Source organism: Taudactylus pleione, unplaced genomic scaffold (genome assembly GCF_031769625.1).
Source record: "Taudactylus pleione unplaced genomic scaffold, aTauple2 ptg000178l, whole genome shotgun sequence".
In the NCBI taxonomy this organism is placed as follows: Eukaryota; Metazoa; Chordata; class Amphibia; order Anura; family Myobatrachidae; genus Taudactylus; species Taudactylus pleione.
Genome location: NW_028284580.1, coordinates 4722555 through 4794643, shown reverse-complemented (window position 1 = coordinate 4794643; position 72089 = coordinate 4722555).

Below are 72089 nucleotides of genomic sequence, written 5' to 3'. Positions count from 1 at the left end.
TTGAGTGACAGCTCGCCCACTTTGGTGGGCGGGGTGGGAGGTTCCCATGAGAACGCCTGCCGTTTTTGGGCTGCTCCACTGACATCACAAGTGATGTCAGTGGAGAGCTTCCGGCTCTGTTAGAGCCGAAAGCTCTCTGGGGCTTGCGATGGGCGAGACCCTACCACAAGGGTCTCGTCGCAAGCCCGATGGTCGCGATGGTCTTGACCATCGCGACCATCATCCTGGCCACTCGCAATAGTGAGCGGCTCTGAATCAGGCCCTCTGTACTTACCGGGGCTGCCAGGTCGGTGCAGCCCCGGCTGACAGACATACGTACACACACACACTCCACAATACTGGAGGATGTGTATGTTTTTTCTCAAGTTTAAACAGTCAGGTTATACATATATAAGAAGTGGTACAATCTACCACACACCCAATGAGCCACCCTCACCCTAGTAAGCTGCCCCCAGTGTGTGGGTGGATATAACTGCACTCCTTTACCTAATCACACACCAGACTGGCAGTTTCAAGGAAATAACTGTCACCCCCCTGGGACAGCCAGTGTGAGATTGCTATGTGACGCCACTCCCATTGTTCCATCGGCAGACTCACCGTTCATCTGCAGCCCCCCTCAACCGTAAAGGTAAAATTTACAGATGATTGGGACACTAATCACTAATCTATATAATTATTTCAGAAGGTCTATCCTGTCTCCTCTATGCATCTCAATTTCTCACAATGAGAGGGAGACAAGACTGACTTCTGAAAAGAAAACCGGCCACTAGGGTCAGTATGGGCGCGGGGGCAGACGGGATGATGGGTGGGTCGCGATCGAGTCACAGCTGAGCATGGGGGGGCAGGGAACAGCAGAGAGGGGGTGGGGTCAGCTACAGAGGGGACAGAGACTGAGGTGACTCCGAATATGCCAGGTCCATTATACTAGTGCACTAATTATATTGCTGTGTGACTGTAGTTAAATATAGCAAAAATATCACTACCTTGCTACTGTAATTAAAGTAGTATTTAAGCAAAGTTTTTTCTGCATCCAAAACAAATCTGTCAGGTCAGAACACCTTTAGATGGGAGATTTAGTAAAGTGCGGTTTCACCAAACCATGTTTTATTGTGTCTTTTATGTGGGATTTATTACATTACATTACATTTCAAACTGCACATTAAAACATTCTACATTTAGAAAACTACAAATTGCACAATGTAATAAGCTGCAGTTTGGCATACTTGCGTTCATTTATTTTCATTCCTCCAGGAGAGTGCCAGGACTGGCTGCAGCTGATCCATGATGAGGGGGTGGGGCCAAGCATTTCTCAACATTAGGCCCCACCCCCTCATCAATAATGCAGTGAATCACAGGTCTGTGGAGAGAGGACGGGGCCAAGAAAATGTGATTATCATAGAGTTTTATTGGACCTATCCCAACTTTATGGACCTGTGATTTGCGACATTATACTCCCCGTTTGGCCCATTTCACTAGGACATGCAGGAGGGTCATCTACTCTTCTGGGAGTCCGTGGGAGGTCTTCCAGATGTTACAGGAGAGTAGGTAAGTCTGGTTTGCACGTTTAATACAGAAATGGGCATTTTACAATTATGTTAAGTATTAAACCTTTTCTGAATCAACAACACTATGTCATATCTAAGTGCTATATACCTAAAACATTATAATTCTCTTGAATATAGGGTTTATGGGATTTTTGGGCCTATGAAGAAGTTCACATTGGTGACTACATACAGACTTTCAAACATGAGAGGAAGCTATATCCCAAAATAAATATGTACAATGTATAAGAGCAATAGAGGACACATGAGCTGATGATAATTTTTATTCAGCAATAATTGAGTCTGTGTTAAGCTCTTCGATTATTGTGTGATTTGGTTCAGCTAGTGATCAAGATAGGGCCAGGCTTCATAAACTAGTTAGGACAGCGGAGAGGATAATAGGTGTTGAACTCCCCCCTGTGCTGGAGTTGTATCTGTTCAAGGTCAGGAAGCGGGCTAGGATTATTGAAGGAGATCAATCTCATCCTGGTCATAATTTGTTTAAGTTATTACCGTGAGGTAGGCGGTACAGAGTGCAGACTGTAAAGACATCTAGCCATTTGAAAAGTTTCTTTCCTCAGGTAGTTCTTTTGTTAAATATGAGAGTAGGATAATCAAATGGGTATTTATTATTATTTTTAAATTAGGATGTTTTATATTTAGCGAAGAATTTATGGTTTTTATGTATTATCTATGTGAGTGGATGTATTAAACCTTCTATCGGATGAGGTGTTGTCATGTGTGCAAACCACTTATCATTCTAAGATAAAATAAAGACACTGAGACGTGGATTTGGCAGATAACTTGATGGCGATTTATTGGAGCAATAATAATTATTATTTATTTAAGGATGTATGGTGGCAAAGAAAGGACGGCCAGAAATCAGCCAGATCTGCTATGCCCACACACAAACAACAAAAGGCATAGCAGGCGTAGATCGCCCAGAGTGCATACACATAACCATGTAACTCATATCATCAACAAAAGGTAACGCTCACCCCCATCTTGACTTCCCACCCGTTTAGGTGGTGATACTGCCCCCCGTTAGGTTGGTACAGCCAACTACCAGTCAACGAAGGGAGCGCCCTTAAATCATAATTGCACCCGGACTGGCGACCTGCCGTTCTTTCCCGCCACCCAAAACCAAACCCACAACATACCAAAATTTATAGGGGAGGGAGGGTGGGGAAATGTGGAACAAAGAGGCTTTGGCCCACACTTTTAGCCCCCTATATATTATGTTCCTGTTACAAACCCGCCCCTGCTTGCCATAGGCTAACTCCAACAAGTAATTTGCATACATGCCTGCCCCCATCCTAGAGGTTTAAAACACCTCTTTTCTTATGCAATCTTTCGGTTTCTCTAAACCTTCTATCGGATGAGGTGTTGTCATGTGTGCAAACCACTTATCATACTAAGATAAAATAAAGACACTGAGACGTGGATTTGGCAGATAACTTGATGGCGATTTATTGGAGCAATAATAATTATTATTTATTTAAGGATGTATGGTGGCAAAGAAAGGACGGCCAGAAATCAGCCAGATCTGCTATGCCCACACACAAACAACAAAAGGCATAGCAGGCGTAGATCGCCCAGAGTGCATACACATAACCATGTAACTCATATCATCAACAAAAGGTAACGCTCACCCCCATCTTGACTTCCCACCCGTTTAGATGGTGATACTGCCCCCCGTTAGGTTGGTACAGCCAACTACCAGTCAACGAAGGGAGCGCCCTTAAATCATAATTGCACTACCCCAATAACGCCAACTCCTCAAAAAGATCCCCAATAAACAATGACAAACCCTCCTCTGTTAAATGAACTCCATCAGGTCTATACATATAACTAAATCAAAATTGAATGTTCTTATGGTAAATGACACGGCCATAATTGGCCATCACAAATTTGGCAACTGCGAAATTAAGTTTCTTCCTAGCTTCATCATTAGCATGAAAACTCCTAACCCCACGCCAGACCTGTCGAGGTACAATGCAAGACCAAATTAATTTATACAAGGGCCAGGCCGATAGCACCCTCGCCAAATCGTTGACAATATCAACTCGTAATTCTACAGTGGACCTCTGCCCTAAGTCTTTGCCTCCTAAATAAGCCACCAAAATACGTGGCCTACCAAAAAGCCTTGCATACTCTAACAGTTTAGGACAAAAGGAATGCCATCTCATACCTCTGGAACCTATCCAACGGACCCTAGCTGAATATTCAAAAATTGGAACTTGATCTGAACTCAAACCTAGCAGTCCAGAAAATATATGAGTGGCCTATAACCCAAATGTCCTGCGTGTCAAAGAGCAATCCTAAAGGTGGAGGAAAGCAGTAAATAAAAAATTAGTAATTGTCATAAAACAATAAAATTTTATGGTGTATTAGTGGGATCTGATAGAACATAAGTGAGTATCTGCCAAAAAGAAAAATTTTCTATTGGTCACCGACTTTACTATTTAAAGTGGCTGAGACAAACAGAAGACACAAAGGGGAAGAATGGGTGGGGGGGAATTGGGAAAAAACAGGTGAACTCGGCAAGAGGTAAAATAAAAACCTGCTGAGGGATGGACTATGGCCTAATTAAATGATTGAGAATAGCCGAATTGAATCCGTCAGTTCAGGTAAAAATTGTAAAATCCCTCAAGACTCCCATTGCCAGCAATGGCGAGTAGCTAATCCCGAGTAGGACGGACAGGGGTAACAGACAAGACAGGACAGTACATGAGACAAGACAAAAACCAGGCAAGCATAAAATATAAACGTAACCGGAACAGACTGTGAAATGACTTTAAACAAAGGGCCTTCACGCCTAGGTCAAATGTAACCTTTATAACTATCCGATTTCCAACGTCCTAGGGCCTTAATTTCTGATGCCGAGAAACCCACAGCTGCCGCCAAAGTTGCGGCTCCGATCAGAAACGAGTGTGTACCAAAATCTTGAGGCGGGAGGCCTAAAACTGATACACACCTCTTCAACAACCAACCAAACTGGTATTTGGTAAGCGGAGTCCTGTCCATATGCATGAGTCATGAACCAGGAACATCCGTCCGCAATAACTCATACCGCATAGCTAGTGCCACGGGGCAGATCTGTTCGTCCCTAGATGGACCCAACGAGATCCACCTACCCCTACCAGTCTGGTCGGTCTTCGACCGCCGAATCCTACAGAGAACAGACCTCTCACTGACCAGGATATCCGAGAGGAGCATGGCGGCATCAACCCATTTGGATGATGCCACCAGCTCCGATACCCTCAAGGTGCCGTGAAAAGCCTCCGAAAACACCACTTGAATCAGGACCGCCTCATACGCAGTAAGAGCCACTCTGAGAACCGCCCCTAATACTGCCGGAAGCAGATGAGCGTCCACATGTCTCCTACGGTCAGCTACTGGCCAGGAGACCTGTGCCCAACCCTTTAAAGCCTTCACAATCAGAAAACTTTTAGTAAAGTCAGGTTGGCCCTTCAATTTACAATAAAATGCAATGCCCCCCAAAGAGCGCGCAACAGAAGCCCTGGATCTGCCAGCCAAACGGAGACTCCAAATAAAAGAAAGCATCGAACGATGCTGACTCTTACCTGCCTGTTTGCTGCTACGGGAATAATCTTCCCATTCATTCCATGCCTGCCGATATGCTCGCAACGAGGAGGGGGCTAGAGACTGTTCTGCTAAGCCCTCCATGCCGGCTCGATCACCTGCCAAACATAAGAGGGGCAAAGCACAACGTCAGCACCAGGGGCCACAGATCGGAACCTAGCCCACTGGAAACGTGATAACGCATCGGCTATCTCATTCTCCACCCCAGGAACGTGTCTTGCCTTAAACATGATGTTACAGCGCAAACATTTGAGCACAGCTGCGCTAGCAAGCGCAAAACCAGCAGGGAAGCCGCATGTTGCTGATTGTATCGCATGGACCACGCCCAGGTTGTCACACCTGATAATGATGCTGCGATTGCGTAACCATTCCCCCCAGATTTCCAAGGAAACCATTATGGGAAAGAGTTTGAGAAGGAGTAAGTCCTTAGTCAAACCCTCTCCCACACATTCTTCCAGCCAACGGCCAACGCACCAGGAGCCATCAAGGTAACATCTGAACCCCGTGGTGCCTGCTGCGTCGGTGAACAGCTGCAGCTGCAAATTGTCAGCGGCTGGAGACATCCACAACCGAACGCCATTAAAATCCCGAAGAAACGAGACCCAGACAGAGAGGTCCTGCTTAATCTCTGAGGATAAACGTAGCAAATGTCTCGGTTAGTGACACCAGCCGTGGCCCTTTCCAATTTACGTGAAAAAACTCTGCCCATTGGAATTACTTTACAGGCTCCGGAGGGATTGCACCTGCCGCAGGGTAATTCTACTGGAAGCCGTGCATTCCGCTATGGCACTACGCAACTTGACAGGCTTATCGAGAGGAATGCGACAAGAACCCGCTGAGGTACAGATCTCGATACCCAGGAATGACAAGCAAGGGGAAGGGCCCTCCGTTTTGTCCGCAGCAACGGGAACTCCAAATGAAAAAACAGCGCTCGTAAAGAAAACAAAAGATAACTGCATCTGCCTGAACTGGAAGGGCCGACACACAGAAAGTCATCGAGATAGTGGGCTATCCCATGACTACCGCAAAAATTAAATAAATTAATTCCGCGCACCAGTGTAGGAAGGTGCTAAAACGCTCGAAAAACGCACAGGACACAGAACACCCCACAGGCAAGCATTTGTCTATGCAATATCCGTTGTCCAAGCTAAAAACCCATAAACTGGAATGACTCTGGGTGCAAAGGAAGTAGACGAAAAGCTGACTCAACATCTATCTTAGCCATCAGTGCGCCCGGACCATAAAACCTAATGACGTCCAAAGCATCGTCAAAAGACTGGTACACCACCGAGGAAACCTCAACTGGTATGGCATAATTTACTGACGAGCCTGGCGGATAAGACAGATGTTGCATGAGCCTGTATTTTCCTGGAATTTTCTTGGGAACCACTTCCACCGGGGAATTCACAAGATCCCTAATGGGGGTTCTGCAAAAGGCCCTGCAATGCGCCTGACGCTAATCTCGCCAGCCACTTTTTCCCTAAGAATGTGAGGCAATTCAAAGGCAGACTTCAAATTTCTAGGCGAATATGTGTCGACATCCCTGCAAATAGGTAAACGAAAACCAAAACTGAAGCCTTTTAACGAAAATTCTGCGTCCTGCAGAACCGGGTACCAACTCAACCATTTTGTTATCGCAGTGACATGGACAGGGGATGGAGCTTTACTTAGCACTTGTGCCTTCTGCTGGCTGTGCAGGCTGCTGCTGGGCACCCACCTTGAAACACTTGGCAACTCGGTGGTTGCCACCACATCGCAAGCAGAGGTGACGAAAACAACATTTTCGTCCCTGTGTACAGGTGGAATTATTAAAGGCTAAGCATTTTCCCCCAGACGCCTGCTGTTAGCCCTGACGAACTGAACTAGCTGCTTTGCTCGCGTTGTACCCCTCATAGGCAGGACGCGAAGGCTGCGTGACCTCCAGCAATGTATATTTGTCGAAGTAGGAGCATAGCTGAGAATGGAGCTTCCCGGTGATAGCTGCTTGAGGCAGTGATTGCAATAATAAGCTGTGCACCCTGTAGAAATTCACTGTAGCACATGTATTCTGTCTATTTTGTAAGTTAAACGCTCAGAATACAGTATATAATACAATCTCCTCTATTGACTGATAATAATGATTCAAAGGAGATAAAAGCTAGATCTTAGGTGCTATACATAAATAAAGCAGTGTCAAAGCCATTACCCCTTACTGTCAGATAACGCATCACTAAAGCATTCTATTCCCCCAATGATACCTCAATGCCCAGCATAATACTGACACTGGCCCTCTTTCAGAGCCACTCGCTATTTGCGGTCGTTCGTTCTAAAACAAGGGGTGGCTATTCAAATGAACCGTTCGCTGTTTGCGGTCTGTTCACTCCTCTATGTCTGAACGAGCGAACAAAACTTGCGTTCGTTTTTTGAAAAAATACGCCCCCTGGCCGCTCGCATCCTACGTCATGTCCGCTATTTATTAGATTAATCGAGTACATCGACCAGGGTATGAACTGCTCGCTATTCTTGGGGCTGGTGTTTGCTACCACAATTTTGCGAGCAGTTCTGGGTCTAAAATAACCCAGTGACGTGGTCAATGACGCTGCTGTTTTAAATATGCACACCCATAAAACGCCCGTTTTGACCTTTAAGCACGCCTGCGATCGGATCTCCACTCCTCGTTTTCAAGCACCTTCCCCTGTTACCACCCACATACGCCTCTTTCTGTCACTCAAATTATCAGGCATTCGCTATTTTGCGAGCACATGAATTTCGGCCGCACTGAGTTGTTCGCGCATGCGTATAACGATCCGTACGCATGCGCAGTTGGGCAAACATCGCTCGGAGCGAACGAGCAGTGACTTGCGTCCGGCTCTGAATCAGGGCCACTGTTTGCTGCAACTGTTTTCTACCATTAAGAGGGCATAATCAGCACTTAGACCAGCTATAAAATACATCATACGAATGTACTGAATGAAATAATTCTGGCATATACAGGACCAGCAAACACAGTAAGCAATTATATGTAGAAGTAGGGCCATCATGTCTGAGCTGAATCTTTTTATTTCATGTGCAGGCTCCTTTACAGATCATATGAGCAAGAGAATCTGGGGGAGGGCAGAAAAAGAAACCATGCACTGTCCTGGACATAGATGCACAGATTGGTCCCCTTATGTACTGGATGGTGTATTATCCAGTATTAATAATTGATCCAATAGGTGGTCCATATCAGTGCACCCCGAACAGTGCATGTTTTCCAGATCTCCTAGTTGGTGCACAACAATATTCATTACTAGCTTTTTAACTTTTTCTACTGGCTGACACATTTAAAAGATCAACAGGGACTGTAGTGCTAGTTATTTCATTTGTGACACTGAGGGGATCCTAAAAAACACGCAACTTTAGTATTATATGCTATTTCTTTTGTAGTAGTCATGGTGTGGGCTGAGGGGGGGGGGGGGGTTCAGGCAAGGCACTCATAAACCCCTCCTGCATTTGCCTATGGTGCTGGCCACTGCAGCCACAAAGATGATATTGACCAGGGACATTAAGGACTGAAGGGAAGCACCCCTCCCCCGCACTGGCAATAGGGGAACCACACCTGCAGCCCATAATAACATGGGGGCACTGTGGAGCCAGGGACCAGGGTCTGGGGAGGCTCATTACTAGGCAGGACATAGCTACACCCACCCCCAGCAGAACAAGAAATCAGAAAAGACAGTGATTGAGGACAGAAAGGAAAAGTAAAAGCAATGATATGAAGTAAGTGAAAAGAATGACTAAATACAATATGGAAAAAGAGGAGAGAAGAAGAGAAGAAGGAGAAGCACTAAGAGAGTTTTATTAAGGAAAATGACAACTGACAAAATGCACTTCCCTGTCCTGGAGGAATCTGGAACAAAGAGGCTTTGGCCCACACTTTTAGCCCACTATATAATGTTCCTGTTACAAACCCGCCCCTGCTTGCCATAGGCTAACTCCAACAAGTAATTTACATACATGCCGGCCCCCATCCTAGAGGTTTAAAACACCTCTTTTCTTATGCAATCTTTCGGTTTCTCTTCACATGTTTTGTTTTTTATGTACGTACTTGGCTTGCAGTGAACCGGAGGTAAAATCCTTGTGCACGGTTGTACATTTGGCCAATAACGTTGATTCTGATGTACGTGTACGTTGCTTTACGTTTGTCCTGCAACAAATGACATTGTGAGGAGTTACTAACAGTTTAAGAACTTGACCAAAGCAGAGATCCTGTATAATTTGGGAATTTTCTAGAATTTGACCTTGTTTTATAGTTGGAACGTAAGTGTGTTTTTCAATTTGCCCAAGGATATTTTAGGATGACTTTGCTAACGCACTAATTAGAAAGATGTGAATCACCTCTATGAAACAAGAGGACTCCTTGGAGGTGAATACAAAATTAGATGGAAAATCTTATCAATTTGATCATATTAGTGTGAGGTCTGACACAACATGAAGGTTGATTAGTCCTTTCATCCATTGCTTTCAGGATGGTGAGATAAGACAAGTACATTTCCAACAATCTGCAGATTCATGCAATTTCTATGGACATTTCATGGTGGTATCTGGGGGTTACCAGATGTGAGTATGTTGCGGACGTGCCGATTGCACGAATACCAGCGGCCAAGACCAGTCGGACATTCCTCGCCTGCCATAGGGCATATGTAACGTCACAGATTCCTCTACGACCACAGATACAAAAGCGTTTTCAGCAGCCTGCGACTTACCATCAGAAACTATTTGTTAAATCCTTTTTTGTACCACATTTTCATTATATTATTCATACTTACTGGTCCTAGGTTAGCAAACATTACTGCACCATACAAGCACACTGGGCTTGATTCAGAGCTGGATGCAATTGCAGCCATGACTGCATCTTTATGCAAATGCCACAGCTGATGGTCTTCCTACGCTTTAGATTTGCGCATATACTGTACCTCCTACTTTTATATAAGTCAAAAATGTTTGCCCCTTATATACTATCTGACTGCACCGATAGGAACACATTAGCACCAATAAGAGAAAAATAAAACACTGCACAGCACTTAAAAAATAAAACATATAGGACCTCATTTATCATCAGACTGATGACATCAATAGGCCCTGCCCCTTTCATAGAAAAGTCCACAATTTGCGGGTATACGAGGAGGGCGCGGTGCTGAATTATGCAAATTGTGCTGTTTAGCCCCGCCCCCTCCTTGCGGACCCGCAAATTCCCCATTAAATCTCCCCATCCTGCCCGCTTCACTAGGAAGTGGACAGGATGCAGGAGATCTGCCTACACTTCCAGGGGTACAGAGGGTTACCAGAAAAATCAGGAGCCTCCCGTGACTTCCGGGAGTGCAGGCAAGTATGGAGTTAGCCTTCCAAAAACATTCTCATTTATTATTCATAAATAGTGCTGTTTTTTATTGCTGTGTTCAATTTTTTTTTCCTTTGTGAGTGGACTCTCCTCGCGTTCTAGGAAAAGTATGAAAGATATGCAGTCATATCCATCCATGGGTGCCCAGGCAGTTGCTGTACCAGGGGCCAAAAATCTTCCTGGTGGCCCTGGCTAGGAACTGCACTCACTGTAAAACCACACACCACACCAGAAATAAAAGTTTAACAGTTAGGATAAAACTTTGTGCTGAAACTCACGTCCACGTAGGAAATGATCTTCACCTGCCACAGTAACGCTTTTTTGTTTCTTTTTAGTTAGCTGTTAAAGAAGGTATTGTGGGCCTGATTCAGAGCCGGACGCTATTTGCGCTCGCTCGTTCAGAAAAGGGACTGGCTATTTAAATTAAGCGCTCGCTCTTTGCGGTCTGTGGACGCCTCTATGTCTGAACGAGCGAACGAAACATGCACTCACTATTTTGAAAAAAACGCCCCCTGGCCGCTCGCATCATACGTCCTCTCCGCTATTTATTTGATTAATCTAGTACATCGAAAGGCGTATGAACTGCTCGCAGTGCTTGTGGTTGGATTTTCCTACCGCAATCATGCGAACAGTTCTGGCTAAAAGGCAACCAAGTGACGTGGTCGATGACGCTGCTTTGTTAATTATGCACACACTTAAAACGCCCGTTTTGACCATTTGGCACGCCTGTGTTCGGATCTCCACTCCCCGTTTTCAAGCACCTTCCCCTGTTACCACCCACAAACGCCTCATTCTGTCACTCAAATTAGCAGGCATTCGCTATTTTGCGTGCACATGATTTCCGACCTCAATGACTGGTTCGCACATGCGTATTACAACCCATACGCATGCGCAGTTGTGCGAACAACCCTCGGAGCGAACGAGCGGTCGCTTACGAGCGGCTCTGAATCAGGCCCTGTGTTCCCAATGGTACGTTAAAAGCACAGAAATATCAGAGAAAATAACACGTGATTAAAGTAAACACACAACACAATATAATAAGAATAATAAAGAGAAAAGGTTTAATATACGTAGTTAAGGTCAGTTTGTGGCTGTACATCATTAGTGAGCCCCATTGCCTAATTCAGCTAGACACCCAGTTGGAAATGGACACTGTTAGCATGGCTCCAAGAGAGGCTGCATTGTATTGTTGTAGCTACAAGTTTTTACTAAATGCTGGTATGCATGGAATCATTGGCGGGATACAGGCTGGATGCCGCCCGCCCATGGTGTCACACTGGTACTTTTAATATTAGGGGGTCGATTTACTAAGCAGTGTTAGGAGACAGAGTGAAAAGTGATAAGTTGCCAGCCAATCAGCTCCCGACTGTCATTTTTAAAACACATCCTGTGAGATGGCAGTTAGGAGCTGATTGGCTGGCACCTTATCACTTTTCACTCTGTCTCCTAACACTGCTTAGTAAATAGACCCCTATAGAACTTTCAAAGCTAGAGAATCACTAACGTTAATATCACTGAAATTGCTCTGTGCTGATACATTTTAATGAATGGAGAACGCTCTTCACAGAATTTACTGCATGCAACACTAGTCTCTGGGCATAACTACACCTGTGTGAAAGGGAGAAAGTGTTCCTTATGCCCTTCAATGTGCTACATAGAGAAAGCTATGCATTGCACACTAGTGCTTTCCTAACTGGTTAAGTGCTAGCATTCAAAGCCCCACTGTGACACTACTCACAGGAGCCCATAAAGAGATAATGAGATAAGAAAGTAATAGCACTACTGTACATTTAGGGCCTGATTCAGACCCACTCGCGAGCGGCTGTCCGCTCGCAAGTGGGTCGATGGTCTGCACTGAGCATGCGCACGACGGAGGGAGCTCCGTCGTGCGCATGCGCCAGACGCGACGAGCGAAGGACTTTCCTTCGCTCGTTGTGTCTGATCCAAGGGGGCGTGCTGTCGATGTTGATTGACAGCACGCCCCCTTTGGTGGGCGTGCCGGGGGCGTGCCTCCCTGACGGGGGCGTTCCCAAGGGAACGCCTCCCGTCAGAAGCCGGCCCACTGACATCACTAGTGATGTCAGTGGGAGTGATTTTGGCTCTGATAGAGCCAAAATCACTCCGGGCCTTGCGGTTGAAAACCTCAACCGCAGGCTCCGGCTCGCAGTTTCGATGGTCGCGATGGTCACGACCATCGCGGCCATCAAACTGCATGCTCGTATAGGCTGTGGGTGGTGACCCACAGCTATACGAGCGTCCAGGAGGACGCTCCATAGTTATGGAGGATGGCCCTCATTCAGAGCGTGCGCTCTGCTCAGAGCGTACGGCTCTGAATGAGGGCCTTAGTTCAGGAAGCAGAAAAAAATATATTTAGAAAATCTTGTTTTTTAAGATAAAAGTCAATTTTCTGAATCAGATAAACATATAACATATATATTGTAATCTCATTCAGTTGTATTGACCTAACTCTACTAGTAAATCCCCTGAATACTCTTAAAGCTTATTTCAAAAGGACAATGTAGAATATTTATTTATTGTAATGTCTCATCCTACATTAGCGGGAGTGACAGAGCTGCAGGGCTACTGTTCCCCTTAGATGACATTGCAGTAGGACAGAAATGAATTCTTTATTTTAATGCAGTCCACCTCTCACTAGTTTGCGCTGACTGTTGTTGTTATTGCTGAGAAAATGATAAATCACCAATATCAATAGGTCAGATTAGAAGAGAGCTGGTTATTTTACTAAAGGAAAATCAGGTAATATGGTTGCCATATATCATCTAAATACAGTACCATCACTTGAAGTTGTCTCTTCATAGTAGATACTGATATAGAAACATCTTGGTTTGCTCTGAGGTTTGGCGAATTTCCCAGATTCCCTATTTTAAATCTATATTATTTGTGTTAGCAATTTATTAACCTTTTTATATTAGTTGGCCTGAGGTAACCCCGAGCATGATTTCTGTTTTGTCCAACCAATTCTCTAAATCAGACCTGGCCAACCTGTGGCTTTCCAGCTGTTGTGAAACTACAAGTCCCACCATGCCCTGCCACATTTTTTCTATTAGGGAATAGTAAAACTGTGGCAAGGCATGCTGGGACTTGTATTTCACTACAGCTGGAGAGCCACAGGTTGGCAAGACCTACGCTAAATGCTTAAGCATATCCTGCATAGTCTACAACAAAACATGACAAGCTTTAGTAGGCTTTACTGTTGCGAGCAGCCTTCTATGAGTTTTATTTATCACTTAATAAGTTTCTTGGGAGCATACAGAGAATTGTGTGATATATATTCACTGCAGAACAAAAGGCCGCAAAGGATGATGAACTCATTAAACGTACTGTTTACATGTCTTAGTTATTCCTCGTGACCTTCAGTTGCCAGTGGTCCCATAAACCCTTGTCTTGCATTACGCAATACTCTAAATACCAATATATTCAGTATAAAATATAACGTGAAATTTATTTACTTACTATCAGAAGGAGCACTACATACTGCAGCACCTGCACAGCATCTTGTAGATTTAGTCTTGGATGGATTGTTGACGGGCTTCCAACATGGATGTTTAGGGGCTTATTTAATAAAAATCTCTTTACATTACACCAGTCACCATAGTTTTCTCTAGGGACTGTGAAAATGTCTGATTTACCAATTGTAGCATATAGTGACTTATTGTTAAAATGCCAAAATTTGCCTATTGCATGGCTTCCTTTGCCCTGACAAGCAACATGTTTTTTTTTTTTGTTCTAGTGGCAAATGTATAGATTGGTTTTGATATCTGAGAAAATGTCAAGACAGAGGACCTCATTCAGAGCCGCTCGCAAAATGTGAGCGCTCGCTCTGAATGAGGGCGGCCGCATCTGTAAAAAGAGCTGACCTCCCGGCCGCTCGCTAAGCTGTGGGTGACCACCCACCTACAGCTTTAGTGAGCGGCCAGGTTGATGGTCGCGATGGTCAAGACCATTGCGACCATCGGGGCTTGCGACGAGACCCTTGTGGTAGGGTCTCGTCTGTCGCAAGCCCCAGAGAGCTTCCGGCTCTAATAGATGTCAATGAGGCCGCCCACAAATGGCAGGCGTTCGTTTGGGAACGCCTCCATTTGTGAAGCCACCCCCCCACCACGCCTACAAAACGGGAGGAGCTGTCGATCACCATCGACAGCCGCCCCTTTTGTAGTGAGCCCCGGAGCGAGAGAATTTCTCTTGCTCCGGGGCTTGCGCACGCGCAGTGCGGCCGCTGCACGTGTGCAGAGCCCAACATCGACCTGCTTGTGAGCGGGCCTGAATGAGACCCAGAGTTTTCTAATCACAGGGTATATTTATTTATGTGCAGGCCAGGGTTATTAGAAGTGGAGTTGTTGCCCATAGCAACCAATTAGAATCAGGCTCCAGAGGTGGGGCTGAGCCACACCAACTGAATCCCGGCCAGCATTGTTTGGCAGCATTTGGAAAGGCAGTTGGTGTGACTCCCCTGTTTGTTTTTGAACTGTGCTGCAGCCCCACCTCTGGAGCCAATACTGGATTCTACTGATCATTTATCTAGCACCTTCTAGAAAAACAATATCTAGATTCTGATTGGTTGCTATGGGAAACAACTCCACTTCTAAAAACCTGCACTTTAGTAAATATACCCCTAAGAATATGCTTTATTTATCTAATTTGCTGTTGTATCACGATTTAACAAGGGTAAGCCAAATCTCGTGGGTCTTTCCAAGCTCTAATCAGATAAATCAACCTAGAATGCAAGTTCTGTGGAACATGCAAAATAACACATTACTGACTATAACAGGTGGTCAGAAGTCACTTCAGTCATGTAAATACTCTTATAATCCTTTAAATAATGCAGTAAAATCAGAGTTTAAATAGCTTGCAAAAGACCATTCCCATGGTTCATATTTATGTGCATAGACTACTGCGCTGCAACCATTTACGGCTGACGACTGTAGCAGGTGTGTGTAGGATTTTTCTGTTCCGTAATTAATTTGTCAGTTATGTCTGAAAGCTTCTTTGCAAAAGTTGATGTAATCCAGCTCCCTGAGCTAAATTTACAGTAGAGATGAATACCGCCATAAATTGAGCAAGTCAGAGCAAATTCCTCTCTCACTCAATATTCAGAAAGCTAAATCCTTATTTCCCAGTAATTAATATATGCATGAAAAGCAGATGCAATCTTTAGCACAGGATCTGCGTGCCGAGTTCATGCCCACTGAATAGATGTTCTTCTATATCAGCGCTGTTAACTGTTTCCTTATACATGATACCTACATTTATATTAAGTCATGCAAAATAGATACTTCTAAAGATCTTCTTGAAACTGAATGAAAAATGTATACAGCATAATGACTGTAATCTTATCTAAGTATATTTTTGTGAATAACATTGGCGTACTTTAAAAATATAAATAGTGAGACCAATGCAATGAAAGGAACTGAAAATTAAGTGATGCTGATAGATACAGTATATTCTTAATACAAGTTATTTATATAGCACACACATTCTGAAGTGCTGTACAGAGAATATTTGGCCCCAGTGGAGCGTACAATCTAAATTCCCTACCACACGTACAAACACAATCTACCATTATATTTTTGGATTGTGGGAGGAAACCCACACAAACACGGGGAAAATATACAAACTCCACACAGTTATGGCTGTGGTGGGAATTGAACCAATGACCACAGTGCTTACACCATCTTTGCTACAGTGGTTCTCCGTTCTTCATCATAATCTAATGGCACATTGTGCAGTTTTTGTATTCCAATGTGACAAAAATATCATAAATGACAATTATACTGCTGATCATTTTAGCAAGCCAGAAGGTCAAGAAGACCCATCAGAGAAATGGTACATATGCACCCAGAAACAGTGCAGTTCATGGGGACAGCATGCTGGGGGTGACAGTGGTACTGCCCCAATTACTCTGTACAATTGGCCACAAGCTGCCTTTTGTTGTGAAAAGACTGCACATACAGCCATTTTGTATACATAGGCATGGCCGGAGAGCCGTCACTGGCCCTGGTGAAGGGGGCTTGACCTATTTGCGGGAGACGTGGTCACACCCCCTCAGGAATAAAAAAAACTTTTTGCAGTGGGGAGGGGGGCACTGTGAGCCCCCTAACCTGGCACAAATCCATGGGGGAGTGCGATCAGTGTGATCGCTCCCCCTCACAGACAGAGGAGTCTCCCACTCCAGCCCAGTACACAGCAGCATGTGCTGGTCTGCTGACATGTAGGAGGGAGGGGGAGCAGCACCTGGCCCCTCCTGCAAGCCCAGGCCTGGGTCATTAATACCCGCTACCCTCCCGCTGTACATAGGGACAAAGGGGGAGATGTATTATATCATGTCACTTATCTCTGTGCTAAGAGACATCCTGCATCGCTGCTTATCTCAGAGATGCAGGATGTCTTAGCACAGCAATATATTATACAGAAGAGTGCCACCAGAGAGGTGTTATGGTAACTCACTCCTCTGTCTATGAGGTCTATTTACTAAGCAGTGTTAGGTGACAGAGTGAAAAGTGATAAGGTGCCAGCCAATCAGCTCCCAACTGTCATTTTTCAAGCACAGCCTGTGAGCTGGCAGTTGGGAGCTGATTGGCTGGCACCTTATCACAGATTTATCACTTTTCACTCTGTCTCTTAACACTGCTTAGTAACTAGACCCCCTATGTCTGTCCTATCACTTATGCAATTTGTAATGGCTACTGGCCGACTGTGTTGCACGTGTGTGAGATCTCAAAAAGACAGAGATCTCATTGTGAGCGAGGACATGTGGAGGTGGTGGCTGCACATGGAAGAAGCATATGTAACTAGACAAATAATGAAAGCTCAGTTATTCATCGCTTAGTAAGTGGCCATCTCGCTTTGCCGCCAAAGCTGCTATGATATTTTTAAGAGTAGCTGAGGGTTTCATTGGAGAAATATGTGATTTTTCTATGCACTGACGTTTAATACATTTTGGAGAAGCAGTAATGATTCCTTTTTATAGTGAAAATGCTGAAATAAGGGGTTATCCCCATTTGATATATTTGCCCCAAAGTCTCTTGCATAATGCACATGAGTGTCCCCTATGTTTTAAATGATTGGCTTATCTCTGCTGGTCTACTGGTGATAAGAAATGAGGGATAGTGTTGAATCAGTAGCAGTTGCTTATCTCTTATTGTGATATAACCAATATGTATTTACTCTATATGCCCACAAATGAGAAGCCATATTCTGAAATCCTGAATTCATTTGACCACTTTCTTTTGAAGTCATATGGAGTTTCTTTGGTAGTTATATGGACATTTATCATTCAATAAGATAAAGTTATGATGTCACAGGTCTCCAGAAAAGTGTGACTTTCTTCAGCTGTCACTAATTCATGTGCAATGTTATTTCCCTATCTGTTTCCCTATGTCCTCTCCTCTTGTGTTTGTGTTTCTTTGTATGTCCTTTTTTTTAATCTTTTTTTTGTCTGTCTGTTTGTACCTCTCTTATCATTCTATACTCTCATCTTCTTCTACAATTTACCCACTCAGTGCTATATCCAGGAGGGAGAAAATGTTCCCCCTAACATGTGCTTAGTGGCACCTTCAGGCAGGGGCATATTAAGAGAGGAGGGGGCTTGTGTGCAGTCTCCTTCTGGGACCCCATCCTCTCTACCTGGTGGCCGACAGTGCACTGAGCGCAGCAGCAGACTCCGGGCACTAGTAGACTAGTAGTGCTGTGCCAGAGCCTACTGCGCATGTGCAGGTCACCAGGGTAATGGTACGGCAGCCATTTTCCTTGTGATTTACCTACTGCACATGTGCAAAATGCTAGGAAAATGGCCTCTGCACTGACACAGGACTCTGGAGAGGTAAGTATTGAATAATTGGGGTGCAGAGTGTGCCGTGTGGGCTCCCTTGGACATAGGGGCCCATGTGTACTGCACACCCTGTACCCACTATAAATACACCCCTGCCTTCAGGAGGAACACAGTAAGTGCTGGTGAGGATCTCCATCTGCCATTCTGTTCACACTCCACTTGTCCACTGGCCATTTTCAGTTGAGGGAGAAGTGGGCTTGTGGAGTGTCCTGTCCCCATGAACTGTTTTGTAGCACAGTGCACTGCTCCAATCCTTGCACTGAGGTGAGTAGCAGTGGGGTGAACTGGGGGCAATGTGAGGCTTAATTTGACCTGTGTGGTATAATGTGAACAGGGGACACATACTGTGAACTGTGGGAATTATATGGTTTAATTTGAACTGGGGGCACAGTGTGACATCAAATGAACTGTTGGGTAATGTGAACTGAGAGCACTGGCATGATGTGCACTATGGGCATCATGTGGCATAATGAGAACTAGGGGCACTGTGGCATAATGAGCTATTGGGACATTGTATGGCACAGTGAGAACTGGGAACACTGAGTGGCATGTTGTTAACTTGGGCACTATGGAATAATGTCAACTAGGGCCACTGTCTGGCTTAATGTAAACTGGGAGCACTCTCTGTCATAATGTGAACTGGGGGTTCTACTGTGTTGCATAATGTGAATTGGGGCATTGTAATTATAAAATCTCTCCTTAAAAAAAGGTATGGTATGCCTTGACAGTTTTAGCATTTTTTTCAGTGTGCCATGAGTTAAAAAAGGTTGAAAATGTCTCCTCTACTGCTTACAAGTGAAAGAGTCTTAGGACCTCATTCAGACCCGCTTGCAAGCGCTTGAGTGCTCTCAAGCGGGTCGATGTTTGGCTGTGCGCACATGCAGCGGCCGAACTGCACGTGCGCAAGCACCGGAGCGAGGGAGAAATTCTCTCGCTCTGGGGCTCACTGCAAAAGGGGCGGCTGTCAATGTTGATAGACAGCTCGCCCCGTTTTGTAGGCATGGCGGGGGGTGGTTTCACAGACGCCCTCTATTTGTGGGCGGCCCCACTGACATCACCAGTGATGTCAGTGGGAGAGCTTCTGGCTCTATTAGAGCCAAAAGCTCTCTGGGGCTTGCGGCAGACGAGACCCTACCTCAAGGGTCTCGTCGCAAGCCCCGATGGTTGCGATGGTCTTGACCATCACGACCATCATCCTGGTCGCTCGTTTAAGCTGTGGGTGGTAACCCACAGCCTAGCGAGCGGCCAGGAGGTCGGCTCAGAAAATGGAAGCGGCCGCCCTCATTCAGAGCGAGCGCTCGCATTTTGTGAGCGGCTCTGAATGAGGTCCTTAATCTCTTCACAGAATGGAGAGGCAAAAAAGCACGCACTACATATTAGGTACCTAAAGTCGGCACTTACAAGTCTGGAATGAAGAGACAAGGAAGTTCTAAGCACACCTCTTTTGAAGTGGTTAAAATCTGACTTTTATCGTTAAATGGGAATAAAGAGTTCCTAATTTTAGGTTTAAATTATGTTTTGGGTATATTTTCAGTATTGTTTAGATGGAGAAACTCCCAGCAAGATAGAGTAAATTGTTGCTTCTGATGTATTCACACTTTATTGCTTTGTTGAAGTTTGAGATACTTTCCCACTAATGTGCAGATGTTATTTTGATTGATGTATTTACAATACTGTATGTGTAGTTATATACTGTGAATTATTTGTTATAGCTCTGTTTTGTAAGGTGTAACATTCCAGAATTTTTATTAGATTTAGTTTTTAGCATAACATTTGTTATAATCAGCCATTTATAGATCCAAATCAATTCATAATTATTTATATTTTCTTGCTATACATACTTCTTAGATTTTTTTAAATAATTATTTAAAGTAAAGTTTTAATATAACATTAGTGTTGTTTGTATTTGATATGTTATGCAATCATGCCCCCAGTGTGATAGCACCTATTTTTATGCTTTGCCTGCCCTCACTTCAAAAACTATCAACACTACTGCACCCACTATTCCCCCTCACAACCCATTTGCCAAGCACATTCTCCCACCTCCCTCTTCTTCTTCCAGTCTCTCCTCTTTGACCCTTACATTCATCCTCCTCTTCTGCTGACAGTTATGTTTCAGTTTTGGCAGCTGAGGACCAGAAGTGACATGGATAAATGGAGGAGCAAGCATGTCAGATGTCACATAACAGAACAGGAGGATGGCAAGCAAAAACAAATCACGGATAGGAATCATTTTTGCTGAGCAATTTAAAAGTAGAAGATTGATACATTATGGGCTCTATTCATAAATCTCAAACCAAATTTATCATACATTCTAATGGGGTTTTGAGTCACAGCCAGATGATGATTCCTCATTGAAAATGCATGCACTAATAGGCAGATTTATCAACAGGAGTTTTTGCTGGTGATAGGACTTCTTAGATTTCACCCTATACAAAAAAGGATTAGCCCTACCAATAACCCTACTGCCTGTGATAACCCAGAGAGGGCTTCTCCATGCTAATTCTACAGATATGACAGCAGTACTGTTCTGTTATGGCTGCTCATGCACTATGGGTCAGTGCTGTGTGCTGAATGGCCACAATTGCCTGATGTGCTGTTCCAGAATGACACACCGTGAGCAGTAGCTTTGCTAGTTTTTCCTAGCATCCCATATAGAAAAATAGTAATGGTTCAGGTACAGTATATGGTGAATATATACATAGCCCACCATTGCAGCGATGCTCGGTGATTGATTGAATTGCCCCCTCCCCCCTTCCCCCAGCCACTCTAAGTCACAGCATATACTGTAAATATAAGCAGCTTTTTGGTAAATGCAATAGTCAGGTACATCAACAGCTTTGCAACATACTATCACTGCCTTAAGAAAACAATAAACAATAGCCGTATACTATATATTAAGGACAGTACCTTATTGCTTGGCATCTCTCCAACCTGTGGGAAGCAAAGTACTTTTCTCTGGTGGATAAATGATACAGACCTTGTATTTATTTCTAAGGTTTCCTCCTCAGCCAGCCAGTGTAATCACTTTCTATTTCTTCAGGGACAGACACCTTCACCTGGCCCACTGTCTTAGACCTCCCTTATTCTCGCAGGACATACTTGTACAATTGTCACACGATCGGGTCATCTTCTCAGCTCCTTCTGAGCCTCTGTCGGATGGATTCCAGTCACTTGGGACAGACCTTTTGTACGTCTAAACTGTTACTACCATTTCTGCCTCTTGCAGTACAAACAGATCCCTATACTGAGCTGCAGATAACTTTGGTCACGGCTCATTTCTAAGAGACCTCTAAAGAAAACAATATGTAATTAATCAGTAAATTGCAGTTATTGCAGTTGCATTAGATTTTATTTTTTAATAATGAAAAACACTTTTAAATAAATAAATAAACAAACAATGTATTACAGTGGGATTCAAGGACTTGTGTGCTTGATCCACAATGTCCCTTAATAGGAGATAAGAAGATTTAGCTAATAATAATTCATTGCATACAAGTGAAAGTATCTCACAATATGGACTTAATAGGACATTCCGTGCCTGCCCTACACCATATATTGTAAAATAACATATGTGGGGAAAGTCTTTTTTTATCATAACAGTGTCACATTTTCACACACAGAGCTTTATCGCGTGCTAAAACGTGGAATTGATTTGGCCCCCTAAGAGCACAATGTTGCAACATTGAATTCTGATGATGTTGAGTTTTATAATGTAATTAATAACATGCTACATTTGTATGATGACCATCTAGTAAGAGTGGTGACTAATAAACACCATATATCAGGCAACCACATCTAATTTAGGCTTTAAAATGGAAGACTTCAAAGAAATTAGCAAATCACAACTGTAATATACAAGTGCAGCAATGAAGTGATTTTCTAAATATGATAGTACAGGTTGAGTATCCCATATCCAAATATTCCGAAATACGGAATATTCCGAAATACGGAATATTTTTAGCATGACTGAGATAGTGAAAACTTTGATTTTTGATGGTTCAATGCACACAAACTTTGTTTAAGGCACACAATTATTAAAAATAAAGTATAAATTGACCTATAGGCTGTGTGCATAAGGTGTATATAACACATAAATAAATTTCATGTATGTACACAAACTTTGTTTGAGCCACAAAATTGTTGAAAATATTGTATAAAATTACCTTCAGGCTGTGTGTATAAGGTGTATATAAATCATAAATGCATTCTGTGTTTAGATTTGGGCCCTATACCTAAGACATTTTAATATGGTATGCAATTATTCCAAAATACGGAATATTCCGATATCCAAAATACCCCTGGTCCCAAGCATTTTGGATATGGGAGACTCAACCTGTATAAGCACATATAAATAAGCACACATCTGTATCATAAATACACCTGCTTTTATGTTACATAATTCTGTTTAATGATAGGAATGATTATCACTCTAATTAATTTCATAGTACAGGTTGAGTCTCCCATATCCAAATATTCCGAAATACGGAATAATTTTGGCATTACTGAGATAATGAAACCTTTGATTTTTGATGGTTCACTGTACACAAACTTTGTCTAAGGCACAAATTATTACAAATATTGTATAAAGTTACCTTCAGGTTGTGTGTACAAGGTGTATAGGAAACATAAATGAATTTCATTTCTGTACACAAACTTTGCTTGAACCACAAAATTATTGAAAATATTGCATAAAATTACCTGCAGGCTGTGTGTATAAGGTGTATATAACACATAAATGTATTCTGTGTGTTTATTTGGGTCCTATTCCCAAGATATCTCATTATGATATGGAATTATTCCAAAATACGGAATATTCCGTTATCCAAAATACCCCTGGTCCCAAGCATTTATTTTATATGGGAGACTCAACCTGTAATGCTTCAGTTGTTTAGTTTAGTAAAATTTGATAGATGTTATCAGTGGAATCTTATGGAAACTTATCAGTTCACATTTGTCTATCACAGTTTAAAGGACATGACTAATGACACAGTCACAATATACAGATTGTTTCCTTAGAGCAATAAGAATGGTATCTGCTGATGGGACAACATCATTTTCCAGTTGTCAGTTCTACATCAGAACTCACTGGAAGGAAACAATTGAACATAATTGTTTGGATGAATTTTGTCTGCAAAAATGTCTTGTCAAAAATCCATTGAATTTCACTAGTATGGGCACTTATTGCTTAGAAGCAGTCACTGTGAAGTGCAAGAGATAGACATAGATTGGATCTTCAGATATATATGTGTCCTTTGGGCTGTAAAGAGACATTTAAAGACATAGGGTTCATACTAATGTTCCAAAAAAACAAGGTTTTGTGAGTAGTACAGATGTTCATGTAGTTCTTTTATGCGCTGCCCCTCCTTCCCACCAATTAAGTTTAATCTTACATTTATGTTTAATGTTTGTTAATGGGATCTTCTAATTAAAAATAATTATTGGGCATAACTTCTGCCCATTTATCATTTGCCTGAAACTGTTTAGGATATTTTTTATATGTACTTATTTAATTAGAATCCCCTCACAGATGTAGGTATGTACAGGTACTGCTTCCAGTCTACATGAAATGTGTTTCGCAATAAGTAGACAGTCATTTCCATACAGTGCTCTCAGCCTGTTGCTATATATAACAGCACCTTTTTAATGCAAGTATTTAATATAATGAAGAAGGTGTTTCTTCACATACTGTTAGGCCACAGAAACCTTTACCAATGGAAGCGGTAATGCCAGATTGGTCATTGGATTAAAAAATGGTTGACTATTACATAGATCCTTATAAATCCTAAATATGTACATGCTCTTTTAAGCATTGACCTAAACATGCCTTGGTTTGACATTGGAACAACGCTACCCATGTGCTTTAATGATACACGAATGGAGCCTACTACTACCTCAGAATACCTTGTATAGTGTGGTTCACTGGCCAAAAATTCCTTGCATTTATGGTAATACCTCCAAACATGTGACTTGGAAAGAAATTTGCCCAGCCAAAATCTTTAAACCCAACCCTGATTCCATATTATCGCAATACCACTCTTACTTCTTGTTAGACCACACCGTTTTTTAAGTGGTTTGAGATGCAATGTTGGTACTCAAAAGAACATACTCTATTTTGGTAATTAATATATATTGTAGGTTGAAATGTGACTTTAAGTTAATAACAGGTAATATACTGTTGATTTTTTTAGAGGTATCTCTAGACAAAATTATATTATGTTACATTTTCTTGTTTTTCTTGTTTTCTCTTTTTATAGTTATGTTTAGTTTAAAATTCTTCTTTAAATAACTGTTGATGTATTGTTAAACATTAATAAAAGTTAAGCTAGTACAAAAAAAGAAGAGTCTCCTTTCTATGACTGATTTTTGTATAAAGAAGTCCCGAGAGATGACAAATATTCTAATTATGGATCACACATTAATTGTTGTGAACATTAAAAATATAACCTTTAGCCTAAAGCTGTATAGGTTATTAAAAGTAAATTGTAATCTCAAAGTCCTTCTAAATTTGGCAAAATATTATTTCCCAAATGAGTATTAGGAAAATAAGAAGCAGTCTATATTGTTGACCAGTATCTAGAAAATAAACAGTGTTGTGATAATTGTGATGGTATTATGCACTAAGGAATAACTTGGAAGGTTAGGCACAGCTGAACTAATGTATTAAAGTAAGCAGGTAATAACAATTAGAAATAAAGTATATGCCAAAATTATTGCTTACTGTAGGAACCGAAGTCCCAAATTGAAATTAATGGAGGACAAGTAAAAAAATAAGTTAGTTTATAGAATTAGCTATCCATAATGTTTATCCACTTACCCAAGTCTAGATTCAAATCCAGCTAATTTATAACTTGTTTGTCTCCAAGTTTTTAGCAATTAGCAAATTAGCTGGATTTGAATCTGTGCAAGAGTCTTGCTAATTATTCAGCATTTGTCATTATGTGTATCTTCTTTTTGATTTACAAATAAGAGACCTAGTTAACTCTAAACACTCTCTTAAAATGGGGCTTTATTCGGTTAGTTTATTATATTACCTCTCCTATAAAAGGGAATGTGGGAATTTGGGACTTTGGTTCCTAAGCAATTATTTTGGCATATTATTTATTACTAATTGTTATTATGTTTATTCCAGTACATTGGTTCAGCTGTGCCTAAACTTCCAAGTTATTCCTTAGTGCATAATACCAGTGAAAGTCTAAATATGATTAGATACTGGTCAGCAATATAGACTGCGCCTAATACTCATTTGGGAATAAATTATTCTCCAAATGTAATAAGATTTTGAGACTATAATTTATTCTTAGCTGCAAGTCAGACTTGTTTTTTAACACTTACACATTTTCCATATTATTTTATATTATTTTATTGTTTTTCATCACCTAAGTTTTTTATGTTTTGCCGTTTTAGTCATTATCAATAAAGGTTATATTTTTAATGTTCACGACAGTTAATGTGTGCCCCATAATTTGAAAACTTGTCTTTTCCTTTATGCTAATTACTCCTTAATATAGGAGTACCAAATACCTCACAATACATTTTTGGTAAGTGTAGGGGTGTTGTGTATACTAGAATGTGTATAATTTATCTTGTGCAGATTTCCTATTCTCCTTTCGCCTATCCTTGAATTACATGCTTGAATTTTACCAGTTACTTCAAATGCATTTAAGTTTTGTTTTTCCTATCTTTGTATAAAAACAGTTACAATTTGATTTAAGAATGAGGGGTCTATGTACTAAGCCTTGGGGCTCTATTTTCTACAATCCACATTTAAAATGTGGTTGTAATGTGATATTTTTGCCTAAATTCTCATTGCAAATTTAGGAAATATCACTTGGATGCACTAACATCTGCATTCAGGGACAGAACTTGCGATAAAGCTCTGTTCCAGGGATCCTCATCACCCACTTCTCATTTGCAAAAAATTCTGTGAGAAGGTGTCTGTCCATGCGCCGCCGGCTACCGTTACCCCCACCCGACCCCCTGCCCCTCCGCTTGCACTTACCTCGGTGACTCGGAAAGCTCTCACTCTGGTCAGCTGGTTGCCAAGCTCCTGCTCTGTGACCAGGGGCATTTCCAGAAGATGAGGGGGCCCGTGTGCAGTCTCCGACATGGGCCCCTCCTCTCCGCCCGGTGGCCGGCAGCGCACTGAGCTGTGCGCGGCCAGCGCCGGAGTTATAGACTCTGGGCACTAGAGTGTGCCCTGAGTCTATAGTGTATGCACAGGTCACCGGGAAAATGGCTGTGGCGGCCATTTTCCCTGTACTGCTCATGCGCAAATGACGGGAAAATGGCCGCCGCAGCCATTTTCCAGATGTTTTACAGTGCTGGACCCCCGTGCCGACATGGGACTCCGGAGAGGTAAGTAATATTATGGGTGCAGGGTGTGCGGTGCGGGGCCCTCCTGGACCCAGGGGCCCGTGTTCCCTGCACACCCTGCATTCATTATAGATACGCCCCTGTCTGTGACCCCTAGTCAGCTGATGTGTGCTGTAACCTGAGATGCCGGTTTATAACACACATCAGCTGACCGGGGGTCACAGAGCAGGATCTTAGCAACCTGCTGACCGTAGGCACAGAGGAGCTCACCAAAACACCGATCACAGGTCCCTAGATACAGGTAAGTGTTTGGGGCTTTTTTAAACTTTTTTTTTAGTGATCAACTTGTGGTCTTTTTAGACACACAAAGCTGATCAGAGGGGTTTGGCTCCCGGCTCTGCTCTGCCTGTTAGAGCAGAGAAGGAGTCGGTGAAACGGGAGAATGCCTGCATAATGCTATCTGAAGATGGCATTATTATCACAGGGCTTTCCCTGTTATTATTTTACAATTGAACATTAGTAAATTTGGGCAGATCACATTTCCCATTACAAGTTTTGGAAATGTGATCTGCTTACTAATATTATGCAAATGAAAGGGCTTGGATTATTTTTTTTAAGAAAACTGCTCCAAAATCCCTTTAATACATTTAAGTGTAATAGACTATGAAGAAAGCTAGTGTGGCCATCATATTTATTCTGCAGTGTGGCGTTAGGGAGGTGAGGGAACATGTAATGTCTGCAAAATCGGCAACATTTCAGTCAAATGCATAACAAGGTGAATACTCCACAAAATAGTTTTGAAACTTTACTCATCGCTAGGTTATATAATTACAGAATGACCAAGAAAAGTTGACAATTGTTAACAATGGTAGAAGGAGAAAACATAATGTAAATTAAAGTTAAGTGGCTGATTTAATAGTTAAAGTCTCTAATGATGTATTATTTCCGTAACACAACTAAAAAGACTGCATCTGATGTCATTACAATCTATTTTTAGCTTAAAACTATAGGATGTGAAGCACAGTTCACTTTGCATGCTTTCATTAGTCATGTAGCCCTATAATTAGAACTTACTATAGAGGTTAATTCTTAAACTGACAGGTTCTCTACAGTGACCTCTGTTAGCATTTAACATTTTGTATTTTCATTATGAATTTATGATTGTATTCATTAACAATTCAGCATAACAGAGAACATCTTTGAAATGTGACAGTGAAGAGTACAAGGTTACTTGATTTGATTTAAACCACCTCCTATGTTTCTGTATTGTTATATGCACCGTTAAATAGTTACAGGCCAAGTTATTTCTGAAGGTTATTATGGTTATATTTTGGGCGTGGATAACTGCGAGTTAGTTGAATTCACTTCCATAGACTGTTTTAATGATTACAGATAAAACAGTCTTCTCTGTCTGTACTGTATTTCACATTTCAACAACTGTGTGTTTCTATGTTTAATGGGCAATTTTAGTCAGTAGTCCTATTCCCAGTCTGAAGAGTTATTCCAATTAGCTCTAGTAACCAGCATAATGATTTCAATTAAGCAGCATAATTGTTTAGTGGCCCTACTCTTTAATCACTTCTATATAGCAAGTGGACATCATTTTTTTCTCTTGTGTCAGCTAGCAAATTCTTCTCCAACCAGTAGGAAAAACAAACCGACATTGATTGATTGTTCATACTATATAGGAATACCATTAGTGTTCCTCCAGCTAGGTTACTATTTTAATGGATCGGCTTTTAGAAAAATCTGTACTGATTAGAATAATAAGTCTGTAAAAATCTGATGTCTTGCGGGATAAGATGCTTAAAATAAAATAATCATTTATATGCTGCTTTTTAAATCTCCTGGCACCATGGTACATGGTTTCTAAAGCGTCATTCAAGAAAATTACATTTTGTCATTATTGTGTGCAAAGTATTTTTAAATCTGTACATCTTTTACAACATGTTAGATTTAATAGTTGGACTTCTGTGAGGAATTGAGTATTTAGTTCCAGCACTGTGCGTAGTTGTAGGGTAGTATAAACTTATTTAGCAAATGTGCAACTAAGTACGCTAGAAGCCGGCTTGTGCCCCTTACTGAAAACACCTTTATTAACCATATTAACAACTTAACTCTAATAAATAAAGACACAACAACTGTATATGGCGTTAAAATTGGTCATCAATTTATTAATAACATTAAAGAGAAGAAAAATGGTGGTAAGAAAAAGGGGGCAGCCAGATCAATATATAATCAGGTAATATTACAGGCTCTGCAAGCACAGTAGTCTTAAGATGTCAAAAAGGGATGTAATAATCCTAGGTGCAGAGCTAGAAGGCAATATCTCCTCCATATCCATGCCAATAGGATGAGATGCATCTTGCAAGTTAAAGATGCTGGCCTCCATAATAGAGGCTAACAGTTGACACACCCCTTTGTACCTGATGTGCACTCAGGGCTGTCGACAGCTCTGCCGGACCCAGGTACAGGAAGGGGGCATGGCAACCGGAGGTGGTGTGGCCAGACCCCCTACTTACAAAAAATATTTAACACGTTCACAGCCAGGCACACCGCACACTGGGGGTGGGAGCGCAATCGTTCCCCCCTCGTGCATAATGCAAGGAGAGAAAGAGGACTTACTAATGCTGCAGCAGCCTCTCTCATAAGCCCAGCACACAATGTGACAGCATCTTCAATCCTCTCTCTCCATGCTCATAGTAAATTACCGATGGGGGGTGAGGGTTTGGGCTGCAGTAACCGGGCGCCCGCCGGGCCCCTCCAACAGGTCACAGGTAAATAGTATCCACTCTCCCCTGGTGCTCCAGAAATTACTTGACCTGCCAGGACCCCACCCTCAAGTGTAAAGAGAAAAGAAAAATGAGGAGGGAGCGATAGATGTCAGCAAAGATACCCAGCACATCAGAAACATAAAGATTCCTAAGGCCTAGCTCCATAAACCACCATCTGACTGAATGGCTAGTCAAAATAGTCAGAACAGTGTCATCACAACAAAGAGTTTTATTCCAGCCCACAATCCTAGGACCTAGATCAGTGTTTAGCCCTCTATCAGTCTGACTGCACTTCTCTCAGCCTTATTCAATGTCACTTTTAGGAAATAGTATCTTTCAAAGAGTCTGTGCATTTAGTAGCAAAGTATCTTATTAAGGGATGTCACAGACACGGGTTGGGTATGCTGTAAAAATGCCAACATCGGCATCCTGATGCTCGGTATCCTGACGGGTTTGGTAAGTATACTACCCTCTCCCCTTCTCCCCCTAACCCTAACCCTCCCTTCCTGCGCCCTAACCCTCCCCCTTGATGCCTAAACCTAACCATCCCCGCTTGGTGCCTATCCCTCACCCCCCTCAGCGGTGCCTAACCCTAACTCTCCCCCCAGTGGTGCCTAACCCTAACCTTCCCCCCCAAAAGCCTATCCTTAACCTCCCCCGTGGTGCCTAAACTTAACTTCCCCCCCACAGCTACCAGCTATGATGCCCCGGTATACCTTCATTCGGGATGGCGGCTGTGGAGATTCATGCATCAGGATATAGACTGGCATCAGGATTTTGATGTCTATCTTTAGTCCTGAGTCGGGCTTCCGACGTCGGGATTTCGACAGCCGGCATCCCGTCCCCCGGCATTATAACTACATCCCCACAGACACAGCTAATAACAAGTTAATTAGACCTTTGATTAACCATTTGTTTTTGGGCCAGTGGTGACTGTCTTTTGGTATTCCTGTATATTGGAGTTTCTTAGAAATTTGTTTCATAAGTAAGGAGACAGCTACGGTATGTTCAGAATGTCGACACCAGAATGTTAACATGGTCTGACTGTCGACATTCAGAATGTTGACATGAGTAAAATGTCAACATTCAGGGGTTGATTTGGTAGTCAGGATACCACTAGGCACAGAAGCAATTGCTGCCCTCACCTCTAACCAATTTTATAATTTCATTGTTATAAGCCATCATTTGATGATTGGTAATTTAATGTAATAATAATAAAAAAAGCATGATATTTAGTAAGTAGGACAGCTTACAGTGGCAGGCGGAGCATGTCCTACCCATCTACACTCAACTGAAGATGGCATGCAGTATGGTACAGTAGACTAGAAATAGGTTGTATCTACTGGTAAATTTCAGACTAACAGTAATAAAATAAGCATCCAAGTGCCATCCCCAAATAAGTGGTGCCCCTAGGAAATTCACCACTGTCAACATGTTGACATTCACAAGGTGATTACCTCATCAATGGAAAACTGCATGGTTGACATGTCATCTGTTGACAATGTCGACCTCCAGTCCATGTCGATATTCTGAATTTTTACATTCAGATATTCTGGTATCAACAGTCTGAGAGTTGACGTTCCACAGCCTTGGAAAACATTTGTGTATGTGTATCGTCTGACCATTTTAATAGAATAGTCACAACTGTATGCTGTAATATTCATAAGACCCTCCAAATCCCACTACACACCGCTAGTCATACATTTTTAATTCCACCCCATGCCAGAGACCCGAAGCCACCCCCACCCCCGAGTCCTAAATTTTTTAAAGCCCCCTCAGTCCCAGTCTTGCCTGCCACAATCATGACTTTGTAACAACCCCATCCCCCAGCTGCAGTCTGCAAGGAAGGGGGTGTAACATTTGTTTTTATCCCAATAGTCAAAGGCAAACTTAGCAGTTCAGATAGGTGCATGCACGCCTCCCTCCGACTGGGAGTACTGGCTTCTTTGACTTTGCTCCTGCTTCTCCTTTACTCAACTGACTTTTAAATGGAGCAACTCAACTTACCCCTGACGTTGCAGTTGGTGCTGTGCATGAGGTCTGGCTCATTCTAAATTGATCATTTTGCCAGTGCACACACTGCTTACAACTTCCACTGGCCAGCCCGCTAACACAGCCTACACTAACTGCATTATCCACAAACTGCGCACCAAACCAAGCTGTAGCGGATCAGTTACCCCAAACGAAACTCAGTCCACTCTTGTCTTTTGTTATCACTCCTGCTTTACTGCCCAGTTGCTCCAGCTATAGGGTGTCCCAGCTACTTATCATTCATTCATTCAAGGTGACCATTGTCGCTTCTCTACTACCACTGTCTACCAGTATCTTCCCTTCAATCCAAACATGTACATTAACCACCGCAAGATGTATATTAGCCACCCCAAGATGTACATTAGCCACCACAAGATGTACATTAGCCACCACAAGATGAATAATAGCTGAGACATCTCCCATGGTGAAGACCATGATGTTAATAGGGATGTGCAGGCTCGGATTAGTTTGGATTTCACGCCAAATTCTGATTTTTCCTGCCAAAAATCGGGTCTCAGAAGGAGGCAAAACGTCAACATTCCTGGACAAAAGTCCATGAAAGATGATGTTTGTCCATGAAAGATGACGTTTTGCCTGCACGTCCCTAGTTGTTAACCCACAGTACTTCAGTCTACTATATATTGTAAATAACAATGACATTATACAAAATGTTGAAACTACAGTACAGTATTAATGTGCTTTGCCCTTAATCATTTATCAGTCACTCTAAATGCATTGCTGTTCAGTTACAGTATGTCTCATTAATCACCTAAAACTATCCTTCTAACACAATCTCTGTTCACTTTAAAACACAATTAACAAACCTATGTGCATTGTGTACGTTTTCTGACATGTAACAAAGATCCTGAAGTGCGAGTAATTAAGCAGACATCAATCTTCCATTTGCCAAGCCTGGGGTTATCAAATAAATGGAAGTTTGTACACTGCTAAGCTGATTTTTGTTGTCTTCAACGAAAATACCGGCAGTAATTAAATCCTGCTTTAACCTCCTGCTCCCCTACAGAAGTAAAACAGATTGACTACTGCTAACATTACAGTGTGTACATTGTGAATCCTCAGTGATTAAACAAGTCTTTGTAAAACGCTGTTGGGATAGCTATGGTCTCATCTTGTTTATGTGTCATTTCTATCGGCTTTCATTGTGCCTGAAGGTAATTAGTGTTTTTTTTGGTTAATTAAACTCCCAATTGACTTACGATCAGCTAATCATGTGTGCTGTGATATTTGTCTAAATATAATTAATAGGGATGAGCGGGTTCGGTTCCCTGAGAACCGAACCCACCCGAACTTCGGGGATCCGGGGCGATCCGAGCCCAAGCTCGGATCTCCCTGTCTGCCCCGGATCCCTTTCCCGAGGCAAAACCTCGAGATCTGCTGTCGGATCTCGAGGTTTTGCCTCGAGCGGCCATTTAAAAAAAAATGCCTTTGCCTTTAATGGGCAAAGTGCTGATTGGCTGACAGACAAGGTTATTAAAGTTTACCCTGCGGCTCCCACCATTGACTACAATGGAGGGAGCCGTTCATTGGCTGAGAGACGGGAGATGACCTCTCTCAGCCAATGAACGCTTAGCAGCGGGGTTTCCATGGTGATACCCCGCCGCTAAGCTCTCATTCGGGAAGTACCGTTCTATAGAACGGTACTAAGCTAGTGGATCGCGTTTTCGTTTTTTTTTTTTGCCAAGTCCGGGGATGCCTACTTTGGAACGAAGAGGACAGAACCTCGCATAGGAGATGGTGAGTATGTTTTTTTTCACAGGTCCCCTATGGATACTTTACCGGACAAGTGGACCGATGCTACAGGTTACATAGGTGAGTATGTGTACATGTGTGTGTGTGTGTGTATGTATGTTTAATAAACTTATACTGTCACGGTGTGTGTGTCCTGTGTTTTTTTAAACATTTTTTTTACAGGTGAACTACAGGTACTAGTGGGCCTGGGGTGCCCTGGAGAGGGTGACCCCTTTATTGGGGGGGTCCCCAGCTCTCCAGGGATCCCCGGCCTGGGCTGACTAGCGGTCAGGGCTGATGCTGCGGCTGGGGGGCCCGGTGAAAGGGCTCCCCTGGCTGTGGCATCAGCCCCCCGCTAGAAAAAGTCCAGTGCTGGTTCTGGAACATACAGGGGAACCCTACTAATTTTTTTCCCCTGTATTTCCAGAACCAGGACCGGATCAGAGCCCAGAGCTGGTTGCGCAGAATACGGGGGACCCCTACGTCGTTTGTCCCCCATATTTTGGCAACCAGCGCTGGTTCTGACTAGCCCGGTGCTGGTTGTGCTTAAGTACAGGGGACCCCTACGTCATTTGTCCCCTGTATTTAAGCACACCCAGCACTGGGTTACTAATGCCCGGGGCTGGTTGCTCTTTTTTGGGGGGGTGCACGCCATTTTTTTCTTTTTTTACACAGGTTTTTTTTTTTTTTTTTACCACAGCAGCACAGACAGGTCTCACGGACCTGTCATTGCTCTGTGCCAATCACACAGATGCATGTAGCACGGATCTCCCGGGTTCGTGCTACATGCAAATGGGCACCATAACGCTGATTGGCTTCCTGTCTGCCACTGCAGTGCCACTCCTAGATGGGCCACGTGTTTGTGCCGCCCACTTGTGTCGCTTAGCATAGTCATCCAGCTACCTCGGTGCAACCTTTTGGCCTAAAAACAATATTGTGAGGTGTGAGGTGTTCAGAATAGAGTGGAAATGAGTGGAAATTAATGTTATTGGGGTTATTAATAGCGTAGGAACAAAAAAAGGCCCATTTTATGTGATTTTAGCGTTTTTTTTTATTTTTTAAGAAAAAATCCAGATCCAAAACACAAAACCCAGAACCCAAAACACGGAAGGGTGGTTTTGGCAAAACCAATCCAGATCCAAAACACGAAGAAAGATCCAGATCCAAAACCAAAACACAAAACACGAAAAGTGGCCGGTGCACACCCCTAATAATTAATTGTCATTATTAGTGTTTCTCCTAGTAGTTCATGTCAGTTGTTTTCCTACTATAACTTTCCATGCATAGCAAATGTATATAACCTTTACTATTTTATCTTTACCATATATATACTGTACTTCACTGGAGTACAAACAACTAATTTTCTTCTATCTATAAATCTACCTTTATCTCATCTACAGTAGTATCCCATCTGTCACCTCCCACATGGTGACAAGTGCAGTGAAGGTAGTATTTGTTGCAGGCGATTGGACGCCTGTTGCAGACATTGCATATGGAGACTATAGCCAGCCAAAAAACAGGAATGGTGGGCTTTTCTTTTAAGTATTATCAGTTCACAATGATGGGACCCCTGCAGTTGTATGGGATGTAGTCAGCGCCCAGACAGTCAGGAAGCCGATGGTCACAATACTGACAGTGGTATACCGACTGTCAGAATCTCAACAGATTGCGGAGGTAAGTATTAGGGTCAGGGGGAGATTTAAGATTAGGGGGAGGGTTAGGGGTAGGCACTATAGGGAGGGTTAGGGTTAGGCTGTGGGTGGGGAGGGTTAAGCTGCGGGATGGAAGGGTTGCAGTTAGGTTGCGTGATGGGAGGGTTATTATTATTATCCTTTATTTATATGGCGCCACAAGGGTTCTACAGCGCCTCACAAGTACAAAAACAAAGTACAGAAACAGTACCTAAACAGTTGAACAGAACAAGAAAACACTGACATACAGTATAAGACATTGCAGGACAAGTACAAGGTATATAAACATTGCTGCAACAGTAGCAGGATGGCAAAGTCAAGAGTTAGGTGCTGTTATATTGTTATCTACTCTATACACCTTATAAGTAAAGGAAGGAAAAGCACATGAGGGAAGAGGGCCCTGCTCGTGAGAGCTTACATTCTAATGGGGAGGGGCAGACAGACAGGGGTGACACAGATGGGGTAGACAGTGAGCATGGAACAGAGGTTTAGAATGACAGATGTTACTTGTTATGTGAGCAAGTAAGATGGAGTAAGATGTACACCTCTGACATTCTACTTTACATGACAGTGTTTGTAGGTGTCTGTGGAAAGCCATGGTTGTTACTGTATGGTTAAGGTGTGAACCAGCAGTCTCAGGTAAATGTAGAAATTGGTGAAAGTAGTTGTTGTAAAGAGATGTTCAGAGGTAAAATAATGATAAGTTGTGATCGAGTGTGGATTCCATAAGGCACATTTATTGATTTGGAGGGTGATAGGGGACACATGGGGTTTGCAGGTTATTTATACCATAGTAAAACCGCTGTGTGTGTGTGTGGGGCCTGGATTTGGTGATATGTCACCAGATAATAAAAGCAGAAGGATAGAGAAGTAGATATAGTTGTAGGAGGTGTGTAAAAGTTTTTTATAGTGACACAATGAGGCTGTAATAGTCAATGTATGATGAAAAGAAAGCTCATGAGTTTTAGGAGGAGGGGGTGAAACAATACGACTGCAATGAGCACAGAGAGGTGAGATGCAGGGAGAGTTAAGGATGTTATAACCTTAGAGAAAATATAAAGAATAGTTTTGATGAAAAGAAATGTGTAGTACATGGTGAGTATTAGGTTTGTTACTTTAAAAAACTGATTTCCTTAAAATTTGTCTAAATCTGAAATTACCTTAGCTGTTGGTCAATGTTTGTTCAACTGTTATTAACTGTTATGTTATCACACTTTGTGCCTTTAACACTTGGTGCTTTTAACCCTAGCTGCAAACAGCCCCAGCTGCCCCTATACTGAATATAAAGGAGTGGTATCCTTGATTAAGACAGGCTACATCTGACTCAATTGGACTGCTGATCAAAGGAGATAACTTGCTCGGAGTTGGAGCAAAACCAAGCCAGATATATACCGTAAACTGTGCTTCACTGAACAATATAGACTATACATGTAAAAACAAATCTATGCAACAGAGGAAATATCACATACATTTAAAACTGCACATGATTGCATGAAGGTCTATGCAGAGTATATATGCAGTAGGCAGGATGAGTGAGCAAATATCACATACATTTAAAACTGCAGTTACAGTTAGGCTGTGGGAGGGGTGGGTTAGGGTAATGGTTATAATACTTACAGAAATCTATTGGGTTTCTGACTGTCTGCATCCTGTCCATTGGGTAGGAAGAGGAAATAACATATATCTTATTCATGCTCACATGTTCAAAATAATATTCATTGTTCATTTATTTGCGCACTTCATTGTGACTCTTTTCCCCATACCATTTTATCCTTTTAAAAAAAAATATATATAAAACAGATAGGTAATTCTGTAGTGAGGGTGGTACCTAAGGGGTTCCTTGCATGATGCTCACCTCAGGAGCATGGTTGGGAGGTCACTTGCAGGGGAATGTAGTCACTATCCCACCTGTCGGGATGCCTCGGCACCGGAGTCTCAGCACCAGTCAGAATTACCTAGACTGTATCCTCTGGGCAGCAGATAGGTGTAATCACACTCCTGTTTAACTTGATTAGGTGGATTCCACCATCGCAGCACAGATTCAGTGGCTCACAAATGCCATGGAGAATTTAGTCTACCACACATTCTCCTCCCCATCTCACAAGGCCAGGGGCGAGTGACTTGGGTGAGGCATTTTCATGGCAAAATCCCGCTTCACTTTCCTCATCAGGGCCTTTCACCACATTCAAGAACACCATAAGACACCTATGTCATCTAGTGGTCTCCAGTGACGTGTTCTGATGTCAATGGCTGGGGAGGCACACATGATGATAGGTCTGAGTACTGGGAGCCTGTCTGAGTACTGGGAGAGTTACTCACTGTAACTCTCCCCTCACTACACTTAGCTTCAGTAACCATTGATTATCCTACCTGCATCACTGTGTCTTCTCCTGCTGCTGCTGACAGCTCGATCTCTAAACACTGCAGTGCATTTCCTGGTCACATGACACCTCCAAGGTGTCCATCAATGCTCAAGGCGCGACCCACATACTCAGAGGCATGCCTCTGTTAGCTCTTTTTCTGTAGAGCTTACTGCCCATAGTGTGGCCCTTCCCACAGCTCTGCAAGCAGTGTCTGACTATACAGAAGCAAGGCTTAGCTGTTGCTGCCTCATCTTTCGTCTACCTGCAGTCCCATGGAGCTCCACAAGGCGGGTGAGTGTTAACTATAAAAATTATTACAATAGACATGTTTATAAGTTATACATATCTTAATTGTATTATTCTAATCATTTTTATATCAAATCTTAGGCAGGCTCTGCCTCCCCTGCATACCCTAACTGCACGTCCCTGGTGGTCTCATCTTCCAAGTTCCTGTGTTTCTTCTTTTCTTTCCTTATCCTATGAAACTTTATATGTTTACGAGAATCATCCAGCAGTTGTGTGACAATGCTTTTAAATTTCACAACAATTGTCTCCATTGTTAAAGATTAAACCTTTTGTGCTTCTGTGTCAATTTCAAAACATCCTATTCTTTTCTTGAAGATCTGGCACAACAGTCTCTATATCAGTATCCATATCTTTTTGGCTGTACTTAGGAACATCTACACTTTCCCCCAAATCAGAACATAAGAGTTTAGAATCTTCATCCTGTACACTTTTTGTGATGTCTATAATTAATGAAACAATGTCAGAGACCACAAATGTCCCCGGGAAGTCGAAACTTTCCAATTTCTCTTCATTTCCAACACAAAGAATTAAGCTATAGTCAAGTTTCGACTTGGTTGCATAAAGTCACTATTTCATGTACAGAAGCACAGTTGTACAAAAGACAGTTAATATTAACTTCCTGCAAGTTCCTGCTTTCAACTGTAAAAGGAGGTGACTTGGTCATATTCTTATCATTCTGGTCACATGGCAATATTACAGTCTTTTTCTGGGAAGCCATATATATTTTTGTAGTCTTCTTTATGTCTTGTACCTTTACCTTATGAGACAGAAGTTCACTATTTGTATTTATCAACTCCATATCACCAACTTTAACTACATCTTTATCATTAGAAACTGTAACCATCTTGGAGAACTGCACATTTTTAAACATAACTGGGAGCTGAAAGTCACTGCAAGGCATTTCAGTTTCAGTAACATATTCTTTTGGGGCTTTTTTCAGCTTTGACTGGCTAATAATAAATGGATCAATCGTATCAACAAGGCCAGAATCAAATTCCAGAGTGTAGTCCAACTTCTTTTCCTTTTCTAAATTTCCCACTTCCAAGTCGCACTTTTTCTCAGTTGCAGAGAACTGTTCCTCCAGCTGGATAATTGTTCACATTGCGCTTTTCAACTTGTTCTGAGTCTGCAGATTATTGCTATTCATATCTTCAAGTTTAATAACTCCCAACATTTGTTAAGCTATTTTAGAATCTGCAACTGTGATTTTACACTCAAGCCCTTGTTCTCTGGCACTCGTTTTCATCTGAAGATTGTGCAACTGTTTTTGTGCACTTGATAGACATTTTTTAGTGTTCTTATTTTCTCACAACTCCTCAAGCACAGCATACAGTATGCATTCGTGGAGAATTTCCTCTAAAAATATATTTATTTCAACAAGATACTCTGAAGCTGCCCTGGAACTAGCCAAGTTGGTCTGTGACATTTGTATTTTTTTCTCAAAGCTTGCTTGAAAACAATCTGTTATGATTCACTGGGGATTATTTATCAGGAATAAAAAGTTCATGATAGAGATATGAATTGATTTGATAAAAAGCTATGAGGAGTCTATTGATAATAAGCTAAGAAGAATTGATTAAAGAGTCAATTGATAAGGGAGCTTTGTGAACTGGAGTGTACTTGACTTCAGAGTGTGGCCTGGTGGCCAAGTTGCAGCCTTCAAAGCTGATGTGTACTTGGCTGGTTGCAACCTTGAGAACTGATATGTACTTGGCGGGTTGCAGCCTTGAGGGCTGATGTGTACTTGGCTGGCTGCTGCCTTGAGGGCTGATGTGTACTTGGCTGGTTGCAGCCTTGAGGGCTGATGTCTACTTGACTAGTTGCAGCCTTGAGGGCTGATGCAGCAGAGGTTAAGATAATAAAACATCTATCTTGCTGTTGGTGGGTGGCAGTGACTGCTGTGACATAATAACGGAATAGGCACTCTGACACAGAAGTGCGGCTGAGACTGAAAAGACGCAAAACAAGAGTACACGGACACAATATTGCAGCTGAAACTGTCAAGATGAAAGTAATGATTGTCCACTCAGATGCTGTAGTGCGGTTGAGACTGCCGCTGTTGCTGGCAATAGATGGAACAACAAATGGTAGAAAAACTACCGAACTCTCGGTGCTATTTAGTTGATTATACTTATTAGAAGGCACTTAACAAACTAGCAGCATGTGTGAGAAACCAAGTGTCATGCTTCAAAAATCCACAATATAAAACAATAAAATGACACACAGCGCTTGGTGTTAGCCTAATAAGGATATGACAGAGAATACACTTGTCTAAAATATGCTTTATATAATTAGGCAATAATAAATTGACACAATCTAGTAACACAATGTAGAAATATGATATAATCAGTACCTCTAACATACAAAAAAGACACTAACTTTTTTGCGGGATTGGTATGAATGACCGCCAGACCTATGTCCGGCAATTCAAATTCCGATGCCAGAAGACCGGCAGCAGTGAAGATCCCGACAGGTAAGCTAACTAAATATACCTAACCCTCTCCCCCCCTAACCCTCCCTTAGGGGTGTCTAACCCTAATCCCCCCCCTAGTGCCAAACCCCAACCCCCCTGTAAGTGCCTAAATATAACCCCCCCATCCCCGCAGCCTAAACCTAACCCTCCTGGGGGGGGGTGCCTAACCCTAAACACCCCCTAGGGGTGCCTAATCCTAAGCCCCCCTTCCCCTAGCCTAACCCTAACCCTCCCAGGGGGTGCACAACCCTAAATACCCCCCGGGAGCCCCTAACCTAACCCTTCCCCCCATGGCTGTCCACACCTGCCGCCCAGCTTACCTTCGTTCGGTATGCCGGGCATCGGGCTCCCGGCGTAGGAATAATGATAGGCGTCGGGATATTGATGCCTATCATTAGTCCCCTGTTGGGATTGCAAAGTCGGGAAGTCGGCGGTTTCTACATTGTGTTACTAGTAGATGGAACACTCTGATGCAGAGGTGCGGTAGAAGCTGTCAAGATGTTGGTAACCGATATACTGCGCAATACTGTCAAGACACTGACACTGCTGGGACACAGGCTAGAACGGAGAACATGCATGATGACGATCTCTGCACACAGGAACCAGAAGACACATACTGGACGCTATCACTGACATCTGAGCAACCAACAAGCGGACAAGAAAAAGGAGACGGAACCAATCTGGTCAAGGCGGGGATGTTGAAGCAGCCAGGTAGGAGGACTTACGGAGTAGCAGCATCCATGTCTCCTAGCAACGGGCCTGAGAGAACTGCGCGGAGCACTGTTGTCCAACAAGACGCAGTGGTGGCTTGTAACACAATCTCCATGTATTTTGCATGTGGTGATATTTCTCTTTTTCTCACAAAACATTCATGGAGCATCTCAGTTAGACGATACTGTATCTCACTAATTCACACTCTGCAAGTTTTGCTGTGTGGACACAATTATAGTTTTTTTCCTTCACCAGAATTAAATCCTTCACTTTTCCTTATGCACACGCTGTGTCATTCTGATATATTTTTACACATTCTGTTAATGCTTCCACTTCCTGCTGAAGTACCACACAGCTTTGGTGCAACTCAGCAATGTTTTGCTCTTTCTCTGCAAAAAGCATATCAACTTCATGCTCCATTTTCAGCATAGACTCTTTCAACACTTCAGATTCCTCTATGAGTTTAGAGCTATCTGCCAATTTGAGGTCTGTCTCTGTAAGGGCCTTAATTTCCAACTCTCTTTTTTTCTTTCTCTTGTCTAAATGATATTTTTAAAGAGGAAAATTCACTCTGTAAATTTCCAATAGTTTGCTCATGTAACAGTTTCTCTTCATCAGACTATTTATTTTAGCCACTTATCTGCTCTACAAGATACAAAATTCTTTCATCCAAAACTTTATTCATATGGTCAATGCCGACATGGTCCTCTCATGATAAGTGTCCTCTATCGACTGTTGACTGCGAACTGAGCTCTTCCTGCTCATGGTGACTGATATAACCCTTTGTGATGGGATGGAGCTATGATGTTGCTGACCGCAATTAGCTTGCTAGTACAGCTTCTGTTGCTCTTTCCCAGAAAGCCCCAACTGACTCATTGGGAGCACCATTTTCAAACAAATGGCTGCTGGTTGGCGGAACTTGAATCCTGTTACATTCAAGATCGCCACAGCACCAACTGGCTGGCAGCCAGGGATGGATGAAGGGGAACTCACCAGATCGTTCTGGACGGAGGTAGGGGGCAGCTCCACAAATACCTTAACCAATGGATTATTACCAACTCTAATTTAAAAAGCAATTTAATTAAAATCATTAACATTTATCAAAAATAATTTTGTGTAACTGGAAATGTGTCCATGATAGATAAATCACTTTTTGAAAAATTGTATCAGATAACCTAATTAATTCTGACAATTATTGTGGTAGTAATGAGTTTCTCCTGTACTACTACAGTTCTCTGTTAGCTGGATCAAATAGTAGCCTACTGTAAGTTCTGGTTTATGTTACGATCACATAGTAAGAGTGCATTCTTAAGCTGGCCAATTCTCCTATAGGGACACATTACATTTAATTAAATATGTAGGTGGCATTTTTACAGCTGAAGCACAGTGGTATTTCACCTTTTGAATGCAAGGCAGCACTATACTATGGTTTGAAAGGTTTTTTTTTAATCGAACTAACCAATTAAAAGTCTTTGTGAATATCATTAATTGTACCTTAGAAAAGGAAAAACAGATGGGCCTATTACAAGTCATTTTCATTTCAATCCTTTGAACAGTCCTATGGTATTTAATTAGACTACTTTTATTATTTATGCATATTAATAATCCTGAATCTTATTAGTGTAGAGACAGCCCATAGTACAATTGAAATGCTTCAGGAGCATGTTACACAGATAAATGGGAGTGTGATGTGAGATCTTTGATGTGACTTCTCTGTAATCAATATATGTCAATGTATAGCTTTGTTGCAGGGATCACAAGGATTACACAGTTATCAGTTCTTCAAATCTAAATAAATCTGTCACTGGAAGATAGGGCTTCTGTTCTAAAGCCAAGGCAGCTCCTCACTACAAAGTTAACATTATGAAAGAAACTAGGACTCATACCTGTTAATTCTACAGCAGTTCATACAGTGTATAACTTCAAGAAAGGCATGGAAATAGGAAACAAATCCTATGAAGTTAGCTCTGTAACATTATGAAAAAAGATAACAGGAATGTTATTGCTCTGTAACAGCACTATTTGTACAGACTGGAGCATGAAGAGCCCACCAGGGGAATGCAGTGGTAGGGGCCCAAGCTTTGTGGTGTGGTCAGGTACCACATGGGATGAGGCCAGCCCCCACAGACATAAGAGACCATGTAATTGACCCTCTAATAGAGTAACAACGTATATTTCTAGTGCACAGTCTGGAACCTGACATTAGAGCAAGTGTAGGGGCCGTCAGGCAGTGGGGCCCTCTGGGGATTTCCCCAGTACCCCTGTGAGCCAGTCCATCCCTGACCATTGAGGTAGCATTTTCAGGACTGCAACCGACAGATGGTTCCTCATACATCTATCCTTCTTGCGTGTTAAACATCCCTTCTAGTTGCGCCATGCCATGGCATGACTCGGTAACGCTGAGTGTCTTTTGTGCGACTTTTTACCGTGAAATGCATCTTATTCGCACCACGATGTGAATAGATAGCACAAGCAGTTTCTGCTGATTTAAGTTATATGCAGCATGCCTATATTCTGTATGCGACCGAGGGTGTATCTGCATGCGAAATGCTACATTACAGTGTCAGCAGCTGTAACACTGTAACATAGTGTTTAGCATGCAGATACACCTGCAGTCGCACACAGACCATCGGCATGCTGCATATCAATTTTAATCAGCAGAAGCTGCTTGTGCTATCTATTTGCAGCGCTGTGCGAATAAGACGCATTTAAAGGTTAAAAGTTGCACAAAAGATGCTTGGCGTTACTAAGTCACGCTGAGCTCCCACGTTATGTGTGGTGCGACTTATAGCGCATGGAGGATAGATGTATGTGGACACATCTGTATTCACTAACCATTGACGACATTGGGAGATATTTCACATTTTCTTAAACATATGCATACTTGGAATATGCAAATTATAAATCATCTTCATTTGATATAATGGGGTCTGTTCATTAAGGCTAAAATAATGCAGAAATAGTTGTTTACACATGATTAAGTATCTCTGTATTTTAGGCAATGTCTTATAGCCCTCATACATCTACGATGGATTGGGGAAATTTCCTGTTCTGCCGATGGCGGGGTCAGGGAATCGGTAATATTAAGGGGTCTATTTACTAAGCAGTGTTAGGAGACAGAGTGAAAAGTGATAAGAAAGTGATAAGGTGCCAGCCAATCAGCTCCCAACTGTGATCTCAGTGTCTGTGTTTGAAAAATGACAGTTGGGAGCTGATTGGCTGGTACCTTATCACTTTCTTATCACTTTTCACTCTCTCTTCTAACACTGCTTAGTAAATAGACCCCTTAATATGTTAAAAGATCTCGATTCCCTGTTCTGAGCCCGAAAATGGACAAAATTGGCAAATCTGTGATTTTTAACATTGAGAATTTCCCATATTTTTCAATGGATCACTGATCGTTGATGGCCACAAATTGGGGTTTCCGATCAGTGGAATGGATCGGGAAATCAGGGAAATGCTCCTCAGATGTATGGACCCCTTAACACTGGAGACATGAGAGCTATCGTCTGCATTGGGCAAACTAACAGTGCAGATCACAGTCCCCGTTATCACTCGTGACAGTGGTCTGTGCTACTTTTTTTTTAAACTTTTTTGGAGTTGTCCCTGATAGCAAACATCATTTGAAAATGGTCTTAGCTACTCTAATGGAGGAGCATTGTCAAAGAGAGAGGTCCCCCCACCAACACACACACACACACACACACAAGCTAAAGGCTCACACTGCTACGGGGAGAATAAGGAGAAGAAGGTGTCGACTCAGCAGTCCATGGCCAGATGAGATGCTGCCACCAGGTTTTGTACTATTGGTGCTGCACAGAGGAGGTAAGGAAAGAAAGACTTTGTGACTGAGGGGTCCAACATATTAATAACTTCACAATTTTATTATCATCAAAAAAACTTAGAATGATATACTTCAGCCATAATATAAAGTACATGCCTATACATCTCTGGTGGCTCTTGTGTTGTTTGTCATGATTGATGATGTGAAACTAGGCTCTTTTTGTTAATAACCACACATATCATCACTTGCATCCAATCGCTTCCTGACCTTTGTTTTGATAAGCAGGAGTGTTGAAAAACACCTGCTATATATAATGGCATGAGGACCTTCAGAGCTCTCTGATGACTGTGCAAATAAAAATGATAGTGTGTGAAACCACATGGGACATTGGACCTCATTCAGAGTCTCTCGCTAGATGCGATTGCTTGCACCCAGCGTATGCAAATTTGTCAAAGTGACGCGACGGGAAGCGAGCGATCGCCAAGGCATAAGCACGCCCACCATGTCTTAGCGAGAGGCCAGCGTACGCCCAATCACACAGGCAGAACCGCCCACCAGCACACGTCATCTCCAGGAAGTGTATTAAAACATTGGTACATCGAGGACAATCGGAAGCGATCGCAGCGCTTGTGGTTGCCTTACCCTACCGCAAGCACTGCGAGGACCTCAGTGTAAAAAAAGCCAAGTGACGTGTACTATGACGCTGCTTGTTAATTATGCACACCTCTAAAACGGCGTTGAAACACTCAGGCATGCCTGCGTTCGCACCTCCACTACCCCGTTATTAGTGTCCTGCTCCTGTTACCACCCACAAACAGCCTCTCATGTCACTCATTTCACTGGGCTGTCTTTGCTGGGTGAGCGAGCGGCCCGTGATCGCACAGACTAGTTTGCGCACATGCAGAACGAAGCGTGCGCATGCGCGTACGCAAACCATTGGGCCGCTTGCGAGCGCACAGTGCTAGCAAGAGACTCTGAATGAGGTCCATTATTTCTTGCCCCAGCCTGAACGTTTTGTACTTGCAGGCGGTACAGGTACCACTGTCTAAAGTTGGGTACACCTCATATGATGTATTATACGATATATTGTTCCGACACGGATTGAAACAATTTATCATACACATCACATAGAGTGTACACCCAATCTGTAATTTCCAATGGTTGTTCATTACGTCGTCCCATCAGCTATGCTGAACTGCAGATGGGAAAATGCTATGAATGATGTAGTGTGCTGCATGCAGCTTTTAACGACATATCACACCATCGTACGCTGGATTGTGCAGATGTATTGTTATATCACGTTAGATTTATCGTTATATTGGTCGCCGCATTGCTGGTCGCACCATCGTATGGTGTGTACCCAGCTTTAGACTGTTTTGCAACAACTGGATAAATTTGTAGCATGTAGCAGTTTTATCTCTTTTCTCCTGTGCCTAGCGACAGAGATTGGGGCTGAGCTAGGGTGTAAGGATGCAGTTGGTTGACACACATTATGACACTAACTCAGTTTTAAAAAAAAAGGTAGTGTGCAAGAAAAGTACATAAAGACTCCTGATTTCAGCTGGTATGGGGGAGCCTGGCATAGGCAGAATACTGTACATAGTGGAAGTAAGACATATAATAATAATAATAATAATAATAATAATAATAATAATAATAATACGAGGGTTGTTCAAAAAGTAATGCCTAAATGCTCACAACTAAAATTTTATTATAGATACAGATTTGAAAATTTGCAGTAAAATACTTTGAAGTCTTAGTAACAGAATGACTCTACTCAAAAAATTCACCATCTGCCCTCAAGCATTTTCTCCACCTCTCAACCCAGGCTGTGAATCCACTTTGGAAAAATTCCAGTGGCTGGTGTTTGACCCAGGAACGTATGACGATTTTAACAACCTCTATGTCTTCAAAATGTTGACTACGGAGAAAGTATTTGAGAGGGCCAAACAGATGAAAGTCAGAAGGGGCCAAATCAGGACTCTATGGTGGATGTGGCATTATTGCCCACCCCATTTTGGCAATGGCCGCAGATGTTGCCATCGAAGTGTGAGGTCTGGCATTGTCGTAGTGTAAGATGACAATTGACAGTGGAATTGTTGACCTTTTTTGCGGATGGCTTCTTTCAGCTTCTTAAGTGTAATAATGTATCGATCACTGTTGAGTGATTGGTTTAGTTCCAAGTAATCTATGAGAATAACACCTCAGCAATCACAGAAGAATGTGGCCATAATTTTGTTTATGGATCGCTGTGATTTAAACTTTTTTGGCCTAGGTGAACTTAGGTGTTTCCATTGTTTTGACTGGGCCTTTGTTTCTGGGTCATAAAGGAATACCCAGGTCTCATCTCCTGTAATGACATTTTCCAAAAACGTCTCAGGGTTGGCTTTAAAGTTGGTCAAAAGGTCATTGCACACTTCCACCCTCTGGGCCTTATGATCCCTGGTTAATTGCTTTGGAACCCATTTAGCAAACACTTTACGATATCCCAAATCATTGATTACTGTTTCTACAGTGCCATGGCTACATTCAAGTTCATCGCTGATATCTCTGATGGTCACACGACAGTCTTTCTGAATCATGGCATCGACTTTGTGCTGGTTCTCTGTTGTCACTGCAGTTGATGGTCTGCCACCACGAGGTTTGTCGCACATGGACGATTCTCCCGATTGAAAAAACTTCATCCACCTTCTGACATTGCTATAGTCAATTGTACGCTCATCATACAGTTTTTTCAGTCTTCTGTGGATTTCTGTAGCACTGCAGCCTTTTTTTTCAGAAATTCAATGACGGCTCTTTGTTTCATCTTGGATTCCATGGTATTTCTTGGACTACCTAAACAAAAATAAATACATAGCTAGCAGACATATTAAACTACAAACTGACAAAGTTTCAAATAAATGTTGCATATTATTTTAGAGTTGTGAGCATTTAGGCATTACTTTTTGGACAACCCTCGTAATAAATAATAACCTTTCAAACATGTCTTTATTTTAATTTTTGTTTTTGGGGGGGGTCATTACTTATAGGAAGTTGGGGTTCTCATTTCACAGATAATGTATTGTAAATACACACTAATCCCAAAATGCTGTACTATACTAATAAAGTAACATGTTTACATGATTATAAAAAGAAAGCCAACTATCTATCTTATTACAGACAGTTTGATTAATTTTATTGTTCTCATTAAACCATTATTGACAATTCTTAGATTACATTTTCTTTTTACTGTGTTTATATCTATTAGTATACCCCCAAAATATACTGATAGGCTAATTGGCTCCCAACAAAAAATTAACCCTAGTGTGTATGTGTGTGAGCATCTGATAGGGAACATAGAGTGTAAGCTCCACTGGGGCAGGGACTGATGTGAATGGCCAAATATTCTCTGTAAAGCGCTGCGGAATATGTGTGCGCTATATAAATAACTGGTAATAATAATAATAATATAAGTATTCTGTGCAGGTTGTTGACATCTCAGCAGCTCAGCCTATTTTAACTGACACTGTTGTGGTAGCCTGGGAGGGAATCCCTGTGGCTTGTCTGGCCTCCCTACTGTGTGCAGACCAATGAATAGTTGGTAAATTGCACATCTTATGTAGAGCTGTTTGGCAGGTGGGATGAATCTGGTCCGTGCAGTAGTGGTTTGAGGGGGAGGGCTGGGAGCCAGGGTGTGAGAGACAAGGAATGGGAAGAGCTTTGTGACACCATGGAATTCCTGTCAGAATACCTGTCTGGGTGTTGTCCGAATATGGGAATCCCTCCTGAAAGCATATAGAAAAGCTATTCTGGGTAGGACACCTGATCATCACTGTGACCATCAATCTCCTGAACGGTTACTTGTATTACCAGTGTTATGGACTTTCTTACTAAGGGACAAATAGCCCTATTGCCATCTTCTATCTTGTCTAAATGTGCCCTGCAGATATAGGAAAAACACATTTGGTCTCAATGTTGTATTTGAGATTTGTGGCCCCCAGGTATAAAAATAGTGCCCGATCCCCTGCCTAGCGCTGTTAATTCGTTATAGAATTGTGAAGTACTAATTGAAAATGTACTTGACGAAAATTGATTTCCCATAAGAATGAATTCAGTGCAGTAAAAAGTGTGATATTTCCACATTTTCTCTGAGTACATCTTGTCCATCTCCACTTTATAACTCTGCCAGCTGTCACCGCCACTGCTCTCATGCCATAAACTGTCTCTCTGCCTGCTCTATGTAAGATTTCTCATGTCTCCAACATGTCACTAGCTGTCTTCACATCTCACACAAATAACTGCTCCTGTAGTACAATAGTATGTATGTCCAGTCACAGCCAAAAAGAGCTTAGCATCCATTTTTTTAAATTGCAAAATGGATATATGGCATAAAAAAGCTCTAATTAAAAAAGCTCTAATCAAAAAAGCTTAAACTGGCGGATCACTGTATTTGTATTAGCTGTGGGTTTGACACGCTCGTTGAGCATAATATGTGAATTTATTAAAAATGAGGCAGTAAAGGAAAACCATTTTACATTTATTTTATGACATTTGTCTTTTGCAGGGAAAGTTTAATCACAAGGGCACTGATTTCCCCTCCTCCCATGCCTACTGACTGTGATGGAAGAACTTGATAGTAATGTGAGGTAAGACTTGACATGTTATGTTTTTATTGCATCTTAGTGCTGGCACATCAGGCTTATATAGCCAAAGTGATACCACTTGGCACCACCTGCCTTTAATCCATCTGCAAAGACTATATGAATGAGAATATCTAAAATCAAAATGAATAAATAAATATATTTACATACATGCATGTTTAATGGTACAAGATTTAAGAATCAGTTGCTTAGATTGTCTAAAAGTCCTACAAAGGTAGCCTGGCCACATAATGCACACATACAAGGGAATAAGGTTATTTACCTGGAGGAACACAGGGCCTGATTCAGAGCCGGACGCTCTTTCAGAGCGCTGGCTCTGAATCAGGGCGTCATTTTTTTTTTTGAACAGGCCTCCTGGCCGCTCGCTAAGCTGTGGGTGACCACCCACAGCTTTTACGAGTGGCCAGGTGATGGTCGCGATGTTTGTGACCATCGCGATCATCGGCTTGCGACGAGACCCTCGTGGCAGGGTCTCGCCCATCGCAAGCCGTAATAGAGTTGGAAGCTCACTATTGAGACCGTCTCCAAACGGCAGGTGTTCCTTTGGGAACACCTCCGTTTGGCCAGCTACCCCCCCTGCCCGCCTCCAAAACGGGGCGAGCTGTCAATCACAGTTGATAGCCGCCCTGTTTTGGTGCGAGACCCGTAGCGACGGAGCGCCCGTCGCTGGCCGGGTCTCGCACATGTGCATGCCAGAGCCGGCTCCAGCGTGCGCATGCACAGTGGGGGACCATTGACCCGCTTGCGAGCACTGTGTGCTCGCGAGCGGATCTGAATCAGGCCCACAGTCTGTGTCACGATGGCCATCATTTAATAGCTATTGTTACAGAATAGAAAAAGGGCTTCAATCTTGAGCTATTGATGTCAGAAAAGAGGTGTAATTATCATCGTAAATAGTATAGAGCATAACTGTCATAAAACTAACTGGGCAAAATTTACTAAGCGGTGAGTTTGGTGTTAAAATGTCAAAGTGCTATAATTTACTAATGGTTGGTTTTGATGTCTAAACAGTAACCGCCATCGATCCCCAGCGGCTTTTAAATATCAAGCCACCATGGTAAATTCTATTCCACAGCAGTTTCCATTGAAATGACTGCGGAATAGACGCTAAACAATAGGCCAGAGGTTCCCAAACTTTTTTGAATCACGGCGCCCTAGAGTATCAGCATTGTTTTCACGGCACTCCTAAGCCAAAAGTTTGTTATTGAAAAATTCAGAATAAAATGTAGTAACGTGAAGTAAATTGTGCTTACCTGTCATCCTTAGGTTCAGTTATCTGGTGGTGGACAGGTTTGCGCTTCTGTTTGTCCACATATTTACATTACATTGACCATATATAATTTGATTTGGTACTAAACCACCAACCTGAGGCACCCCTGCAAGTTTCCGGAGGCACCCCAAAGTGCCACAGCGCAGAGTTTGGAAACCACTGCAATAGGCCACGCACAGATCACTGCTATATCGTTATCCCCCCAGCAGGTCCAGCCTGGTGCTGGTTATTGGAAAATAGGGGCAAACCGACACCGTTTCTCCCCTATTTTCCAATACCAGACCAGGTTCAGAGGTCCAGGGCAAGTAATGGATTTTTTATTTGGGGGGGGGGGGGGGGCACACATTTTTTTTTAAAATAATAACTATTTCTATCTTTTAAACAGAACTAAGCCTGCACAGATCACAGTGATATATGCAGTGCTTTGTTTGGGCGAATTTGCTGGTGGTTTTACAGCAACTTTCAAAGCCCCCATTTGGTATCCGGGTTTTTATTCTATTCTACTTTTTAAGGTCTATAACATTGATGTGCTTTAAATTTCAATTCTGTTTTATTGTATTCTAAAGTGTGATTTCTCAGTGGTTCTAAGTCCATCTGGATTTAGAACCTGCCGCTTAGTAAATTTTGCATCTAATGTATTTGCAATATGCAAAATAGAACAATACAAATGCTATACAATACTGCATCTATTAATCAGCATACAAAAACAATAAGAAGAAAAACAAATTTAAAAAAATACTCAATCAAGTAATACTGAGGGGCTTATTTAGAGATAGAAACAAATGCCTTCACGACTGCTTTTTTGTACACAGCGGATGTGTGGAAATATCCAAATGTCGCATACACCGGGATTTGTATAGAGACGCCCACTCGTGGCTTTGCAAATCTGCCGCTTGTGTATAAGGACATAACCATTGGACGGAATCGGTATGTAATGCCGGCTGTCAGGATACCTCCTGTCATAATACCGACAGCAGCAAGTCGGGTAAGTATCCTTACCCTCCCCCCTTCTCCCCCTAACCCTCCCTTCTTGTAGCCTAACCCTAGCCCTCTCCACCCCGCACCCTAACCCTCCCTGTTAGTGCCTAAACCTAAGTCTCCCCCTTCATGCCTAAACCTAACCCTCCCTCCTTAGTGCCTAACCATAACCCCCTCCCCCCCGTTGGTGCCTAACCCTCCCTCCTAGGGGTGCCTAACCCTAATCTCCCCCCAAAAATCTAACGCTAACCCCGCTGTGTAACCTAACTCCCCCCCCCCCCGCTGCTGACATTAAGAATGCCCCGGATTTACCTAGTTCGGGCAGGCATCCTTCTGTATTCTAGCGTTGGGATCAAGAAAGGCGTCAGTATTTTGACAAAAAGAAACATATAAACCCCCTTGCATTGGTAATATACAGTTAGGTGCATAAATATTGGGACATTGACAGAATTTTCATATTTTGGCCTCTGTTCACCACCACAATGGCTTTGAAATGAAACAAACAAGATGTGCTTTAACTTCAGACTTTCAGATTTAATTTTAGGGTAATTACATCCAAATCAGGTGAACGGTGTAGGAATTACAACGGTTTCGATATGTGCCTCCCACTTTTTAAGGGGACAAAAGTAATGGGACTATCAATTCAAAAGCTATTTCATGGACAGGTGTGGGCTATTCCCTCGTTATTTCATTATCAATTAAGCAGGTAAAAGGTCTGGAGTTGATTCTAGGTGTGACATTTGCATTTGGAATCAGTTGCTGTCGACTCTCAATATGAGATCCAAAGAGCTGTCATTATCAGTGAAGCAAGCCATCATTAGGCTGAAAAATCAAAACAAACCCATGAGAGATAGCAAAAACATTAGGTGTGACCAAATCAACTGTTTGGAACATTCTTAAAAAGAAAGAACGCACCGGAGAGCTCAGCAACACCAAAAGACCCGGAAGCACAAGGAAAACAACTGTGGTGGATGACAGAAGAATTATTTCCCTGGTGAAGAAAAACCTCTTCGTAACAGTTGGCCAAATCAAGAACACTCTCCAGGAGGTAGGTGTATATGTGTCAAAGTCAACAATCAAGAGAAGACTTCACAAGAGTGAATATAGAGGGTTCACCACAAGATGTAAACAATTGGTGAGCCACAAAAACAGGAAGACCAGATTAGAGTTTGCCAAACAACATCTAAAAAAGCCATTACAGTTCTGGAACAACATCCTATGGACAGATGAGACAAAGATCAACTTGTACCAGAGTGATGGGAAGAGAAGCGTCTGGAGAAGGAAAGGAACTGCTGATGATCCAAAACATACCACCTCATCAGTGAAGCATGGTGGTGGTAGTGTCATGGCGTGGGCATGTATGGCTGCCAATGGAACTGGTTCCCTTGTATTTATTGATGATGTGACTGCTGACAAAAGCAGCAGAATGAATTCTGAAGTGTTTTGGGCAATATTATATGCTCATATTCAGTCAAATGCTTCAGAACTCATTGGACGGTGCTTCACAGTGCAGATGGACAATGACCCGAAGCATACTGCAAAAGCAACCAAAGAGTTTTTTAAGGCTAAAAAGTGGAATGTTATGCAATTTCCAAGTCAATCCCCTGACCTGACCTGAGCATGCATTTCACTTGATGAAGACAAAATGCCCTGACCTGACCTGAGCATGCATTTCACTTGATGAAGACAAAATTGAAGGGAATATGCCCCAAGAACAAATAGGAACTAAAGACATTTGCAGTAGAGGCCTGGCAGAGCATCACCAGGGATGAAACCCAGCGTCTGGTGATGTCTATGCGTTCCAGACTTCAGGCTGTAATTGCCTGCAAAGGATTTGCAACAAAGGATTAAAAAGTGAAAGTTAGATTTAGGATTGTTTAGTTTGTCCCATTACTTTTGGCCCCTTAAAAAGTGGGAGGCACATATAGAAACCGTTGTAATTCCTACACCGTTCACCTGATTTGGATGTAATTATCCTCAAATTAAATCTGAAAGTCTGCAGTTAAAGCACATCTTGTTTGTTTCATTTCAAAGCCATTGTGGTGGTGAATAGAGGCCAAAATATGAAAATTCTGTCAATGTTCCAATATTTATGCACCTGACTGTAGATGAAAGCTGGTACAGAGGAAATCATAGATACAAAATTATAACCATATTTATTATCACATATTTAATAGAGATGAGCTGTTCGGATTCTGTGAAATCCGAACTGCTCCGAACATTGGGGATCTGAGTCCACCTGAACACTGTTCAGCTGTTCCCCGCCTGACTCGGATCCCCCTTCGAGGCAGAACGGTGGCCTCCTGACGTTGGATTCTCGCGAGAGAATCTGACGTCAGGGCCCCACTAGCGTAGGGCAGAATGTAGTGATAGCGGTCTGCCCTAAACAGAAACAAACACACAGCCACCAGCGGCAGCTGTGTGTTTGCTATAGCAGCCAAAGAGAGTCGGACAGGCTCTCGCTGGCTGCTGCACTAATGAGCTCCGTCTTCCGGCTCTCTCCAAACGGGTGATAAAGCAGAGCGGACGGCGGCAGGGGCGGGGCTTCAGATTTTTGTGTGTGTAAGGGGGCGCTACTGGGGGCATACTACTGTGGGCACTGCTAATGGGGGAATACTACTGGGGACAATGCTAATGGGGGCACTGTTACTGGGGGCACTACTAATGGGGGCACTGCAAATGGGGGTATACTACTGGGGGCACTGCTAATGGGGGCACACTACTGGGAGCACTGCTAATGGAGGCACTGCTAATGAGGGCATACTACTGGGGGCACTGCTAATGGGGGCATACTACTGGAGGCACTGCTAATGGGGGCATACTAGTGTCACTACTAATGGCATACTACTGGGGGTGCATACTACTGAGGGAACTACTAATGGGGGCACTGCTAATGGGGGCATACTACTGGGCACTACTACTGGGGGCACTACTTATGGGGGGCATACTACTGGGGACACTGCTAATGGGGGCACTGCTACTGGGGCACTACTACTGGGGACATACTACTGGGGGCACTACTACTGGGGCACTACTACTGGGGCACTGCTAATGGGGGCATACTACTAGGGGCACTGCCACTGGGGGCATTACTACAGGGGGCATAACTATTGGGGGCACTACTACAAGATGCATTACTACTGGGGGCATTACTACTGGGGGCATTGCATAGGGGGCCCTACTACTAAGGGCACTGCATAAGGGGCACCACTACTGGGGGCATTGTGTAAGGGACACTATTGCTGTCAGCATTGTATAAGTGGCACTACAACTGTGGGCATTGTATAAGAGGCATTACTACTGTGGGCTTTGAAAGTTTATGTATAAGGGTCACTACTGTGGGCATTGTGTAAAAAGGGCACTACTGTGGCCATTGTGTAAAAGGGGCACTACTGTGTTTCATAACATAAATAAGAGACACTACTTTATGTGAATCAGGGGCACTATGTGTTGTGTATTGTGAATAAGACTCCTTGGGGCGTAGCCCACTTTGTAAACAAGTACTGTGATTCTGCTGGCTGTACCCTACAATCCGAGGACAATTCCACCTTGCACTACCTTTCATTTCTGCCACTGCTGTGTGGCATTGTTTCATAGATGTGCTTTAAACTGTGGTGTCTGTGTCACTGCTCTGTTGCTTTGTTGCTTAGTAACCAGTCAGCTCACTGCAACCTTTGGCCAATAATGGTGAAAACAATATTATAAGCTGTGAGGTGGTCTAAATTGACTGTAAATGACTGAAAATTAATGTTATCGAGGTAAATAATACTCTAGGAAGAAAAAAAATCAATTTATGTGATTTTAGCTTTTTTTGTCAATTTTTGTAAAAAATCCAAATCCAAAGCCAGTCACCACAGTTTGGCAAATCCAAATCCGGATGACGAATTAGAACCAAATCCAAATCCGGCAAAAACGGTCCGGCGGACATCCCTAATATATAATAATATTATTCATTGACCGGTCAACAAATATAATCCTTAGAAGAAAAAAAAATGTATGTGATGTTTTAGGATTATTTTTGTTGACCAGTCAATGAATTATATTATTTTATGTTTATATGTTTCTTTTTGTGTAACACCTGGTTTCTGGGTGTAATTGTATTTTCAACCAAAAGCAAATTAACTCTTTGTTGCTTGATTAATAATAATATTTATTAGTATTTTAATTGAGATTTATTTTACTATTAGCGCCAGGTCTTTTTGTATAGTTGTCGGTATTTCAACGCCTATATTAAGTCCCCTGTCGGGCTTCAGCCAGCAGAATTTATCTATCCCCCATTGAACACAAATGTGGAGAATGGGCGACGGAACTAAGGCACAGGAGCCTAATCAACTTCATACAAGATTGCAGATGCAGGCTGTGACACCACCCCGTTACACCCACAAACGGTCCCTGACTCGATCACTTTGCAAATAAATTCTCACTACGACCGACGTCGCAAGACCATCATGGTACACTCGCAGTGTGCATGCACAGTTGAAATATTGTCCATTCACGAAAACAATGGCATACTTGATATTAACAGTGAGTCATCCAAAATGGTAATCCATAACTAAAGGGTCCCTCTTGGTACAGTATAATGATTTTGTAATCCTAAAATGGAGGATGCTTCATACATTGTTCTTAGGGTATTTCAAGTGTTTGAAAACAGTCAAACCGCAATTATCTCCAGCTGCTTATTCTATGATAAAGACCATCTATGGTGGAGAACCATCGGCATGTGGGAAATGTATATACACTTTCACTGCAGAATATCCAGACTGACATTGAATGTTTTTCTATGATCTAATTGCAGTTTGACTGTTTCTATAAGCTCAAAATGCTGGGTTTAAGAACTGTGTACGATTTATCCTTCATTTTAGGATTACAAGTAATTGTTCCAAGAAGGACCCATGGGTTCCAGATTACTGTCTTGGATATCACACTGTTTATTTTAAGTGTTTTTTCATTGGACTCAATATTACTTAATTTAATTGAGTATCTTATTCATTTTTCTTCTTATTGTTCTTTCTTACTTCTCATTAAAGTATTTTTATGTAGTTTAAACTGTACTATCAACTTTGTATACATTACACACCACACATTAGTCATTTACAGACTATGGGCCATATTCAGTTAGGCTGCGAAAACCCGTTCTCGGCGAAACTTATTCGCCGATGATGTCATTTTCTCATTTCTCACTTATCCCCATATTCAATTGTAGCGTCTTTTCGCCGGTGTGAAAATGCAATGCAATGTAATAGGTGAAAAAGTTTTGCCTATGATTACCCAGCGGAAAAAAGTGCAGAATTGCGGTTTTGGGGTGCAGAGGTGCGGAAACCACTCTGCACCCTTTGTAAACCCCTCTTGATGCTAACTGTGTCAAAAAACAATAAAAAAAACCCCACAAAGGACACCCCAAAAAAGCACTTTGAGAATGTGGGCGAAAAAGTTCAAAGTGGGGGTACAAATTCAAAAACTAGTGAAATAGCCTTTGGGGGGGGTCTGCAAGTATGGGGGAAGTGTTTTGTTGATTGCAGGCATTTGCTGAAGGTGCTTTTTTTTGCGCTTTTTAATGCTTGACTTTAGCGATTATTAAATATGCTTGCATCCACTTTCATGTACCCTAAATTTGATGGGACCAATTATTTTTTTAAAAAAACAGTGGTAAATTCTATTTTTCACCACTTGCTCAAAGACGTTAAATAGCACCTATTGAGACCATTTAAAACCCCCAAATACCTTTAGCAGGGCTATTCAGGGGTACCCATAGTGAACCCCCATGTCAGAGCATATTTTGGGGGTGTCAGGCTGATTTCCCCAAAAATTACAGGATTTTTCGCTGTTTTTGTTTTCGCCAGGTCCTGTTTTCGCCGATTTGGAATTGAATACGGGGATACGCAAGGACAAACGCGATAAGTTTTCGATCTGACAACCTCTGATGACGGCGAAAAGTCCAGCAACTGACTTTTCGCTTCAAATTTAATATGGCCCTATATATCAATATACAGTACATATTTTTAATAATATTTTTAAATACAGTTTCATATTTCTTGTATTAATGAATCAGCAGTTTTCTTTAATTGTTATCCTCCATACTATTTATTTTTGCAATATATATATATAAATATATACAGTGCATCCGGAAAGTATTCACAGCACTTCACTTTTTCCACATTTTGTTATGTTACAGCTTTATTCCAAAATGGAATAAATTAATTTTTGTCCTGAAAATTTTACACACAAATACCCCATAATGACAATGTGTAAAAAGTTTTTTTGAGATTTTTGCAAATTCAATTAAAAAAAAAACCTAAGAAATCACATGTACATAACTATTCACAGCCTTTGCCATGAAGCTCAAAATTGAGCTCAGGTGCATCCTACTTCCACTGATCGACCTTGACATGTTCCTACAGCTTAATATGAGTCCACCTGTGGTAAATTGAGTTGATTGGACATGATTTTGAAAGGCATACACCTGTCTATATAAGGTCCCACACTTGACAGTGCATGTCAGAGCACAAACCAAGCATGAAGTCCAAGGAGTAGACCTCCAAGACAGGATTGTCTCGAGGCACAAATCTGGGGAAGGGTACAGAAAAATAACTGCTTTGAAGGTCCCAATGAGCACAGTGGTCTCCATCATCTCATAAATGGAAGAAGTTCGGAACCACCAGGACTCTTCCTAAAGTTGACCGGCTGTCTAAACTGAGCAATCGGGGGAGAAGTGTCCTGTTCAGGGAGGTGACCAAGAACCCGATGGTCACTCTGTCAGAGCTACAGCATTCCTCTGTAGAGAGAGGAGAACATTCCAGAAGGATAACCATCTCTGCAGCAATCCACCAATCAGGCCTGTATGGTAGAGTGGCCAGACGGAAGCCACTCCTTAGTAAAAAGCACATGGCAGCCCACCTGGAGTTTGCCAAAATGCACCTGAAGGACTCTCAGACCATGAGAAACTAAATTCTCTGGTATGATGAGACAAAGATTGAACTCTTTGGCGTGAATACCAGGCATTATGTTTGGAGGAAACCAGGCACCACTTATCACCAGGCCAATACCTTCCCAACAGCGAAGCATGGTGGTGGCAGCATCATGCTGTGGGGATGTTTTTCAGTGGCAGGAACTTGGAGACTAGTCAGGATAGAGGGTAAGATGAATGCAGCAATGTACAGAGACATTCTGGATGAAAACCTGCTCCAGAGCGCTCTTGACCTCAGACTGGGGCAACGGTTCATCTTTCAGTAGGACAACAACCCTAAGCACACAGCCAAGATATCAAAGAAGTTGCTTCAGGACAACTCAGTGAATGTCCTTGAGTGGCCCAGCCAGAGCCCGATTGAACATCTCTGGAGAGATCTGAAAATGGCTGTGCACCGACGCTTCCCATCCAACCTGATGGAGCTTGAGAGGTACTGCAAAGAGAAATGGGTGAAACTGCCCAAAGATACTGTAGGTGTGCCAAGCTTGTGGCATCATATTCAAAAAGACTTGAGGCTGTAAATGCTGCCAAAGGTGCATCAACAAAGTAATGAGCAAAGGCTATGAATACTTATGTACATGTGATTTCTTAATTTTTTTTTTTTATTAAATTTGCAAAAATTTTAAAAAAACTTTTTGCAATTTGTCATTATGAGGTATTGTGTGCAGAATTTGAGGACAAAAATGAATTTATTCCATTTTGGAATAAGACTGTAACAAGTTAAGCGCTGTGAATACTTTCCGGACGAGAGAGAGAGTGAGATCCACACTCAAAGCTTAATCAAAGGAATGTGACGGCAGTGCTCCTCATGAAGCCCAAAGGTATCCAAATATATAAAAAAGTTAGTAGAAAAATGAAAATCAAATCTTTATGTAAAACTCACTAAAATGTCATAATTGTCGACGTTTCGGTCCTCACAGGTACCGGTACCAGGACCATAGCATAAGATGCAAACAAGACAATGCTTCACCACATACTGAACAGCCAGTGCCTGAGGCTTCTTATACAGCCAGAGCAAACTCCAAGGCTCCTCCCACTAATTAACTGAAAATTCAAAGATGGCGCCCGTTGCTGTGAGTTCCACCTGGGAAGCACATCCATTCATTGCTCAGGCCAAATAAGAAGCCTCAGGCATTGGGTGTTCAGTATGTGGTGAAGCATTGTCCTGTTTGCATCTTATGCTGTGGTCCTGATGACTGTTAAACGTTGACTATTATGACATTTTAGTGAGTTCTAAATAAAGATGTGATATTATTTTTCTACTACCTGGTGAGTGCCCTTTTATCTTTTTTTATATATTTGGATACCTTTGGTATTTTTGTTGAAGGATTGCTCTACATCTGGAGCACTCTATTGTTTGGCATCTGCATTACAATTTGTTTGAAGATTCTCTATACTTTGATTGTGAACAATTATTTTTCTATGTTCTCACCCAGGAATTAGTATTACCACAGTTTTTTGTTCATCTTATATAGTTGAGACCTACAATATTTGATATGTGTACTATGTACTGAGCACTTTGGAACATAATAATATTTTTTCCATCAGTTTTGTGGTGGTCAGATTATGTACTTTGATCGATTCTGTTGACATTAGGGGAATAAGATATTGATCCCTAATTGATCACATTGAATTTTCTAAACTGCCAGAGGAGACCTCTCTTGATCTTTACCATAAATTGTTAAGGCTCAAAAAATGAAAGGTTGATCTAACATTGCATGAGCAGTTTCTGTCCTACTATTATAGAAATAAAAAGATTTTAAGGGGTTGTCATGTTAATAACATCGCCACCATTGGGAGGAACAATTTGGCTTTCTGCACTAAATGGTGCAGAGTTCTTAATAAGTGTTTCTATGACCAAATCTTACTGGTCATTGAGGAGGTCGGGGTAGAACTTACCAAAGTACGCAAAGACATAGCCACATGTCTGGATACAACTGACTTTTTAGACAAGATTCTTGGCCTTGGGGTTGTTCCTGACACAATGTGGTTGTCATCTATGGATGTCAACTCCCTTTATACCATTATACCACATGAGGGTGGTTGAAGCTTTACACAGTGCCTTGATAGAGGGTCTCCACAGTGGTCCACCTATTGAATTCTTACTTGATTTGGCAAAGTTGGTGCTCACTAACAACCACTTCATGTATGGCAGTGAGTTCTACATGCAATGTACGGGCACTGCCATGGGTTCTAACCTTGCCCCTTCTTATACTAATCTGTACATGTGACGCTATGAAAACACGTGATGTTATATTGATGACCTTTTCCTGGTTTGGAGTGGCACTAAGACTGAATTCAGTGACATGGTCAATTATCTGAATACCCTTGATAGCCCAATATGCTTCACACATCAAAATTTACACATTTTTAATGAACTATATCATAAGGAAACGGATCGGAATACCCTGCTTCATGCAAGAAGCCATCATCCAGCAAGCTTAAATGAAGCCTGCCCATATTTCAGTTTATGCGGGTATTAAGGAACAATACTTCACCTGAAAATATGGAAACTTAGATCACAGAGATGAAAGATTGTTTTTCTTGAAAGGGGTTACACTCAGGTCACAATACACAGATGTTTGTCCAGAGCTAGACTTACTGTAGACACTCACAGGTAGAACCCAAGCGTGAGCAGACTTTGGAGCCAGGGAGGATGATTGCAACAACTACATTTGATGTTAAGTCCCATTGTGCACAAATGGCCTATAAGAAGTTTTTACCTATTATTACAACTTACCCTAGTTTTCAAGGGATCAGTAAAAAACCTCAGATGTGCTCCTATCAACGTGATGCTAACCTCAAGCAGCTTTAAATGAGACCAATCAAACAACCTCAATTTTCACAGAACTCTTTGCCATCACGTAAAACTGGCCATCAGTTTTGCCATCACGTAAAACTGGCTGTTTTAGATGTGCTGACTGCACGACTTGTCGCTCAATGCTCATGGGCACACATTTTGCACACCCACATAGTGGTAAGAAAATCAAAATACGCCATAAATTACATTGCACAAGTGACTATGTTATATATCTAATCATTGGTCCTTGCGGATACTACTATGTGGGGATGACCACGCACAATTTTAGGGAGTGCATGGCCAATCATCGCTCATCAATTTGGAGTACCTTGCAGACTAGTGACTCTCATAAGCCAGTGGCCCGGCATTTTGCCAGTTTGAAACACTCTGTCTCTATCCCTAAGTGCATGCTGATAGACCACATTCCAAAACTGCTGCGGGGTGTTGACCGTGAAACACTATTATGATAATGCGAAGCAAGGTGGATATTTGAATTTGACACGGTAGCCCCTAGAGGTCTGAACGAGTCATATCCGCTGCATATTTTTTTGCGTTAATGGGCATCTTTTGTCACAGAATCGTTCACTCTTATTTTGATTTTGCAATGTTATTTTTTTCCATTTTTTCTAATTCTGGATTTTCTGTATGCTTTGATTTTTTCACAGACGAAGTATTTTTTATATTTTGTTGTATGATTTATTTTTATTTTTGTGTTATTTTAATTCAGATATTTATCTATTGTATGCAGAATTTCTAACTGTTGTTAATGTTTCACTGTGTTAAACTGTTCCACTGGGCTGCCTTTAGCAGTGCTTATTTTTGACTACCAGCTACCCTCAATTAACTTAACTTGTATACACCGCAGTCTTTATTTACAGTCTGCATTCCTAGTTATACTAGGACATGATGTGTCTATCCCCCGGCTGCTGTAGCGCAAGCGGTTCCCTCTGTGGAACACATGGCGTTTGTGACAGCCGGGTCGGTGTGTTTGTTTACATGTGACACAATATGAGGCCATTTCCGCCCATATGGGCAGCCCCCGGTCTGTGGAACGCATGTACATCCCCAGGTGGAATGCACAGTGACGGGCGCCATCTTTGATTATTCAAGTGTTTTGCATATTACTTTTGATTACATCGATATCCTAGCCCTGCATAGCTCTAATTTGTAAGGCTATATATACTTTATATGTTTGCATTATGCCATATTCATTTATTACTGAGATAATTAATGGGAGGAGCCTTGGAGTTTGCTCTGGCTATATAAGAAGCCTCAGGCACTGGGTGTTCAGTATGTGTTGAAGCATTGTCCTGTTTGCATCTTATGCTAGGGTCCTGATGATGGTTCCTATGAGGACCAAAACGGAGACTATTATGACATTTTAATGAGTTCTAAATAAAGATGTGATTTTATTTTTCTACTACCTGTTGAGTGCCCTTGTTTCTTTTTTACCTTTTTGTTGGATGCCAAACTGAAAAGCAGATCATTTAAAATTCTTTGCTGTATAGTTTTTTTTTTCAATATCGCAAACAAATTATAAGAGTGAGAGATTGTGTTTTTAAAACTTTTGTATTACATGTCTGAGGGCCTGATTCAGATGCGAATGCAGTCCCCAAGTGACCGATGTTTTGGGGACAGCCCATGCGCAGGGGCTGCAGTATGCATGTGCTGCAATGTCACTGCAAACCAGGTTTTGACAGGTTGTAGCCATTGGGGGGCAGCAAAGATGTCAGTTTTACAAAACGGGAGCATGACGCCCCCATTTGGAGGTGTGCCGGGGCCAGGGCTGCGCCTTCCAAAACAGATTTCATGGCCCTGGCACCAGAGTTCCGGCGGCCTCTCTGAGTAATCTTAGTCTTACTCAGATGGCATCTAAACAAATTATAAAAGTACCAAAGACCTAAAAGTAGGCGAGGGCTTGAGACTAGATAAGAGTCCTGAGTTTTTGTAATTGGCTGGAGGCTATGAACCCCTGTTACTAAGTAGATTTACATTCTTAGGTTTTTTTGCTATTGGTTGTTTTTAGCCTATATACATTTTGATAGGTGTGGTTTAGCTGGTGTTTATAAATAGGGAGTACTTCAGCAGTCACCATTTTTTTCCGTTTGGAAGCCCCACCCTCCCACCCACCCATTATTGTATGTTAAAATTTTGTTGCATTTCTAATAAAAATTTGCTCTCAGGTGAGGTGCAGCTAGGTGAGAAGTACTGCAAATCAGCGGCCACATGTGATGCAAGAGGTCGCTGTGGGGCACTTGCCCCTTCAAAGTAAGGGCCAAATTCAGACCTGCTCGGAAGCGGGTCGATGGTGAGCTCTGCGCACGCACAGCGTCGACACTGCACGTGCGCAAGTCCCGGAGCGAGAGAGAAATTCTCTCGCTCTGTGGCTCACTACAAAAGGGGCGGCTGTCGATACTGATCGACAACTCGCCCCATTTTGTAGGTGTAGTGGGGGGATGGCTTCACAAACGGAGGCGTTCCCAAGCGAATGCCTTTCATTTGTGGGCGGCCCCACTGACATCACCAGTGGTGTCAGTGGGAGAGCTTCCGGCTCTATTAGAGCCAGAAGCTCTCTGGGGCTTGCGGCCACGAGACCCTACCACAAGGGTCTCATCGCAAGCCCTGATGGTCGTGATGGTCTTGACCATAGCGACCATCACCTGGCCGCTCTCAATAGCTGTGGGTGGTCACCCACAGCTATGCAAGTGGCCAGGAGGCTGCATAAAAAAAATAAAACGCCTTGATTCAGCATCCGGCTCTGAATCACGCCCTAAGTCCAGGTGTCCTACTCATGTGGGGGGACCTGGGCGATTATTTGCATGAGTGCTCAGTCTGTGCCCGAGCAAGGAGAAGTGAGTCCTTCGCAGCGCAACTGTGACTTCAGGAGGGGCATTTTAGTCGTCGCTCACTTTGGGTATATTTAATTTGGCTGGAGCTGATCCTGTAGCGTCTTCTTTGCCTTCTCTCAGAAATATAATTCGGTCATAATTAATACAAGCTGTGACCTTTTAACCCAATCAGTTGTTTTACATGTGGTTATTTCATTTAGAGTTACAAGGGTTTTTTCATCTCTATTGGTTAATTGCAGTAATGAATGGACGCCTTATGGCGGTTATCACGTATAGTTTGAAACAATTGAAATATATATAAATATATGTTCATATTATTAATCAATGCACAAAAAATGTTTTCAATAATCAGAGAGGTACTGCATTTGTCTCAAACTGTACAGGCTACGCAACAAAAATGAAAGAATTGCCTTGACCTATTAATGTGCCGTAGAGTCCGTAGCTTCTCCACACTAAACATACAGAGTCCTCTGTTAAGATATTGTACTCCAGAAAGAATTTAAACTGCTAATCTGAAACAGTATTGATAATGATTTTTTTTGTAAATAGATGTAGCCTTACTCACTCTCCTGACAAGTGTAGTAAATGATCAATCGTGCAGTGTGTCTCCCACTTCAGGTGCGTATTTGAAAATATCTGATCCAGTGTGCATAGATGTCACACAGGATTATGCACAGTAGTATTCCTCATAAAGGAAAGTTTCTATTGGTGCCTCACTATTAAGAGCCGTCACACCTTAATTAAACCACCCCTCTCCCCATTTTTTTTTCTTTTTTCGTTATACATTCAGTTGTTCTCCATCGAGAGTAATGTGCCAATTCACTCGTGTTATTAAAACTTAAAATAATAAGAAGCTACAGACACTACTTTTTTCAGATCTCGATACATTATAGACCACTTAGTATTCAGCTGTGGCTTATTTAAATAAGTAGCTATTTATTTGATACTTTGTACACAGATCTTGAATATTATTCCAACAAGTATATGTACAATTGTCTGGTTTAATGCCTATTTTTAAATGTGTATTTATTATTATTATTATTATTATTATTATTACTATTATTATTATTATTATTTTTATTATATAATCTCTTTTTTTATTTTAATAATACATTTTATATTGCTTATTAATTAATCCGAACTTGGTGTGGAAATCCGAACTAATCCGAACCTGCTCATCTCTATTAATTACCATACTCCTAAATTGGTTATTGCAATTGCACATTAATAGGCCAGTGCAATTTATTTCCTTTTTTTGTTGTTTAGGTTACTCAGATGGCCGATGGCTGCCCAATGGTGATCTGATGCTGCATATTATGGTTATAAATTTGATGGAGACCACAGACATTTTTTTCTGTTTTTAACCATTTAAACACAATTTAAACAAGCAAATCCTGCAAAGATCATAGTGATCTGTGCAGGGCTTCACTCTAACTTAATCAGCTCTATTGTTTGGGTGGATTTGCCGTCATTTTAGGTTCAGTTTCTGGTCAGTTTTCAAACTGACACTCAGTAAATCTGCAGCTTCTATTTTTTTTCTGGTTTGAAATAACTACCAAAATACCAAACTCGACTTTTAGTAAATACACCCCTGAGACTGCGAGCCTGAATCAGAGATGGACTCAATGGTGATTTTTACGCAGATTAAGCGATTGTTTGACAGCTACTCACAGGTGTACTGGTTGGAAGAGGTGTATAACATGAACCTCAAATGTAGAGAATGTAAGGAATGTTTCAGGGGTTATAAGTTGGTAGGTGTAACCAGGGGATAGAAAGATTCCAACACCACCACCATGGCGACCCCCGGGGGGGTGTGAGAGAAGCTTTGGAAGTATTAGCATATTTCGAAGCAACATTCCATGCGAAATCGCAACTGCAATCACATTAGCAAGCGATTATCTGAATCAGGCCATGTGTACAGAGCTCTACTTTAAAAGAATAACTAGCCCAGATTTAGGCATTTGCTCAAATCTTTATAGGGTACGCATAGAAGTACATTTTGTAGGACAAGATCAATCAATAGAATCATAACGTACCACCAAACTGCAATAGAACAGTTGCATTCATGTGTTTCCATTATGCTGACACTTACAGTATGCTGAGTTTTTTTTCTGCATATTGTTTTGAATACAATTAGTGTTGCATAGTTTTGCAGGGCAGCCCCCTCTGTTTCAATGGATACAATTTATAGCTCTATTTATCAATGTTACCTTCCCAACAGCTCAGCCAACACTTAACTGATGGAACGTTTAAAATCCAGTTCCAGCAAATGTCACTTAATATAGCACTCAAGCTAACCAATGGAATTTAATTCAAGAGATGATCCGGTGACAGCAAATTGTGCCCTGGCATTTTAGCTGCATAATCCATCAGCAAATGCATCCTTGCTTATAAGTAAAGGTTAAGCTGCATCTATATTAAATTTTCATGCTGAATATTGACACTTCAGTTGAAAATATTTTAATGTACATCTCCATCTATGTGTAAATTTTAAGTTGTTCTTTTACGTGACTTTCCATGTGTTCCTCCTTTAGCACTGAATTCAACTGTCTCACAATGTTTCTGATATTATATATTTTAGTTCAGTATTTTAACTTTCCCTTATGTGTTAGCATATTTGTTTGGCTCCCAGATTCTCAGTGGTCTTGTCCTACTCTGTACAGGGCTGTAACAGGGTCTAGATGGTGCCACCAGTGACATGGCTTCGAACATTTGCCACTAGTGGTGCAAACATAGGACCTCATTCAGAGTCTCTTGCTAGCGCTGTGCGCTCGCAAGCGGTCAGCTAGTTTGCATACGCGCATGCGCACGCTTCATTCTGCACGTGCGCGAACTACTCTGTGCGATCATAGGCCGTTCGCTCGCCCAGCAAAGATAGCCCAGTGAAATGGAGTGACAGGAGAGACTGTTTGTGGGTGGTAACAGGGGCAGGACACTAATAACGGCGGAGTGGAGGTGCGAATGCAGGTGTGCCTGAGTGTTTCAACGCCGTTTTTAAGGCATGCATAATTAACATGCAGCGTCATAGTACACGTCACATGCTTGTTTTTTACACTGAAGTCCTCGCAGTGCTTGCGGCAGGGTAAGGCAACCACAAGCGCTGCGATCGCTACCAATGGTGCTCGATGTACCAATGTTTTAATACACTTCCTGGAGATGACGTGCGCAAGTGGGTGTCTCATCATAGGCTAATGGGTGCCAGCATGCACAGAGCGATCGCTCGCACAGCCAAAGTGGGTGTGCTTATGCCTTGGCGAGCGATCGCTTCCCATGGCGTCACTTTGAAAAATTTGCATACACTGGTTGCGAGTAAGTGGCCGCCTGCGAGAGACTCTGAATGAGGTCCATACACTGCAGTGCAATTGTTTATCCCAAAAACAAAATGTTGGTTATAATTTTTTCTTAGTTGTTAAACTGCATAAAAATTATTATTTATTAAGAAACACTTATAGTACAAATCCTATATGTGATAGTAGATAAAGCGTGGGTTTTGCTTTGCTTTTGAAATTGATAGAGGGCATACTGGTGTGCACCAGATCCTATAGCAGTCTAGTTATCATTATGCAGAGATAGATAAGATTTCCTATTGCCAGTATTGCAGTGATAGTGAAATACTCACCTCAGTCGGGATCTTCATCTGCCGGCCTTCCGGCGTTTGTATTTCATCCATCGGGCTAAGGTCCGGTGGTAATACATACCTATTCCGTTTATTGCCCCTGCATGAATAGACCTTACAATGGACCTGATCAGAGGTGGATGCTAACTGCACGCAATGTCGATGTTCACATTGTTGAGCAATTATTTACCACTGCGCATGAGCAAAAAGATCAGAAAACCTCAATGACGCAAACATCACCCTGTGTGTACAGAAATACGCTGTTGTGTACAGGATCATTGGTAACATCACTGGTGAGGGAAAACCATGGGCATTCCTGGGTGGTGACTGGGAGGTACCTGAAGTGAACGCAAAAAAATGAGTTGCATGGCGATGTTATGGAAGTGTCGCCGGTGTGTCAGTGAATGCGCCTGCATTTCAGAGCTGCAGCCATAGGGGGTCATTCAGACCCGCTCGCAAGCGGGTCGATGTTCCCCGCTGCGCATGCGCACGACAGAGGGAGCTCCGTCGTGCGCATGCGCGAGACCCGGGGAGCGACGGGCTTTCCATCACTCCGGGTCTCGCACGAAAGGGGGCGTGCTGTCGATGTTGGCTCTGATAGAGCCAAAATCACTCCAGGGCTTGTGGCAGGGAGACCCTACCGCAGGGTCTCCGTCGCAAGTCCGATGGTCGCGATGATCTTGACCATCGCGACCATCTTTTTGGCCGCTCGCATATGCTGTGGGTGGTCACCCACAGCTATGCGAGCGCTCCATTTTCATGGAGGAGGGCCCTGATTCAGGACTCTGAATCAGGCCCTTAGGCAGGTGCAAGTGACAATGGTGCGCCAATGGTGGAGTGTCTTGTATCACCGGCAGTGTTGCATGTGATAGTGCTCCGATGGTGGAGTTTCTTGTGGTTGGATTATTGGCAGTGTTGCACCATGCAGCAGGACTGCAGGACCTCTGGTGCTGGGATCAACACTTGACTCCAGCGCTGCCGGCGGCACCCCCCCTCTGCGGGCCTGTCAGATGGCACCCAGGGCAAGGTGCCTTACACACACACCCCTGGTTATGCCACTGATAACCAACCCTTGTGCCAATAGCACTAGGACTCTTCCCGTACCTGATGCCCAGCGTGTACAGGGTAATAAATGTTTGTTCTTGGTGCACTAGTACTATTAATACTATATTTATTATTTCAGGGACTCCAAGAGGATAAGTGTTTAGTAAACTGTTTTTCTTTTCAATAAACTTGTCTATGTTTGTAATTTACATATTTCCTGACACAATACATATTTATATACATATGACAGTTAATATCACAAGAACACCTAATAAACAGTTGTATATAAAGGTTTGTATTTCAATTATTAAACAGGATTTGCTGCAATTAATTTTCTTTTTTACGTTAACCCCAGGGGCGTATTAAGAGCCCCCTCCTCTCTCCCCAGCAGCCGTCAGTGCACTGAGCGCAACAGTAGACTCTGGGCACTGGTCTGTGCCCAGAGTCTACTGCACATGCGCTGGTCACCAGGGAAACGGCGAAGTAGCCATTTTCCCGGCGATTTCCCTACTGCACATGGCAAAATGCTGGGAAAATGGCTGCGGCGGCCATTTTCCAGGCGATATCTACAGCAGTGCTACCACCAACTCTGGACTCTGGTGAGGTAAGTATTAAAAATGTGCATGCAGGTGTGCGGTGTTATAGATACGCCCCTGGTTAACCCCTGCGAGTCCTATTGTTATTGAATCATCTCATTTGTGTGAGATGTTATTCTGGGTGTCCAGTCTAGATGTTCAGTCATGACATACCTGACGCCTGTTACAGGAAGAACTTGGCTGTGGTTATTGCAGCTAATTCTCTAAATCCAACAGAGCTATTACTTTTTGAATGTTGGCCGATTTCCATTTTGAGGCAAATAGAGCACAATATTTTGATGTGTTTTCTTCCAGGTACTGCTTACAGTGTATTGGGTTACAATGGGTCGGAGGCATTCAGAGCCTGATTCAGAGGTGGCTGCTAATGCAGCCATGGCTGTATGTTTTTACACATTGCAACTGCGTCTTCATGATATCGTCACAGCCAATGGGATTCGAACAGTGACACCCACCAGCTGTGGCTCTAATCCACCTCTTTGTGTAAAAAAAATGACACCTCAGTCGCACATTCATTGCACTATTGGGTATAGCGCAGACCTATGGTTACTCCAAATGTCAATCTGAATATGACTGCCGGTGCCAATGAAACTGTGAAAAAACACACAGTCACTGGCCACGACACGCCCTTATCTTGCTAGACCCCTCCTTGTTAACTCCCAAGAATGCCCGCTGAAATTGCCTTTGTCTGCGACAGTTAGTTTTGCGTCCCCCAGCTGTAACCATCAGAACACATACGCCATGTGACCCGGACGCATGCGCAGTACAAAAGTAATCGGACAACTGCGCAAACATTACTGCGTCCACCTCTGAATCAGGCTTCAGGAGGTAAACATGCTAAATATTTAGAAAACAATGAAAATGTCTGACAATTGTGTCAGAGAATTGTATGATGGGCCTGATTCAGCGTTGAGCGATTATCTGCCCTCTGTGCATGTGTCTGAGCCGCACTGCACATGCATCAAAGTACATTACCGTAATTGCAAGCAGCGTCTATTTATTTAGAGAGTGATTGAGAGTGAAGGGCTGTTTGGGGGAGGTAACGGGGTGTTCCGGCAAAAATGCAGGCAAAAGTTTTCTTGTTGTATCCATGACAGCATCTGCGATCCCATATGCACATAACATGGCTCAGGCACCTCAGATCCAATAGCCGATCTGTGCGATACGGAGTTGCTTGGCTTTGCAATGATATCTGTGGGCATCTCAGTACAAGTCTCGCCGTCTGCAGCATTAGCATATTTTTGCATATCCTCTGCATACACATACGCAGGGGCGCCGAGAGGGGGGGAGCGGGTACAGATTACCCGGGCCCGGGCTTCCTGAGGGGCCCGGTGGGGGCCCGGGTCCGGCGCCACTCCCCCCCCTCACAGCAGCCCACACACAGCGTGTGCTGAACTGCAGTTGGAGACTGCTTGTGGCTGTTGAGCAGCAGCCACAGCAGTCTCCTATGCCTGTGCGGGGGAGCGATCACACTGATCGCGCCCCCCCTGGCTTAGCGCCGGGCTGAGGGGGCTCAGAGCTGCAAATCTTTTCTTTTTTTCTCGCCAAGGGGGCATGGCCACGTCTCCCACGATTAGGCCACGCCCCCTATTACCGGGGCCCGCCATGGCTCTTGGCGGACCTGCACATACGCAGCAGTGGTGGCTTTAGCGTACAACTCTGAGGGGTTTATGTATCAAGCAGTGAAAAGGGTAGAGAAGTGGACCAGTGGAGAAGTTGCCCATAGCAACCAATCAGCTCCTGCCTGTTATTTTAAAGACTGTACTTGATAAATGCTACTTTAAAGCTGATTGGGGGGAATTCAATTTAGTACGTCAAATCAATGCGCTGTTTGGGCGGGCAAAGGATTTCTTACCGCACCCCCCTAGGGGATGCGAGGAGAAATCCGACAAAAGTGCCGGGCATGCAGCCGTTTACCGGCTTAGCGCAGCGCTAACAGCCGCACGCCGGCACTTTAGTTGGAGAATGCCGGTTACCGCGCCTTAACACCCAGGTTAAGTCGCGAGAACCAGCATTCTCTGACTTACCTGCTTCCCGACAAGGCACACAGTGCATTGAATTGAATAGCTGCGGGAGCTCCCTACCGAGGTTATTCATCATCGCGCTGAATTGAATTCCCCCCATTGGTTGCTGTGGGCACATCTCTACTGGTCACTTCTCAACACTTTTCACTGCTTGATACATAAACCCATGAATTAGGCCCAATGCTACTAGCTGTATGTTTCAGAAATGCTTATTTTTTAATTATTTTTTACAATTATTTTCCAATTACACTCTTATGTTTTCAGGCAGCTCTTTTCCTAATGGTAGTGCAATTGTAAAAAGGGAATGCAGGATATCTTCAAAAAGAAATCATTTGCATTTTTATGCAATTTAATGGAGAACTATTGGTATAATTTTTTCCTATATTTTTTCTTTCATTATATTCAAACTTCACAGATTTTGGTATTGTGGGAAGCCTATTGGTCATGCATTTATTATTTATTTTTTTATAATAAAAAAAGTTATTAGAATTTTTAAGCAACATTAATGAATGGTGAAATAGAAGGGTTATTGGAAAAAATAAAAATAAATTCAGGGTAAGAATGGACAGGTAGAACAATTAGTAACATTTTAGCACTCAACACAAGACAGGTAAAGGGTGGGGGAATGAAGTGTAGGTAACTGGACCTGAGGCAAAAATATAAAACCCCCTGAGGAAATTAATTAATAATGCCATTATATGTACTGCATGCCAATTAAAACCAAGGGAAAATAAAATTCCGCTTGGACCTCCGCAGTA